Consider the following 70597-nt stretch of genomic DNA (forward strand, 5'->3'; position numbering starts at 1 on the left):
TGTGGTAGCAGGCTCATGAACTATCAACTGGCGCTCACGGTGTTCAGACGCAGGACGAGCAACTGAGTTTGGCTCGACAAGAAGGGGCTATGTGGGAGCAGCCCGATCTTTCTTCTTGGTTTTTCTTTTCTTGGTTGGTGGAGCATCGTCAGTGGTGTTCTTGGTCTGCTTACGGGCTTCGGCTTCAGCTCCCCTTGTTTTCTTGAGTTCTGAAGCAGCTGTGGGGACCTTAGGCTGCGAGCCTATCATACTGGCCGGGAAGACAATGCGAGGTTCTTCCTGCCCTGATGCTTCAGCTTGGGCCACAACATGCTTCTTCTTCTTCTTGGCAGCTATTCTGGGGTCGATGGCAGGTCGCCCCAGAGCCTTGCGCTTTTCTGCTTCATTGTGAGCTTGAACACTTTTCTCGGCAAAGTACTTCATTCTCTCTCTTGAACCCTTGCTTCCTGGCGTTTCTGGTGGAACTGCTCTTTGAGCTCATGCAACGTCTGCGTGAAGCTTTGAACATCAGCCACACTGAGATTGGCTGATACGTCTCCGTCGTATCTACTTTTCCAAACACTTTTGCCCTTGTTTTGGACTCTAACTTGTATGATTTGAATGGAACTAACCTAGACTGAAGCTGTTTTCAGCAGAATTGCCATGATGTTGTTTTATGTGCAAAAAACAAATATTCTCGGAATGACCTGAAACTCCATGGAACATCTTAGAAAAAACAATAAAAAATCTAGGCCAAAGATGAAGACCAGGGGGCCCACACCCTTCTCACGAGGGTGGGGGGTGCCCCCCTAGGGCGCGCCCCCCTACCTCGTGGCCCCCCTGGAAACCCTCTGACGCCAACTCCAACTCTATATATTTGCTTTCGGAGAGAAAAAAATCATAGAGAAGAAATCATCACGTTTTGCAATATGGAGCCGTCGCCAAGCCCTAAAACCTCTCGGGAGGGCTGATCTGGAGTTCGTTCGGGGCTTCGGAGAGGGGGATTCGTCGTCGTCGTCATCATCAACCATCCTCCATCACCAATTTCATGATGCTCACCGCCGTGCGTGAGTAATTCCATCATTGGCTTGCTGAACGGTGATGGGTTGGATGAGATTTATCATGTAATCGAGTTAGTTTTGTTAGGGTTTGATCCCTAGTATCCATTATGTTCTGAGATTGATGTTGCTATGACTTTGCTATGCTTAATGCTTGTCACTAGGGCCCGAGTGCCATGATTTCAGATCTGAACCTATTATGTTTTCATGAATATATGTGAGTTCTTGATCCTATCTTGCAAGTCTATAGTCACCTACTATGTGTTATGATCCAGCAACCCCGAAGTGACAATAATCGGGACCACTCCCGGTGATGACCATAGTTTGAGGAGTTCATGTATTCACTATGTGCTAATGCTTTGTTCCGGTTCTCTTTTAAAAGGAGGCCTTAATATCCCTTAGTTTCCAATAGGACCCCGCTGCCACGGGAGGGTAGGACAAAAGACGTCATGCAAGTTCTTTTCCATAAGCACGTATGACTATATACAGAATACATGCCTACATTACATTGACGAATTGGAGCTAGTTCTGTGTCACCCTATGTTATGACTATTACATGATGAACCGCATCCGGCATAATTATCCATCACTGATCTGGTGCCTACGAGTTTTCCATATACTGGTTCTCGCTTATTTGATTTCCCGCTGCTACTATTACAATCACTACAAAATACCAAAAACATTACTTTTGCTGTCTTTACTTTTGTTGCTGCTACCACCACTATCATATTACTTTGCTACTAAACACTTTGCTTCAGATACTAAGTTTCCAGGTGTGGTTGAATTGACAACTCAGCTGCTAATACTTGAGAATATTCTTTGGCTCCCCTTGTGTCGAATCAATAAATTTGGGTTGAATACTCTACCCTTGAAAGCTGTTGCGATCCCCTATACTTGTGGGTTATCATTAGCCACATTCTTCTTGAACCGAGCCTTCTCATAATCAATTTTTTTCTTCAATTCAACAATCTTCTGAGCTAGAGCCAGCTCAGAAGCAATGACACTGTGGAAAGAGACACTGATGCCAATTGGAAGCTCAAGGTCATCGAGGTTGATGTTGGGGTTTTCAAACCATTCATCAATGAAGTTATTTAAGATATCCACATCAAACAGGGGTAGATCATTGAAGATCTCCGCCTCTTCCTTGCTCTTTATCAGTAGCTCACACTACAAAAAAAGACACATCCGTGACATTTTCGGCCGAACGAATTTTTTTCTGTCATACATATGGCACTTCTATGACGATAATTGTGACAAAACCCGGTATCATCATAGATGTGGTGGGCTCCTACTTCTATGACAAAAAAATCATGACAGAAAATGGGCTTTTCGTCCTGGGCGGGCCGGAGACGCAGCTGCATGACATTCTTTGGGCCGTCCATGACGGAAAAAACCGTGGTAGAAGCGAGGGCGAGGAAAATTTCGGGGAGTTCCCGGTTACGGTGGGAGGTCGGGGGGCGAGCGATGCGCGTTTCTCTCATACACGTACGCACGTGTGTGCGAGGCGTTGGCTCTAACTGAACCCGAGTGAGGTGTTGGGCTCTAACTGAACCCGAGCGATTGCACTGCAGGCTACGCGTTACTGAACCCGAGCGATCGATCGACTGTTAACTGAACCCGATCGAGCGATTCCTTCGCTACTGCTGCTAACTGAAGCCGATTGATGCTGCCTCTGGGATGAAAAGTGAGTGTTGCGGGGGGGGGGGGGTTGGATGAACAGTGAGCGGTGGCGTTGCCTCTGGATGAACATGACCCCGTTGTGTGGTGGAGGGCTGGATGAACAGTAGACGGTGGAGGGGTGCCCGTGGAGGGGTGGTTGAACATGACCCCGTGGTGTGGAGGGCTGGATGAACAGTAGACAATGGAGGGGTGCCCATGGAGGGGTGGTTGAACAGTAGCTGGTGGAGTAGCACGCGGTGGAGGCTGGATGAACAGGAGCCCGTGGAGGCTGGAGGAGGTCGACGGTAGCCCGTGGAGGCTGGAGGAGGTCGACGGTGGAGATGAACAATATCTCTTGGAGTCCTGTTTTGCGGTACGCCAGACCCCTCCCGATGAATAGGACCCCCGTTTCGACCGTAGCGCTCCAACACAAGTCCGTTTCGTCCGTTTTGCGGTACGCCACACCCCTCCTGATGAACATGACCCCCGTTTCGACCGTAGGAGGTCCGTTTCCTCCGTTTTGCGGTACGCCACACCCCTCCCGATCAACAGGACCCCCGTTTTGACTGTAGGAGGTCCGTTTCCTCCGTTTTGCGGTACGCCAGACGCCTCCCGATCAACAGGACCCAGTTTCGAACGTAGGAGGTCTGTTTCCTCTGTTGTGCGGTACGCCAGGCCTCGTTTCCATCGCCTGTTCCATCCAAGCCCTCTCGATGAACATGACCACGCATTCCGTTCCGACCCAGCCGGTTGGCTCCCACGCGTTCCATTGCCTCCCGATGAACATGACGCATTCCGTTGCCTCCCCATGAACACGACGCATTCCGTTGCCTCCCCATGAACACAACGACGACGCTATTTCTCCATTCCGACCCAGCCATGTACACGAGCCCTGGCCATACGTATGCGCTAGTAGGCGTTTGAGACCCCGCCCGTATGTACACATACGTGGCCGTATTTTCTTTCTTGCACCCCGGCCGCTGTACGTACGTGTACATGCTACGTGCCCGCCTCTACTACGACACGTACGCGCATCTAGTACGACACGTGTGTGCCTCTACATCCACCAGTATATATGTACGTACACGTTCGCGACCAGAATGACAACGCTACGTACGCTTCGACCAGGTGGGTCCTGACTGTCAGGCACTTCCTTGCCTGCGAAGATGTAGCTGGTGGGTCCCAGCAGTCAGGGGGGCGAATCGTTTTTTTTTGCCCGGACGCACTTCCTTCCGTGCGAATATGTAGCTGGTGGGTCCCAAGAGTCAGGGGGAAACGTTTTTTCGCGAAATACAGTGGCCCGTCCGGTGGGTCCCAGGTGTCAGGTGGAGGAATCATTATTTTCCGCGTAATAAGGAGGCACTTCCTTGCTGCGGCCGTGGACCCAACTGTCAGCCTCTCCACGTACAGTCCACGTCCGATGGAAGTCGTTCCTTGACCACGTTGACCACGCCGCGCTGAGAACACCAGGGCAGTGGACGACAGCGAGGCCTAGGAAGGGGACGACGGGGAGCCGGGGAAGACGCGGCAGCGGAAGCCCGCGCGGAGAGGAGTACGAGGGTTCACTGGTTCGGCTGCGGTGTGAGGCTGCCGTCGCCGCAGGGCCTGGCCAGCGGTGGGAATAGTATGGGGCGGTGAGGCCTCCGCGGCAGCATAGCCGACCATGAGAGGCAGGAGCATGCGACACGACCGGCGCTGCTTTGGGCGGCTGGAGCAAGAAGACCAGAGGTTGAAGAAGCACTACGGTCATTGGATGGACATTGAACGGTCACTGGAGCTAGAATCCTTCATATTGACTAAAGTTCACAAAGGCCCCCATCCTAGTCAACTTAGTAGGCCCACAAGTCAGCCTCCCACCATGGTGGGTCCTAGCTAGCACGGGGAGTATTCATTTTTTTTGTGCGTAATAAGGAGGCACTTCCGATGGGTCCGAGCTGACAGCGGGGGGAACATTTTTTCGCGAAATACGCTGGCCCGTCCGGTGGTCCTAGCAGTCAGGGGGGAAACGTTTTTTCGTGAAATAAGGTGGCCCGTCCGGTGGGTCACTGCTGTCAGGTGGAGGAATAATTATTTTGCGCATAATAAGGAGGCACTTCCTTGCGGCCGCCTGGACCCAGCTGTCAGCCTCTCCACGTACAGTACTCTTCCGAGGGAAGTCGGTCATTGACCACATTGACCACGCCGTGCTGAGAGCACCAGGGCGGTGGTCTGGACGACGGCGAGGCCTAGGAAGGGGATGACACGGAGCTGGGGAAGACGCAGAAGTGGAAGCCCGCGTGGAGAGGAGTACGAGGGTTCACTGGTTCGGCTGCGGTGTGAGGCTGCCGTCGCCGCAGAATAACAGGGGGTGTGGGTGAGTAGAGGGATGGCCTGGCCAGCGGTGGGAGTAGTACGGGGCTGTGAGGCCTCCACGGAATCACAGCCAGCCACGGGAGGCAGGAGCACGCGACATGACCGGCGCTGCTTTGGGCGGCTGGAGCAAGAAGACCAGAGGTTGAAGAAGCACTACGGCCGTTGGATGGACATTGTACGATCACTAAAGCTAGAATCGTTTATATTGACTAAGTTGACAAAGCCCTTGGTACGCGTCAACTTAGTAGGCCCACAACTTGGATTTGGCAGAGAACATATAGCCCATTTGCGATTTGTAAGAATGTACAACCCATTTTTTATTTCTAATGGAGTTTACTACAGCCCATTTACAGTTTGTTAAAAGTACAGCCCAACTTCTAGCTAGGACAATGATTAATAATTTCAAACAACCGCTCAAAACAGAATTAAAAAAATCCCACATTTTGATGAGATCCGAAATATTTTTATCCGAAATTTCTAGTTAGGTCAAATATAATTTCAAAATAAAGTTGTATTACGTTAAAATCCAACGAAATATTGCGCGCGCAACAAGTAATGAAATTAAAATTTTCAAATTCCAAAAATAATATATTTTTCAAACTAATTACGTGTTTGGTGCATAGTAACTGTCCAGTTATTATAATTACATCCCATTTATTATTTCTTAAAGTCCATTTTATTGTTAAGCCTAATGCATACCTCCTAGGAAAGTTTGCAGCCCAGCGGGACCAGAATAACAAGTTGACCCAGATATTGTGTACAACTGTCGGCCCAGTTGCATTGCTGATGTTGAAAAAAAGGCCTATGTAGTACAGTACAACCTAACATGGTTACTCAGCCCACATTCAGCGACGCCGGAAAGGCCCAAACAAGGCTTCTGTAAAGCTCAATTAATAACTTAAGAAAAAAGTTAGATTACAGTGGAACCTAATTAAAAGCTGTCACAAGCAAATAAATAATTCAACGGGTCCCACTTGTGCGTCTGCGCGTGTGTGTGCATGTGTGTGTGTGTGAGAGAGAGAGAGAGATAGAGAGAGACCCATCGGTCGATGCTCGTAAATACATCTTTCAGCCATATGCATTGCTGATGCTTAGTAAAAACTTATATAGTTGACACAATCATATAGAACATCATAGCACACTAAACTTGCATACAAAAATTTCACGCAGGCGGCACAATCAGGATGGAAGCAGTGGATCGCTACGGGAAGGGCTATGTTGAAACCAACAAAGTCGTACATAACGGTTCATCATCTTTATCAATGACGGGGAAATATCTTGAATGTTGTGCAAAGAAAACAGACAGACAACACAATAAGTTCTGCTAGCACATTAAGTTGACGTACAGCCCTTTCTAAAAAAAGTTCAGGTACAAAATTAGAACAAGTCACAATCAAATGTACTGGCATATCAGTGCTTCACATCCATAGCTCGGATTTAACTAGTACTCCCTCCGTCTGGGAAAAGTTGTCCACAAGGCAGTGTATTTGTTTTTTGCAAAAAAAACCCACAGAGTTTTACACACGTCACAAAGAAGTCCATCTCCTTCCTTCCTCCTCCCCCGTCGCCCGCGCCTTACAGCCATCGCCGGCTACACACCTATGCCGCTGCCCGCCTGGATCTGCACCGCGACCAACACCAGAACTATGGCCTAGCCCGCGACCAACAACAAGCTACGCCCCCGGCCCCGTTGAAGGTCGTCGCCCATGTTCGCCCACCTTTGCCGCCCACCTACGCCTCCGATTTCGTCCGCTTCGTCTGCCGGTGCCGTGGACAATTCCGGCCACTCCCGCCTCTCATGTTGCTACTGGTGGACGACGCCAACGCCGTGGACCTCTGATGTTGCTTTTGCCTTTCCCCTGCCTCGCCTCTGCTGCCACTCCCGCCTGTGCTGGTGAGTCTGCCCCGCCCGGCTCTGCTACTGCTGTTGTTCAATTTGTTGCTGTGAGTTTGAATTTGTTGTTCTCAGTACAGGCGGAGAAAATTCAGTCAGGGGATACAAAGCTAGAGAAATAATCCAGGACAAAGGCTGTACACTTCTGCTAAATGAGGAATAGATTATAGTGAAAATTTAGTTTGATGCCATCAAATTCATTGAGTAATACTCTTGGCATTCTTGGAGATCTGCTAGTTTTTGGAAGTTTTTCTTGCTACAGTTAACTGAAAATGTTCAGTGTTCCAATACTGTAGAGAAACTATAGTGCCTGTGGAATTCAGTTATGACTCCTTTACTGAAACTGTAGTGTTTGCTAAAACAGAGATGTAAACTAAAGGAGTTTGTGATTTGCAGAAGCTGTAGCATACTCCAACAAGTGATAAATGCACTCAAAAGTTCACTGAGAAAATGCAGAGGCTGCTCACTTGTTACTGAAAGTTTTCTGGAGTGATAAATGCATGCAAAAGAAGTTCATTTAACTGGTACTGTTGTTGTATTAATTCCAACCAGGTCAATTTGTTGTCAATTACTCTGTAATACTCAAGCAGGTTTATGCAAAATGAAGATCAACCATGTTTATTTGGATTTATTTGAATCATTTGAATTTATTTGCTTTATTTGGATTTATACACCATTTGTCCAATTGCAAACATACCTAAAGTTTCCAATTGTCCAATTTCAGTCATTCATTTTACAGAGAGCTAAGCATAGCCATGACTCTTCCCTAAATATTCCTGTAGAATCAATTCAAGCAGCACAAAACTGAAAACTGAAAACTGCCACAACCCCTTAACTAAGAGTTGATAAAAACATGTCCCTAAAATTGGAATTATTTGAATTAGCTAGGTTTATTCTTCTTCATATACAGAAAAAGATGAATATTGTTCGTCTACTAGTTACTTCAAATTTAGAACTGAATAAACACTTGTCATCTTCAGTAAACACTTGTAAATCTATAGTGGTTTTAAACTTAGAATGCACCAAGTACTAATATCCTTTGCCAGGCTACACACCATCTACTTGGAGTAGACAGCAAGATTCACAAAGACATGCATGTTTCAATAGACTTGTGAATGCTAGCAAAGTGATAAGCAAAAACTTGGATGTTCTCAGAAATATAGCACCAAAGGACATTAAGTGAACTGGCCTGTATGCTAAAGGCAATGAAATGCCAACTTCTTTACTTCTTCGAGCAGTTGATGACCTGGCCTGTATGCTGCAGCTACACATAGGTTCTGCAGAAAATGCACCAAAAGAGTTACACACAGGTGAAGTAAGTGGAAAGCAACATTTAATCTCCACTTCTTTTCTTTTGGTAGTGAAATTCAATCTGAATTTTGTAAGCACAGAAAATGCACCAATACTAAACATTTATTCCCACCTCCACCACCATCTTGTCAGTTTCGACAGTGTGTGTATGGAGTAGTTTTGACGACAGTATAATTGTGCATCATGTAAACATTATGAGAATGATTAAGGGTTCAGCAATCAGATTATAATTATGACCAGAACAGAGGAACAAATATCATGGTTAGTTTTATGTAAAAAAAATCATAAATGGAGTTACTCACTTGAAGTTACTATAGTTACTCACTTGAACTTACTGTAGTAGTGGCCAAAATTCAGAAAAGTTACTAAACAGCAGAAGTAGTGGACAAAATTCAAAGTACTAAAAAGATTCTACACTAAATATACAGTGTTATCCATGTTCTATATCCAGGACATTTGAATTATTCAGAGAAGGATAATGCAAACTGAAAAGTGTTACGCAAACTGAAAACTAATCTATGTTCTGTATCCAGGACACTAATTTTTGACATTTGAAGCTACATTTCAATTGTTATGCCTCTGTCAATTATTGAATTATTCAGAATATTTAAATTATTCAGAGATCCATGTTCTATATCCAGGATAATGCAAACTAAAAAGTGTTAAAAAGACCATGTGTATTTTGGGGTCAAAATCTACATGTAAAACTGAAAAGTGAAAATAAAAATGGAGAATGTTGTGTCTCCCACTCATGTGCTAAAAAAAACTATGACACATTTTTTATCTGTTTGCATAGGTCCCACCTATCAGGAAGGATGGGCACGTACACAAACAGGTACTACTCATCAGTCTACCCGCATAGCCCTTTCGTTTAGTCTACCTAGCCGTCTAATCAACTGCCTGCATGCCACTTCTCCCATTTACTTCTCCACCGGGAACCGATTCTCCTCGGCTTCTTCACCTCCCCTTCGTCTTCATTTGCATCCAAACCCCACTGCATTCACATTGTTTTAACCTCTTTAAATAATCATCTACTACTTCAGTTAGACTAGCCATCTAATCCTAATTCTCCAAACCATAGCCCTCCGTTCCAGTGGTTCCAAATGGCGGAAGAGATCGAGATGCAGGTTTTTAGCGTCCAACATGTCCTCGTCGAAGGCTCAATGCGCATAGTTGCCACCGTCACCGTCCACCCAAGGGTTGTTCGGCAGTGGATCAACAATGTATCCAGCTCCCTCGAAAAGGTAGAGACGAGGGTCATCGGTCTCGACGCAGAGTACACGGAGCGTGCCCCTGGGAAGATCCAGTGCGCCGCCATCCTTCGGCTGTGCCACGAAGATGATGTTTTGGTGTACCACATCATACACTCGCCCTCCATACCACGTGAGCTTCACGATTTCTTGTCTCGGGAGGACGTATACTTCTGTGGGGCAGCCATCGAAGGGGACAAACAGAAGCTGAAGCTATACAACCTTGATTTGAAAAGCATCGCTGACCTACATACCAGAATCAACATTCCTGTAGAAGATTGTGATAAACAGACACCATCCCTATTCGACGTAGCAAATTTTTTGCTCGGTACAAATCTTCAGAAGGGTCACGAGACAGTGGCATTAAGGTCGTCTGGATGGGAGAATTATCCCTTGACGTACGAGCATATAAAATATGCTTCCCTCGATGCCCGTGTGAGTTTCGAGATAGCTGCAAGGTCCAAAGAGCTTATTGCGAAGCCGTCTCCCACAGAGAATGAGAACAACAACCAGAAGAAGAAGAAGAAGAAGAAGAAGAAGAAGAAGAAGAAGAAGAAGAAGAAGAAGAAGAAGAAGAAGAAGAAGAAGAAGAAGAAGAAGAAGAAGAAAAGGCTGCACCAGCAGGAGGGCATTATGGATGGATGAACTATTTCCTCTCTTGTAAAAAATATTATTCCCTCTCGGTGTATATTGATATAGATGGACTATTTCGATGGTGTGCATGTCTTTGGAACAGAGTAGTAGCGTGGGTCCGCTTGACTATAAGGAACTATTTATCCACATATATAGCTTTCTCTGCTACTCCTTCCAGTGATCGGTATGCAGTGCATGAGTCCGTAGACATGACAGCTTGTGTGCATGACATGTGGGCCACCTAAAATGCGGCGAGCATCAAGTTTCTACCACAGCCACCCGCGATTCCCACGATGCCAGTCGAACCCATGAAACCACACGCCCCCCGACCTGCGGCTCACCCCTCTTGGTGCCACTGCCCCTCTGCCTACGGGAGCATTACATGTGGACCAGTCACCTATTGGGTCCACATGTTATTGACTCAAAGGTAGGTGTAGTAAGGCGTTGAAGCTCAGTCTCGACGGCCCTGAGAGGGAAATGTAACTCCTGCGCCAGGGCTTGTGGTGCTCCCGCAGCACGAACTCGTGCCAAACTCGAGATTTGTTTCTTTACTATACATGCACGCAATGATTTAATGGACATTATAATCTCAACATGTGATGGGAAGCTCTAAATTTGAATTTGAAACTTATAAAACGAAAAGATTCAAAACAAATAAAACGGGAGAGAGGGAGTATATCGTAGGATGTGTCCCATACAAAATAAGTCCCCTGGTTTGTCACCGCGAAGATGCGGTTAGAAAGGAGCACAGCGTCTTCCTACTCGTACGACAACAAATCGGCCGCAGACAGCATGGTCCGCCTTTGACCGCCATGTGCATGGTTCGTGCTATCTTATTCAATCTCACCATGGTTCCATCATACCTATTCATGCGGTGGCCCGTTGCATGGCTGATCCCAATGTTGGACAAAGGTTCTACGGGAACGGTGTCACCGTTGTAAATGTTGTGCAAATTGATGTTGGTACCCTCCTGTACATATGCAAGCCAAACTCCACTCGCACCGAGCCTAACCTGTGAAACAGTGGGCAGGGGGAGAATTAGGAAATGGACACGGAAGTAGTCTTTAGAATGCATTTACTACGTGATCAAACTCATCTTACCTGCTCATCAGAGGAAATCTGAGTGCCCCTCAACGTCGGCATCTCAAGGGGCGTCAACTTGCAACTACGGCCACGCCGCGCTGGAGAGACCCCCAAGGAAACATCCTCGTGCGTTCCACGGAACATCAAGATGCATTTGTATGAGTAGTTTATCTTGTGAGAGAAAAGGATGAACGAGGGAAGGCCTCTAGAGATAGAGATGGACACTACTACTACCAATGTGCTGGCCCGTGCGTTGCAATGGATCCAAAGTAGTAGAATAATACTTGTTCACGTGCTTGAAATATAAACACTCTAGTTTTGATATACATGTGTCAGCAGACATGACAACTTGTCCATGGAAGTTGAACCATGACGACCATCACGTTTCTTGTTTCTACCACTGCCACACCCACACGCGATTCCCACGACGCCGCTCCAACGCACGGCACGACGTCTCCCGACATGGACATGGATCCTCTGACGTGGCTATCACTGCCTTGCCCTACCTTTCCTTCGCTGACAGGTGGGACCCATGCTTATGGGTCCCACATGTCAGTGACAGAATGGTACGATTGTCCGCGTTAGGCGATCCTCATCCCCCCGACGTGCCCCTCATCCCTATCGGCCCCACCGCTCCTCTGCCTTTGTGTGCATGACATGCGGGCCAGCTAAACTGCGGCGACCATCAACTTTCTACCACAGACACACCCGATTGGAAGCGGTTTGCCTACTCCGCTGCTGTGCTCCGATCCGTACTCCCGCACCATCGAATTTTCATCCAACGGCTGTGACACATTTCGTCCCGGGCATCAATCCTCGGCTGGAGTACTTATGTACTCCCTCCGGTCCTTTTTACTCTGCACATTGGATTTGCCAAAAGTCAAACTTTGCTAAGTTTGACAAAATTTATATTAGAAATTATTAGCATCTATAATATCTAATAAATATAATATGAAAATATATTCCAAGATGAATCTAATGATATTGGTGTTGTTATGTGAATGTCTATAATTTTTTATATAAACTTGGTCAAAGTTGGATGAGATTGACTTCGGACAAACCTAATATGCAGAGTAAAAATGACCGGAGGGAGTACTACAGGTAGCACCCGCCGGTGTGGCCATCTACGCCTCGTAACGCCCCGACGCCCAGCTGTGGCACCCTCGCCACAGCCACGCCACCACCGGCTGGTTCATCTCGAACGAGTGAGTCGTGAACCATGCCACCACCATGAGAATGACATGTGGGCCAGCCGCATTTAAGGTCCGCATGTCATTGACTAATAGGCCAGGCACTAAGCCACTTAAGTTCGGTCCCGTGGGCCCCGAGAGGGAAATGTAACTCCTACGGTAGGCCTTGTGGTGCTCCCATAGTACGAGCTCGTGCCAAAACTAGAATTTGTTTCTTACTACTACAAACTAGTACTAGTTAGGTACACGTGCATTGCACGCATGAGATTCTGGTGGTTTGTGCATTATGCTTCTACATGTGGAGCTTTCTGGATTCTAACATGTGGCAAAATCAGGTGGAATGTAAGGTTAGGAAAGTTTGATTAACTTAGGTGAGTGTTTGGTTCAAGACACACCTTAGGCAAGCCACACTAAGGCCCCACATGACATACACACACTAAATATGGCAAGATTCCCTTAGGCTTGCCAACTTGTTTCTCTCGTTTTGAAGAACTAATAACTTTGCCTAAGCTTAGTTGTGGCAAAGTTAGTCATGAATTAAGTTCAACCATGGAGTCTTCTAGATTATACATGTGGCAGAATCTGGTGTATGATATCCAATGGCCAGTAGTGCTCGGATTTGCCATCTTTGTACCATCGGATTGGCTTCATCCAACGACCAACTTTCAAAGTTTTTCACACACTATATAGGGGGTATAGATATAGATGTGCCGGTCCGTTGCAATGGATCCAAAGTATATATATCTATTTAGTGGAGTGCACTCTAAACACATTATCTATTTATTTTTCTCTAACCTTCCGTAGCCATGCAAGCAAGCCACATAAGCTTCATGGGTGCCCCACATCATATTATTCATACTACGTTGATTCAAAAAAAGATAAATCACCCAAAACAAGATCTTCCCGTTTTTTGTTCCTACGATGTTGTGCCGTGCACGTACCTACTAGTTGTATAGTGGTAGTACTAGTAATATAGTATTAGGAGTACAAACTTGGTACTAGTAGGAGTAGTACTAGTACGGAATGCTCCTACTCTATCAACGAGCCCCGTCTGACACCAAATTCCTTGGCTTCCGTGCTACAGCTAGATCTTCCCCTCGTTTCTGTTTTCCAACCCGGCGGCGGGCGGGGTGTCGGTTTGCTTAACGGCGGTCCCACATGAAGTGAAAATGCTAGGCAACACGCCTTCCCTAAGGTATGTGTCGTGCCGGACGGGCCGTGTTGTACTCCCGATTCCCGGGCGTGTGGGGGTGCGACGCGAACGCGGCAGGCCTTTTCCTTTTATCAGCAATGTGCCCGTGCGTTGCGGTGGATCCAAAGTAGTAGAATAGTAGTATTTGTTCACAAACTTCAAAGAAATCACTATTGTTTTGATATACTCCTAATATATTACTCCCTCCGTACCTAAATATTTGTCTTTTTTGAGATTTCAAATGGACTATCACATACGAATTATATAGACATATTCTAGTGTTTCTAGCAAGATGCCCGCGCGTTGCACGAAGTTGATGGAAAAGGTAAGCACAACTTATAAATTGACGGATGGAGTACTAGTTACAGTGATGCATATAATTAAGCAAAAGGATCGCACATGTCGGGATTGACTGGAACGAGAATGCAACAGCACAATAAGAATCAAGGCCACGATGATGCGATCGCAGTGGTGGTTACAGAAGGCAAGAAGAAAGATGGATCCACGAACGTACGACCTCCTCCTCCTCAACTTAGTGCGTCGGGCCACCGACCGGCGGCTAAGGAGCGGCGGCTTTTGTGGCGAGGTCGGGGTGCTTCTCAGCAAAGGCATCCAAGGCTTCCAGCCGGTTGAGGAAGGCCAACGTCGTAGCGTCCTCACTGGCCTTGTAGATACCTATGTACACGATTTCCTCGTACATGTGGATGTGCAGGTCGACGAATTCTTGCAGGGCGAGGTGCCTCGCGGCGAGCGCGACCTCCAGGTGGACATTCTTCGTGGCGTCGACGGGCAGTCGCAGGGCCACCAGTGCTTGAAACAGGTTCCGGCCATGGAGGCCAATTAGGGTGGCAGGCAATGAGGAGCCCGGGCGCGCGGGCTAGAGGAGTACAGCGATGTCGTCCGCGAGCTTCTTGAGGATGGTGAACTTGTTGCTGGTGGCAACGATCATCTGGTCCAACTGAGAGTCGTAGTTGGCGTCGAAGGCGGCCATCCACCAGCCGGTCTCCAACACCGTCTGGAGACGATCCTCGGCGCCATGCCGCGGGCCGGCGTCGTGGATCATCTGGCGCAGCCGCTCGCCGCTCACGAGCATCGCCGCCATGGGTCTGGAGTGAGCTCTTTTGCGCTTACTGTAGGTGCTTAGGCAAATGCTTAGGTGTGTACGATGTGGTAGATGCATTGGAATGGAGGGGCGCCTTTATATGAGGGCAATGAGGGCAAACTGCGTTGCATTCACATCGTGCAGCCTCTTTTCCCGGACCTCCTCCCATTACTTCCCTCATGCATTAATTGAAGGAGGATGCATTGGCCGTTCAACATATCGGGAACCGCTACTCCCTCCCTCGTCTGCATTAAAGCCGTATTGGGAACTGCGCCGCCTATTGTAAATCGAATACTCCCTCCGTCTAGGGGAGTATTAAGTCATCTTACGAAAACCAAATAGTAAACACATAGGCGTGGTGCATTAACTCTCACGTTGTTTCTTATTTCTTGACATAAATAGAGGAATCAACCAAGCAGAGATGTGGGGCTTGTATGCTTTTAATGACTTGAGACTATCAAACATGACATGCAGCGGTCAGTTCGTTGCACAAGAACAAATACAACCCACGTCAGCACACACGCATCTTATATAGCATCACATCCAATGGCTATAAAATATGAATGAGACCAAATTATATCTCATCTAGATGAGTTCTAGCAAAACTGTATTAATAATACTTAGTACTCCTATGCCATGTATCATATATTAGTATCATGTAGTACTTTATTTATTTATGTGGTCCAGATGGCACTGCACCGCCAAGAAAAGAGGCTAACATCAAAATTATGGACTACTTTTTTGAGAATGTTGGTAAGGTCCGATCATAGTCATTTGTTGAGATCTCTAAAAAGACAAATACTCCCTCCGTCCGGAAATACTTGTCATCAAAATGGATAAAAGGAAATGTATCTAGATGTATTTTAGTTTTAGATACATCTCTTTTTATCCATTTTGATGACAAGTATTTCCGGACGGAGGGAGTAGAAAACAGAGTTGGTGATGATGGTGTGTGTGCCATCCTGCAATATAGGCCGTCGGATTTGTATCTAACGGATATGAAAGTAACTATGGAAATTTTGCAAAAATATACCCACACGTCTCTCCACGTTCGCAAATAAGGCCTTCCCTCGTTCAACCTTTTCTCTCACAAGATAAACTACTCATACAAATGCATCTTGAGGTGTCCATAGAATTGAAGACAGGGATGATGTGTGTGTGTGTGTGCGCGCGCGCGATCGATAAAGAGTGCCATCGAATTTGTGTGTGCCCACGTCAAAGATATAGAGTGGCTGGCCTACTGGAACGTGATATGGGACATGTGCAGTTTATCTCTGTGTCATGGATACCTGCCTGCAGCGCTCGACTATCGGTGTGTGGTGGGGGAAGAGGGAGGACCAATTAACTATAGAGGTACAATGGCTGGTATATGTGTGGAGGAGGAGAGAGGCCTACCTCATGTATTAAGGAGATCGATCTGCCTCATGTATTAAGGGAGATCGATCGGCATCCATGCATATGTGCAGGAGAGGAATAAGGTTGGGAGAGAGACAGAGCTAGAGTGTTGGAGGGGGTGGTAGTGGAGTTGCTTCTAACAAATGGTGGGATAGGCTTGCTAGACAAACGGAGGGCACGCCCGCAATATCAATAAGAGAGGAGATGGCTGCTTGTTGTCTGTGCACGTGCGTGTGAGAGACGGGTCAGGAGGCATGCACGAATGATGAGGGGGGACGATGTGGCTGTGGTAAGCAGACGTAACTACATAGGAAGATCAATCGCCCTTTGTTAGAGAAAGGAGAGACATAACTTGTGAGGTATGTCGATCGATGGGGGGGTGGTAGTTAAAGTCGATCTAGGTATATGTTGGGAGATCGATCGATATACATGCATGTGTGTGTTAGAAGCAAATGAGGCACGAGGAGAAGGATAGAGAGAGAGAGGGATGCATGTAGGAGGTGGTACGAGAGGCATACTATATCGAGGGGGGAGGAGTGTGCGAGTACGAGAACGATGAAAAGAGTGGTGGGAGTGAGGCATGGACGGTGACAAGAGAAGAGGGAAAGCTTGTGTTTGTGCTAGGCACACCTGGCTAGAGAGGCATATCGATCGATGTGTGCTGTAAAGAAGGAGCTGGGGGGCCTACACACACTGTGGGTGAACGACCTAAAGTGAAAAGACGAATTTGCACGATGGAGCTAGAGAATGCTGAGGGAGGGTGAGAGGGATGCGGGCATGTGCATGCACAAGAGAAAGTTAGCGCTAGCTACAAAGATAAGAGGGTTGTGTGGGTGTAAAAGACGAATAGAGATCACATATATTTCATTACAAAAAGCGAATTCGGATATTTGAAGAATTTATCATAGTGTTTCAAACCGACGCATGTGTGAATATATATAATGGTGATACACATGGTGTGGTTATGAACATGTTATACTACATTTAATATACTTTATCTCTACTCTTATAAAAAAACGGAGTTGTTGATGATGGTGTGCCTGCCATCTTGCATTATAGGTCATCCGATTTATATCTGGCGGATAGCAAAGAAACTATGATGGTTGAAGTTGGCAACAATCATGATTGTAGATTCTTATTGAAATAGAGAAATGAATTCAAATTTAGTTCAAATTGCAGCGGTAGTATAGACATTTGGAATGCACTAAAATGTTGGTATGAGTAGGTTACATGCACTATACAGCAAGCGAAAAAATTTAATCGGACATAACATGGATTCGTACTCCCTCCTTCCATCTATATAGGGCGTAATGAGATTTTTAAGACCGCCTTTGACTATTGAAAAGATTAATAGTACATGACATGCACAATGTGAAAATTATATCATTGAAAGAACCTTTCACAGACGAATTTAACGGTGTATATCATTGCCCTAATATTTGGTAAAAGTTAGCATCGAAAAACGCATTAGGCCCTATATAGATGGAAGGAGGGAGTAGCTTTGAATAGCATTTGTATAGTAAAACGGGGCAAGACTCTCTCTTTATGTGGTGTGAATAGTTTTATTTTTTTCGTTTTCTTTTTGGTTGAGGGAAGTGCGAATTGATTTGGTACGTACAAGTACAATATTACTACACGTTAGGCTTGTCCCTAAAATTCAACCTGTGTCTTGTTATATCCTGAAAATTCAGATATCGTGCTCCCAAAACTGGTGCCTTCACAACCCGCGCCTTGCTATCCCGAAATTACAACGTGCGCGAGAACTCCCTCCAGCTGCCAAATCCCGACACGCGAAATCCCCCTTCTAACCCTGAGCTGAAAGGGCCGCTAGTTCAAATCGTGGGGGGTACTTTTGTAACACACCCTATATTTTGGACAAGCGCATCCCTAAGTCATGCTTCACCCCCTCCCATCGCCCCCTTTTCGCCATTTGAAATCCCAGGCCGCCATAACCTCTCCGCTCCAGCCGCGAAACCCCACCCTCATCCGTCTGCCACATCACTGCTGCCTAGCCGGAGCCTCTTCCCCGACGACGTCGTCCACCGCAACAGCTCGATGTCCCTCGTGCACCTCCCCGGATGAGGATCCGTCGTCCATCTCGTCGTCCCGCCGGTTCAGCCGCCCCGTCCTCCACCTCCAAGGAGCTGCTCCGACGATTGCCTCGTCTATCACGGCTGCTCCATCCCCACAGCACCGCCTTAACCTGCTCCACCGGAACCGCAACATCCTCACCGACTCCTCGGACGAAGCCGAGGCCTACTCGGCTCCACCAAAGAGGATGTACACTCATCGCATCGCACCTTCTCCTTAACTCGACCTCCCAGCGCCGACGGTGCTCCATCCCGCACCCCCATGGAGCGGCTACCTTGAAGCCGGCGCCGCGAGCAACATCTCCACGGCGGCTCTCCCCCAGTGTGAGGCCCCTTCGGCGACGGTGGCCATACTAGCCGGATCTGTTGCTGCTGCTCCGGCTCTCGCTCGCTCGCTCACGCTGCTGCTGCTGCTCCGGCTCTCACTCGATCGCTCGCTCGCCCAGCTGCTGCTGCTGCTCTCCTCCTCGCTCGTGCTGCTGCTCTGCTTCGATTAAGCCACACTTCAGTCGACTAAGTCGATTTTTGGGTCAGTCGATTTTCAGGGGTTGGGAGGGCTCGGCGGAGTTAAGGAAGAACCACCCGCAGTGGGGACGGGGCTCGCCGGAGAGGTACCCCACTATCTATCTTAGGGTTCAGGGTGGGGCCGGGGGGCCTAGAGGGCTTGCCGGGGCGGCGATGGCGAGTTGTTTCGAGGTGGCGCTGGGGCCGGCGGTTCGACCGGTGGTGGCTAGCGGCTCATGGGGGTGCAGGTTGAAGATGAACTGCAGGCCCTCCCTAAACTACATGTCAAGTGCCTCTCTGCTACCATTGCGTTCAGTTTCGACAGTAGCATTCAGATTCCACAGTGAATTTCAGTTTCGACAGTTAAGTTCAGAGTCAAAAGTTTTTACCTCACCTGTTGTAGTCAGGTGGTTTTGGGTGATGTTAATTTTACATCCATTTTACATCATCTATTGGAGATGCTATTAGAATCCCACTTGAGATTGATGATGTTTGTCTTTTGCTGCTTCAGCCTTGACGTCTTACGGCTCACCGGAGCTGCTCCAACGACAGAACGATCCATCACAACAGAGCAGTGCCCTAGACGCCGCCTACAGATTCCTTAGATCTTCCTCCACACCTCCGATAGCCACCTCTGCCTCAACTACTTCAGCGACCAACTCAATGATGCTGAGGTCGACACGGCTACGGCAAAGAGGTTGTACACTTGTTGCATCACTTATTACTATACATTCACGTCGATCCATTAGGGCTATTTTGGTTCAACAGAAAAACATCGATCCACTAGTTGTTACCATCACTCTAAATTTCTGCATGCTCTCCTTACATAATCTCACCATATTTTTTCGTATGCATGTCAGATATTGTACACAGTCATGCTAAACATGTCGAGAAAAAGAGAAGAGTTTTGCGCGGCAATACAATGTCATGCAGACATCGCTCCATGGTGGGTTCAATGGCAAACCCTCCCCACCCCTCTCCAGATTGTAATCCAGAGGAAGATATCTGTTCTGAGGCGGATTCAGACGCCGTTGACCACTCTTATTTACCCCCAAGGTGTTTGCTCTACCTTGGCATGATGATGTTAGTCATATCATGCATATGTTGCCTTGCAGTGCCTACTTTTGACATCATATATGTCATCTGCTTAGTTTAGACATGTTCTGTAATGCCACCTGTTTAGTTTCTATATCATATATGGGAATTATGCGGTCTCATGTCTTTTAGCCAGCCATAATATATGTGAAATGTGCAATGCCATCCTGTTTAACCAGGCATCATATATTTGATATCTTGCCCATCCTTTTCTTCATTACATTTCCATTTGTCGACAATGTTTGTACATTAAAGTACTCTTCCTGTGAATCAGCCATTTGGGTGGGAGATGGAAAAATCTAGAGTGAAAACAAGGCCTTCAGAGCAGACAGTGCTACCTGTCGAAGCAGATCTCTTGTTGGGTCCCGATAGCTCCTCAGAGATGGATTCAGAGACAGATGATCAGTCCTATTCCCCCACTGAGGTGTATGCTCTAACTTGGCACGGTTATACTGCTCATATCATGCATACGGTGTCTTGCATTGCATAGTTTAGACATCATACACAATATTCAACACCATGCTCTTAGTTCAGACATCATATCGAATGCCCTCTGTTTAGCATATAAATCACATATGTGAATTAAATGATGCGATCCTGATTACTTAGATAACATGTAGGTGAATTATGTCATGTGATCCTGTTTAGTTATTCATCATGTCTTTGAATTATGTTATGCTATGCTATCCAGTTTAGATAGACATCATATATGTGAAACTATGTTATGATATCCGTTTTAGTTAAACAATATACATGTCAACTATTTCATGCCCTCTTTTTTCCACACTATCTATTGCATCTGTCTCTCATACAATGTCTGTACATTAACTATGTTTCCTATTTATCAGCCATTTGAATTGGAGCGGGTGATGCCAGTATCTAGCGGACTAAAAACACGGTCTTCAAATAAAACAGTGCTACCTCTTGGTGGAGATAGCACCCCGGTTGTACATGCACAAGAACCAGCCCTACCACACATAACCCAAACTCTCGCAGATTGTACTCCTACTACGATGGACAGAGAACCAGCTTCACCCAATCTAACCCCAACCCTAGCTGATAGTAACCCAGTTCCTGTTGACACAGCACCATCTCCACCACAGAGCTCCCAAACAAGATCAGTTAGTAAGGCAGCTCCAGTGCCCAAAGGGCCAGTACTATCACGGCGAACCCCCAACTCCACCAGTTAGTACGCCTATTCCTGTGGCGGAAGCACAATCAGCTAGTCGTAGTTTAGCATTTGTCGCATTTGATGTTGTTAAATCGTATGTGCGTATCTTCCCATCTTGGAAATATTATACTGAAGATGAAGGAAAATGCCAGTTGCAGGTGTTTGTCCAGGAGTTATGTGTAAGTAATGTTATTCATGGCAATGACTTTGCTTCGTCCCATACATCCTACCTCCATGATGGTTATAATACACCCAATTTTCCCATTTTTCTCTATAGAGAAGGACCGATTTGGAAACTCAGGATGAGGTAACCTGTGCTAATACCTCTGCTATCTTCAAGAGTGCGTATCAGAATTACCTGAAGAAAACGTACGTCACCGGCAAACAAACTCATCAAATTCCCTTACGTTCTCCTGAGACACATTTACTGGACGATGACTGGGAACGCCTTGTTCTGTACTGGTCCCGAACCAAGAATGTGGTAAGGTCTATGAGCTCATTTTCTATTTTTAAGTATTATATTCTTGCATCTTACTGTACTCTGTTCATGTAGAACAAGTGCCTAAACCTGAAGATCAATTGTTCTAATTTAAGATTCCATTACTATCATAGTTCAAAAAAGTGTTAGGCGTTAATTGTGCGTTTTGCCACCGCCTTGCGCTTTACTGACCAAAGCGCATGCTTATGCGCAGTTATGCACAGATTATGCGTAGTTATGTGCATGTGTTTTCCAACGCCTAGAGCCTAGGCGCGCTTAAGCGCTCGCTTAGACGCGCCTTTTTTAACTATGATTGATTTGCTCTTGTATCACTGTATTTACACATACAAACTTATTTTTAAACTGAAGGATCCAATCGAAACTCCAATGGCACAGCAGGTATGTTCACGCATGTTTCTTTAACAGGTTTGCTCTTATCAATAGCTCTGTTGATTTCAATTTCAATTGTGTATACAGTTGACTTTCATATCATGCACATTACTAGCATCACAATAGAGCCAATAGTGTTATTGTACATGTAGACCCGTGGTACCCATCTGAAATCTTGTTGTGCCGTGTAGTTTCCCACGCTTTGTATTCTTTCACTGCTGCTTTGTCTTGAACTGATATGATTTGAACTGTGTCTCTATTTTGATCTGGCAAGACAATGCAGTGACCATAGGACATTGATATATGTTTGTCTGATGCTTTTATTATGTAATAGTACTTGGCAATAGAAGACTTGGTAGTTTAATCCTGTCCACCTTACTAATGAACTGGTTCACCGAAATGAGTTTCATATACTAGTACATGCTAAACTTGTTATGTGTCTGCTTGTTTATTCTTTTAGAATGCTGACAGAATATTGGGGAAGAGTGCCTTATTAAGCAATGGTAAAGGAAGTAATGCAGATAAGGTTCAGGATAGTGACACATCCTTGTTGGTCTCCAACAAAGCTGATAAAACAGCTAAGGAAGAGTATCTTGAAGACAGCGAGACAACCCCAAAGTCCTATCTTGGTTTAGTGTTCGAGTTACTGGCCACTACCGCTTGCACAAGCTATTCAAACTCACTGTCTGAATCAGTTCGATTTCTTGAGTCTCAACTACAAGCTGAAAGACATCGACCAGCTGTGCTGTGACAAGAAGCGGAAGGACTGCGGAAGTCCCTGGAGCATTCAGATGCATACTTTCTGGTGCAACAGCAAGCGTTGGAGGATTTTAGCGCCAAACAGGACAAAGCTAATCAGCTTGCTAAGCTTATTGCCAGCATGGTGGATACCCAGGATAATGTTTCTTGAGCTCTTCTGAAGTTGTTTCAGTTATGCTCTTGTTTTGCTGCCGCATTTATTTGCACTGGTGGCCAATTTTGACGACCAGTGTATGTAATGTGCTGCTTTGTTCCCTATATTTGCACTGGTGGCGAACTTTGATGCCTAGTGGATGTAATATGTGTAATAGCGGTAATAGGCTAGCGTTAATTGCTTGCTTATTTATTTCCTTATTGTCTTGTTTAGTTGTTTGCTTGTAGTCACTCCTGTTCTTTTTCTGTTTTTTTCTAGTGGCCAAAATAGCCTATTTTTGGTAACTAGGCCAAAATAATCATGGCAACACACGGACTGTTGTAACCATAGGCCTCCTGCAGGCCGTATGATCCATGGGCCTTTGTCCGGCCTTAGGATCCATCGGCCTGCTATACGGGCCTTAGGGTCCATGGGCCTTCTACGGGCCATAGGGTCCATGGGCCTTCTACGGGCCGTACGATCCATGGGCCTTCTACGGGCCGTACTATCCATGGGCCTCATACGGGCCGTACGATCCATGGGCCTTCTACGGGGCGTATCATCATTTCGCCAATCATGGGTCGTACTATTCGTGGACCATAACGGGACGTTAATAGGCCGTATTTGATAACTCTATGAAAATAGCCAAACAGGTTTTTTACATGAAAACGGCCCAACGTATTAACGGTCCGCAAACGGGCCGACTGTAACGACGGGCTGAATTTGGCCCACAAGCAGAAAATGACAGTAATGGGCCGTATGTAACCGAATGCTGCAAATGAGCCCAAGAATCAATGGGCCCTGAGAAGGCCGAAAGATAACTTGGGCTGGAAACAGCCCAATGGAATAACGGGCTGTTAATGGGTATAAAGTGATACACTGTTCATTACGGGCTAGTTTCACCACGGGCCGTTAATGGGCCAAGAGTTACAAAGGTCCTCATATAGGCCGAAAGAAGTCATGGGCCACACATGGGCCGGAAGTTAAAACGGGCTGAATCATATTGGACAACCCAGATGACGCTACTGGGCCCAACTCGGATAGGGCGTAATGGGCCTTGGGTTAGCGGGCTGTAAATGGTCTATATGCGAACATGCCGATAACATGCTTTCCGTGGGCCGGCCCGCCACCTTTTGACCAAGTCAAACATGCCGGCCTTTTCACAGGAATGGGCCTCTGTTGGGCCGTGCCACGTGTCGCCGTATCATAGGCGCCTTCGGTCCAATGAGCGCATGACATCTGTCCCAACGATGAGCCGACACGTGTTTCCTCCAGCCAATGATGATTTTACACGTGGAAAATCCTCATTGGTCGGGGCTGTTAACGGGTTATCGGATCCAAAACCCGACCCGATAGCTTAACGGCGTTCCGTTATGGTGGATGCCACGTGTCGGTCACCCTTGACGAAAGCACTTCTGTGACGCGCGATTTATCGTCATGGAAGTGGACACTTCCGTGATGATAATTTTGGTAATGTCATGGAACACTTCTACGACAGCACAAGTATGACTATCTTGATTCTGTCATAAATTTGTCATGGATGTACATGCATGACAAAAAACGCGACCTACTGTGACAAACACGTATCATCACGGAAGTGTATTTTTTGTAGTGTCAAGAGCATTATCGCCAAGATCGTCGTCACTTGATAGATCAATGGCTTCATTCTCGTTCCTCAGAACGGCAGCTGGGGTCAGTGCTTGACCAGAAATTTGGATGGGCTTCTTCTTCTTCTCAGTCTTGGAGATGCGAGAGAGATCTTCAGACTGCACACTGGCTTCAGGAGGTGCAGTGGCCAGAGGCTTCGCACGTGAAGCTTTTGGTGCAGAGGAGGGCTTTGAGGACTTTGGTTTCTTCTGCTTCTATGGCATGGGAGGAGCAGGCGCTTCATCAGAATCAATGCCATCTGCAGAGTGCACCACGGCCGCCCCCCGAACATCAATGTGTGAGATGATACCGTCAAGGTTGTAGAAAGGCCCGATGATATTGGGTTCGGCATCACGGGTGCCATCGGCACGAGAAGCAGATGGACCCGGGTTGAAGTCTAGACCAAGGTCCTTCTTGTTCTTCTTTGCAGACTCTTTGGCAAACTGGAAGTTGCGCTTAAAGAGATTGTCTTCACGACACCATAACAGAGAGGATGGGTCGGCATTAGCAGGCTGAGGTCCACAGACCATGCAAGGGTAGAAGCCTTGAGAAATGGCTTCGGACTTTGACTTGGGCTGAAGACCTTTGTATATAATATCTCCCCAGGGGCATTCTTTTCAGCATATTCGTCAGTGAAAAATTTGTACTTGAACCATTCCTCTGCCCAATGTCTTCGAATCCATTGTATTTGGTTCTTGCGTTCCCCATAGGTCTCTTCAGGATCTGACTTGTATAGCTCATAGAGATCTGGTGGCAGGTCCTTAGCTTTGTTCCCACGGCGCTGTCTGCCGCCCTTCCTGACTGATTTCTCTGTTGCCATGAAGTTTAGACTGAATGGCTTCAGAACTTGCAAAGGCTTCCGTTTGCTGGTCAGACAGGAACTGGCTTCGGGAGAATTGATGTGACGCTGTAAGAACTCTACCAATGAATGCAGACTATGAGAACCAAGGGATTCTCCCACGGACATGTACCTATGACAGCATTAGATATGCGAGGGAAGGGGAAGAGGTCATATGCATTCTCAGAAGATTTTGAAGCTAAATCAGTTTAGAAGACATTGACCTCATAGCGCAAAGACATTCACTCATATGATGAGAGTTGGTTCTGGATTTGTATGAATCCAAGAATAAGTACAAGTGAGGAATCTAACTACTTTGTGAAGCATAAGTGAATATACTAGGCATGTTATGAGATACAGAACTGGATAGATCCAAATTTGTAGGGATAGAAACCACTTGTGGTTGAAAAGGATGAATCTATCGGATCAAAAGGACTGTAAAAAGAGGTTTTATTTACCACATGAAGGACTGCTAGACGGAGTAGAAGATGAGGCCGAGCAGTTCGATCTTCCATGCCCTAACTTGCCGACGGAAGACACTTACGGCGACGGCGGAGAAGACGATGTCCGCGGCCGGTGTTAGGACGGCGTCGGTGAGGTCACGGCAGCTAAGCGCTTCGTCATCGGCATCGTCGAGCGCTAGCGGTGGCGCTAGGGTTTGTGTGAGAAGGAGAAGTGGAAGAAGAGATAATGACTGGGGTGTGGCGTGTATTTATAAGGACAGGGATGGCACAACGTTATTGTGCAGGTGCCCCTGGCTGTTCACATCTAAGGGACACGTGGCGAACATGCAACACATTGGAAGTTGTTCCATGTTCCCACGCACGCCTGAATTGTCGGGTGGTCGTTCCCGCTTATCCGGGTTTCAGGCAAAAAGGATTGAGCATTTAAAACAGATTTAATGTTTGTCTCTGTATCTTCTACTGACAAGGATGCAGAGAAGACATTCGACAGTTTCAATAGAATGCATATGATTTGGATAGATAGATTTGAGAGGGGAGCATAGAGAGGTTAGGGTCCGATCACATTCACTTAGTTCAAAAGATTCAAACGAGAAGAGATAGCTATAAGTGAATGCTGTATAGGACAGAATGCTAATATATGAACATATCCGAATAAGACCAAATCAATATAGTGAAGATAAACATGAATACATGTTAATATGAAAAATAAACCAAATGCGAAGACTTTGCAAATGTAACGCCAATAGAAATAATTCCAAACAAAAGTTTGGTGGTGGCGTTACCCACCGTATAGGAAGTATTAGACCCAGACACGGCGCACAATTATCGTGGTGCTCCGAAGTCAAATTTCGCGTTAATGTATTCACACTTAGAGTGTAAGTCTTCATTAATTGAAGATATACGTTACTTCATGTGTTGCACATCTAAGTCATCGACATGCATAAGTGTTAGGATGTATGCCTGATCACAGGACATTTGAGGATTTCAAGATATTTAGCTCACACCGCAACTTGCAAAACCTTTTTTCATCCAAGGGCTTTGTGAAGATATCTGCCAGTTGCTCTTCAATGTTGACGCGAATGATATCAATATCTTTCTTCATGACATGATCTCTGAGAAAGTGATGACGAATTTCAATGTGCTTTGTCTTTGAGTGTTGAACTGGGTTGTTGGCGATCTTGATGGCGCTTTCATTGTCGCAGTAGAGTGGTACTTGCTTCAGATGGATACCATAGTCTTTGAGTGTTTGCTTCATCCATAGAAGCTGAGCGCGGCAAGATCCAGCAGCAATGTATTCAGATTCAGCAGTGGAGAGAGATACCTAGTTCTGCTTCTTTGAAGACCAACAAACAAGTGATCGTCTCAGAAAGTGACATGTGCCTGATGTAGACTTGGGATCCACCTTGTCACCAGCATAATCAACATCCGATAATCCAACTAGATCAAACTCTGAGCCCTTTGGATACCATAATCCTAGTGTTGGGGTGTAAGCCAAATATCGAAGAATTCGCTTCACAGCTAAGTGATGCGATTCCTTTGGTGCCGCTTGGAATCGGGCAAACATGCAAACACTAAGCATGATATCTGGCCTAGATGCACATAAATAAAGTAAAGAACCAATCATGGAGCGGTATACCTTTTGATCGAACTCTTTACCATTGACGTCAGGACCCAGATGACTTTTGGTTGGCATTGGCGTCGTGTAAACTTTGCAGTCTTGCATTCCAAACTTCTTCAGGCAGTCGTTGAGGTATTTCTCTTGAGATATGAAGATGTCGTTGCCTTGCTGTCGTATTTGAAGACCAAGGAAGAACTTTAGCTCACCATCATGGACATCCGATATTGCTCTTGCATCATGTGTCCAAACTCATCACTGTATTTTTGGTTAGTGTAGCCGAAGATAATGTCATCCACATATATTTGGCACACAAACAGTTCACCATCATATGTCTTCGTGGGACCGATTTAGTTCAAAATGTGAATGTTAGGATTTTCTGTGGGACCGACATGTCAACTCGGTGGGACCGATTCAATTAGGGTTAGGGCATAACATAATCTCGGTGAGACCGATTACACAAACTCGGTGGGACCGATTTTGGTAATAAGCAAAATAGAGAGTTGGTCAGAAAAATTCGATGGGACCGATTCGCTCATCTCGGTTAGACCGAAACGTTACGAAAGGGAAACAGAGAGTTTGCATTGCAATCTCGGTGGGACCGATCGCTCATCTCGGTTGGACCGGAACGTTGTGGAGGGAAACAGAAAGGTTGCAATCCCATCTCGGTGAGACCGAGATCCCTATCGGTGAGACCGAAGTGACTAGGGTTTCTGGCAGTGGCTATGTCAAGAGAATTCGGTGGCGCCGGATAGAAAGTTTCGTTGGGGCCGAGTTTAACTTTTGGTTTGGGACATATATGGATATGAGAAAGTAGTTGAGAATTTTTGGAGCATATCACTAAGCATTTTGAGCAAATAACTCATTAAGCAACACCTCATCCCTTTTTAATAGTATTGGCTTTTTCTATAAACTCAATGCGATCTTGGATCATTAAAAGTAAAATGTAAAGTCTTGTGCTTTGGGATTGAGCCAATCTTTTGTCTTTAGCATTTTGAGAAGTTCACTTTCTAATTCATCCCATAACGATCATTAAGTTTTTCTGAAATATTTATTTTGAAATAGCATTAACTCAATGAATTACATATTATTAATAATTATCAAAATCACTCAGAAATAGTTGCATGTTCAAACTGCGCTTGGAAAATAGTAGCATGGCGCGGCGGTGGATAAGGGGGTTGGGAACCCTAGGCGGGTTGGGTCGAAAAAAGGAGGATGTGGGAGATGTGGGTGTATGTTTGCGTCCGAGCGAACCGGGCGATCGAACGAGGAAGATGCATGTCAAGGAAGTCGAGGGGAGCCTCGACAGAAATTACCAACTAAGACATTAAAAGTAAAAATAAAGCAAAAATAAAGCGTTGTAAAACGTTTTTGACAGTGTAGACGCCCTTATAGGTGAGCGGGTGAGAAAGTATACAGAGGCACTACATTTCAAGAAAAGAAATGGTATAAAGGCACTACACGTATGGTAGCACAGATATTAAGAGCCTGTTTGGGACTATTCTGTTTTACCAAAATCAGTTTCGCTTCATTAAATTTACTTTAGAACAGTTTCATTTGAAAGTTGTAGCACTACCCAATAAAATGTTTGGCTTTCATCTAGGAATGGAAAATTTGGTAAAAATGATTTATTTGATTGGTTGAGAAGAAGAAACGAAGGGGTATTCATTTACTGATGGCAGTGGTGAGTAATTTCCATGCAACTTCAGCTTCTAGAGTGTTTGAAGCATCACTGGAAAGCTTCATAAAAAATTGAAAGTTGTACTCAGATTCATAAAAAAATGGAAGTTGTACTCAAATTTTAGTTTTTTTAAACGGCATATCATGAAGCTACTCTATTTGGGATGTGTTTTCTGAAACGGAGCTGAATTTTAAAAAGCAGAGCAGTCCTAAAGAAGCTCTAAGCATACACCAACACGAACAACCCCAAATCTAGCTCATACAACTATCAACACCGATCACACACACGAAGAAGGCAGAAGGAAATACCCTTGATCATTATACAGAAGGCTATAGCGAGCTCATTACAGACCAGCGAGTGATAATTTAGGTCGTACATGGTCCAAGAAGCGAATCCGTGTCAACTGAGGCGCGCAGATGTTGATGTTGCTCAGTGATGTCCAGGGAGCTTCTCCTTGATCTTCTCCATGATGCCCTTCTTCTCGTGCGTCCCCGTCCCAGCCGGTGGCACCGTGTGCCCGGCCTTGTGCTCCTCCTGCTTGTGGCTGCCCGGGAGTTTCTCCTTTATCTTCGCCTTCATGCTCTTCTTCTTCCTCTGCCTCCCGCCTTGCCCGTCATCCTCGGACGACTGCACCACCTCACCACACGTAAACCATTACGCCATTAGCCAGTTATAGTGAGTCAAGTAGTACGCGTCCTCCTACGACCGAATCAAGCCCCACATGCTGAACAAATTAAACGAGTGAAAAATGGAGTACCGAGCTGGAGCTAGAGCTGGAGGAGCGCCGCAAAGTCTCGCCCAGCGTCGTGTGCCCCTCTTTGGTGGGCTGGATCTGGTCGCCGGTGCCGATGCCACTGCCGACCATGCCCTCATAAGCATATGCCGTGGTCTCGCCAGGGGCGAGGCTGCCGCTTAGCGCGCCCTCGTGCGTGTGCGCCGTGCCGGACGGGAAAACGGCACCGCCTACCACGCTCTCCTGCGGGTGCACGGCGCCGCTCATGCCGTAGCCCGGCGTGACACCCGCTCCATAGTCGGCCGACGTCACCGCGCCCGCGCCGGCAGAGCTGTAGGGCGGAGCGGCGCCCCCCCAGGTGTACGCCGGAACCTGGCCCGGTTCCCTTGGGATGGGGTTGCCGTACTGGTCGACCGGCGGCACTGGGTTGCCGTACTCGTCGACGCGCGGGTACGGGTGCCCGTACTCTCCACCGTAGTCCGCCATTACTTCTCTCGACGGTGCTTCGTTCTGACGGGGTTTCACAATTTGGGGCGGTGGCTTGCAAGTCAGTGTGGCACCATGATATACGACACAACGCACGTATATGTACGAGGAGCAGGGCGGCAGGGCGATAAGCACAGGGGCACCACGTGTGCATGCATGCTGCCACGAGTTCAATGTCTACCTGAGGAGAACGACACGTGTTCTCCGGGCGTGCCACGTTTTGGGCCGACCTGGGAGGAAGCACCGGCTGAACAGTGAAAGAACACATTCCAAAATATCCGAAGTTGATTGTACGCATTATGTTGGAGTATACAGTACATGCCATCGGTTCGAGTTCAGATCGCAGCCATATCTATACTTGCTGATATTTTTCTGATCAGATCAATAGACAGTGCCTGAAATATTATTAGTACTACCACAACAAGATGTCCTGAATCGACCTGATGCCTCGCGTTTATACAGATCACAAGAAAGAACCACCATGGACTCTCGACGGTGCTCTGGGGAAAAGCCTCGGCCGCCGGTGGCACAGGATCCGTTCCGGTCAGTTCGACGGCGTCTCCTCCGCCGTGCGACGTTCAACACGCAGGCTGTTCTCGCGATGATAGGGTGATTTCGCGCCCTGATTTTACATGGGAAATGATCATGTAATTTCAAATTATTCAGTATGATTTTGCAACATTAGTACTACTACTAAAAGATAAGCAAGCACGCTGAGCTAGGTGTAAAAAACCAAAACTGAGGACTAAAAGGATTAGATAGATGTTACTCCCTCCGTCCCATAATGTAAGACGTTTTTTGACACTAGTGTAGTGCCAAAAAACCGTCTTATATTATGGGACGGAGGGAGTAATTAAGAGTAGTGCCAATAAATCAAGAACGGCGTGCTCCTCTACTAATGTCGTCCAAGTCTGTATTTGTTTTGATACCTAAATAAACTTGAAAAACCAATAAGGTTGACCCTTAATAAATGTTCCGACTCAAACCATTGCAAGGCGCTTCGAACAAACAATTCAGAAGAACACTGAAAGGCCAAAAACATACTCCCTCGTATTAAAAGTTGAAACACCTATTTTGGGACGAAGGGAGTCGTACAATACACAGCTCAATTCCAAACTTCCAGCGTGTGCACATAAATCTGTCATGAACTCGTGTTCGCTTGAGGTACATGGAGTGATGCAAGTAGAAGGCAAAAATATTTTTTAAGCGACAAAAACAGTTTTGAACTAGTTTCCAACAGTGAAAAAAATTGTGAAATAATTTATTTGAAAGGCAAGCTTCTCCGCAGCCATACATTGATCCTTACACATGTGATGTATTTTATTTTATTTTGAAATGGAGGCAACAACTTTGCCTCATCCATCCATTAAATAAGGAGGAAACAGACAAGAGTTCACAACGGAAAATATATCACCCTAGGAAAGTATCATGGGGAAACCACTCTTCTTAAAAAACGAAATACAAACCACGTATAGATGTCCTAAATATTCTATAAACATAAACATATTTAGGGGATAGGATTTCATACTCTATAAAAATGCAAAGCTTCAATATCAGATTGAGTAGCATTTGAAACATACAAAAGGACCAGTTCAACACGAATAGTGTGATTTCTTTTTTCACGCGTATCTTTGCATTGATAGAAGAGCAGAAATTACCGGACGCAGTCCTGAGGCGGCGTACACAGTTAGGTGTCCCCGAGGATGCTAGGCGAGCAATGAGAGGGTTTGCTTTTTTCATATTTATCATCAAATGAATTGGGTTTGACCTTGAAATTTTACAGGTTTACAGAATATCAACTTCCTTGCACTTATTCAGGAGGATTTACGTATACCTTCCAAGCAGATTTTACGCAGGGGGTGGTTTCCACAGTTCCACTTCATGGATTACTCAGAAAAAATAACTCCCAAAGCAGTACAGAAACGAAAAGAGTTTTTTTTTTTTACTTGGATTAGCTTGTAATTTCTGTCCGAACACACTACCTGGAGAAGTAACAAGGTTAAAATAACTTACTTGGAATATTGTCCCCAGCTTTTTCAGTCCTTTTGCTCGCAACGTGAGAACATCTTTGGAGACAGCATTCTCTCTCAAAAACTAGACAAAGAAGTAAATATAAGCATGCATGCATGCTACTGTAAACATCAGGAACGAACAGAGATGGACAGTGCTTACTGCTCGACAGACACGCCATAACGTTGACTCAATGTCAACCACATTAATTTTCCACAAAGAATTAAGCATGGCATCCTTTTTCTCCTCAATACTCTTCAGTATCTGCTCTTCCTTGTTGTCACCATCCTCAATCTTTTTCATCCCCTCTTGTAATTGTATCAGAGCAATTGCACCTATAATAGAGCTTGTCATAGGATCAGGCTCATTGTTAACAGAAAGGAAGTAAATTGACCAAGGTAAAATAACATACTGAGATGTACCTGAAGCTGCATTAACCTGTGACTTTACATGGTGGCCCTTGTCCCTTACCCACTCAGCAATGAATGGCACGCCCATATACATTTTGCTTTTTCCAAGTTCTCTTGCTGCTTGTCGAACATATATGTAGCCAATGGTGTGAAGCATAGCCTCACCAAAAGCTGAAATATTATTTTACACGAATGAACCCCCTGAGAAGCTCTAATAGGATTCGTGTCATGTTCATAACGAATGATAGTGAGCCTTCTGTATGTCATGCTACATACTTAAGCAATTAAGTGTCCTAGAAGCACTTCTTTTACACCTCAGAAACATAAAGTAATCAGAAAAAATTATAGCAGGAGAAGGTAGGTATCGAAATGAGCATATGTGGAGCCACACAACTTGAATGAATTTCCTAAGCTTCTAAGAAAATGTGGATACCGGCTTGAGACAAGCGTTCAGCTTCTGCACTTGCCCAGTCGCCAAATTCCTTTTGCTGTCCATCGACGTATGGTTGAATTCGATTCTTAAGGCTCAGAATAAGTTTTTGCTCTCTTTCCGTTTGCAACAACTGCAGTTCAGAGAAGCTACTAAGGTGCTGGTGTCAAACAATAGCAAGTTTTCAGCGAGTAACTAACTATTATGAGAGCAGCAAACCTTTATTTTCTCTTGAATCCTTGCCCTTGCCTCTGGACTACCCGAATCTTCCTCACTCTCCACGGAAGCCACGGATGCCAATGCAAGCTGGCCAACATAATCTTCAAAGTAGTCACTCCCAAAAAGCATCCCAAAGACAGTAGTTGGATCAATCATATTATCCCTGAAATATCGTTATCAAAATTCAGTGGCACCTTCAATTAAAAGTCTGTCAGCAGGATAATAAAATGCACATGCAAGTTAAATCGACATTTTGTTGCAATTAATTTTTTCTTAAAAATTTGCTTGCTGTGTGTTGTACTATATCAAAAGAGTAGAGCTTAATATCTCAATACATTTATATAGTATGATATAAATACTAAATGAGTACAGGACTTACTGGGATAAACCTTCTTTTCCACGCTTATCATAAGACTCCCTTTTCGCAGGATCACTTAGGACTTGATAGGCCTCACCTAATTCCTTCCATATAATTAATCAATATAAATCAGTATCCGTACCGAGGTAGTAACCCTCTAAATTACAAAGACAATGGGACTAGGCTTTTTTCACAAAAGTGGAATGCAACAATATTATGAAACCTTAACACCAAAGAAGAGTTCGATCCAATGCTTTATTTATGTCTTGGTAAACCAGAACAGGTCATTTGTTCCGTCGTCTAAAAACCATTTTTGCGTGCACAACTGCAATAGCCTTTCTTAGAACACAGCCTTTTCTTTTTCGGCTCTGCATTCCTGACGCAATAGAACAGGAGCGGAAAATGTACCTGAAACTTTCGCGCGGCATCGGGGTTCCCGGGATTCTTGTCCGGGTGAACCATCTTGGCCTATATAGAAACCCAAACAGTTAAATCAAGAGCCGTCAGCATTCGATCGCTGAAGGATTGGACACGCACCTTGAGGTAATACGCCTTCTTGATCTCGGCGGCGGCGGCGTCAGTGCTGACCCCCAAGGTGTCGTAGTACAAGGTGTCCTTCACCATCGCAGCTCCCTCTGCTCCTCCTCCTGGACCTGGATCGTATTGCAGCTGGACGGACGCCAACCTGATGATAGGATGGGAGGGGCGGATGGCGCGGATACCATTACCGAGATCGATTATCTCATCGGGGAGAGGTAGCTAGGGCAAAGGGCAATCAAGAATCGGAAAGGCCGAGGAGGGACTGGGTGGTTTTCTCACTTGGCCAGGCGTCCCGAGATTATGGGGTTGGGTTGATTGATATGTGATGTGATTGTGATTGACGCGGGGAAGGTTCCTCACTTCCTGGGTCCGCGTGATCGGTCCACACGTCTGAATTTTTGCAAACCAGAATCAAAGCTGAAGGAGGTTCGTGGACGTTCGGACTGTTAGATGTGTATAGTCTTTTTTGGTTTTTTCCTATTGTATAAGAAGCTTTCTGCACTTTACCATATACTAGTACAAATGCCCGTGCATTGCACCGGGCAAAAAAAGAAGCGTGGAATACTTTATGTGCCATCGTGCATCAGTTTTTATATCCAATTTTAATAAACGCCGATGATAAGGTTAAACGTGAAAACTTTCTTATTTTTAATAAAAGTTAACGATTTCATTAAAAAGATGAACATTTTTAAGAATAGTTATGTTTTATGAAATTCGAACATTTCTCAAAAATATCATTTTTTGAACAGATTTTGTTTTTGTTGTAAATTTCTAAATCAAAATATTTTTTAGTAAAAATGGATCATTTTTTGGAATTTTTAAAAACTACATTAAAACCCGCTATTCAAATAAAGCTATTGAGAACATATAATGTATAACCCGCCTTGTTAATTCCAAATCAAATAAAATTGAGCGCTGGTTGCACTTATAAGAATATAATACATTTAGTTGATGGATTACATGCGACAAGCTTAGAGAACACAATTTATTCTAAAAACCTTTATCTAAATTTAGCAATTGAAACTTGCCTTGTTCATGATCGTACAAATACAAACTGTGACTCTCTTCTTGTTTGGAATTTTCATTTTAGACACAACAATATAGAATACTACTTATATTATATAAGTAGTAGCATCTATGAAATTTTCCAAGATATTTTGTATAGTTTTGAGCACCAAAACATTTAGATTATGCTAATCCTGAGAAGCTTATGAAGTAGTAGATGAGAAAGAGGTATTCCAATCAATTTTGTTTGTTTTTTATTTTCTTTTAACCTCTTCTTTTACCACTGACCAGTGGGTCACCTGGGTCAGTCCAGCAGCGTCACATCCCAAGGGACATGCGCCCACAACCCCTTGCCCGGCCTCCTCCACTCCACCACCTCACTCTTTACCTCCCTCCCTCCCTAGATCCCCTTTCTTGTCAAGCTTCCTGGGGACGCCGCTGCTCGCCGTTGCAACACCAGCCATAGGGACCAGCGGGATCCGCCAGCCGTCAGTATGGATCGACGTCCACGCCTCCAGCTCCGACCTGCACGCCCGCTGGACGCCGCCTTGAACCATCTCGTTTCTCCGGTGCGTTCTTGCTCCTAGGTAATTCCCTAGCTCCATTGTTGCTCCTGCAGTCCCTCTAATGGTGATTCCGGGCGCCAAGGTGCAGGAATGTCTTGAACCAAGGCCGCCTTTCTCGGATTCTGTCGGCCGCTCTTGCGATGCCGCGGCGGTCCTCCTCCCCGAGCAGCTCCAGGGACCATGTCGGGCTCTGTGTCGTCCGCGTTTCCTTTGGACCACGGACTCGAAGCCGCGGGTCCCTCCTACTTCTTCCTCGAGCACTGACCGCCATTGACGCCGTTTGGAACTTGCTGTCGTCCGTCCTCTCGCCTCCCTGCTCCGTACGACCCAGCCATGAATAGCAAGGTGAGGAGTCACCTCTGCCTGCTGCTGCTCACTACAAGAAATATGTCAACTTATGACCTTCTGTCAGTGACCCTCGAAGAATTGGTCATAAATTTATGACCATTTTAGACCAATTGGTCAAAAGCTGTCTGGGGGGCTCTAAACCCTAAACCATAACGACCATTTTGGTCATAAAGGTCATAATTTCATTAGAGGAAATGGTCGCAAAGCTAGTAGCACTGTCCACTGCCTCATGCGTAGCTGATAACGACCAATATAAAATGGTCACTACACTTGAGTTTGAATGAATTAGGATGATTAGGCAGCCACCTCAGCAACCTCGCTTATGTGTCACTGTCTAGGTGTCATTTTTGCTTGAGTTTTAATATTCAACAGATAGACGGGGGACACATTGACAGGCGGGACCCATTTGACAGATGGGGCCGAGCGCTTAATTCGCCCAAAAAAGATGCACGAGGCGGGACTCGAACCCACGACCTCGCGCTTGGTTGGCTCGCATGCTACCGCTGGGCTAGAGAGGGACAGTTGCTCGCATTTGGGAGTTTATCTATACATTATATAGAACTACGGCTGTCTCGTATCATTGACAAGTGGGACTTCCGACCAGGTGGCATCGAACAGAGCAACGATTTGCAACACTGACAGGCGGGACCCATTTGACAGGTGGTTGAGCGAGCGTTTAGTTCCCTAAAAAATATGCGCTAGCGGGGACTCGAACCCACGACCTCGCGCTGGGTTCGCTCGTTCATTACCGCTGGGCTAGAGAGAGATTGTTGCTAATGTGTGGGTAGTTTTCCATATAGTATATAAAACCACGGCTCTCACATACCAGTGACAAGTGGGACCTTCCGACCAGGTGGCGGCGGGTGGCATCGAACAGAGCAACACTTAGCGTTTTTCTAGGTCTTTCGACCAGGTGGCGGCGGGCGGCGGCGGAAGCAACCAGGTGACCTCGCCCACGGCCTCGCCGCAGGTGACCTCGCCCACGGCCTCGCGGCGGAAGCAACCAGCAGGGGGCGGAGGCGGGGGCGGGGCCGGCAGCGGAGGCGGGGGCGGGGCCGGCAGGGGGCGGAGGCGAGGCAGGGCGTGGAGGCGGGGGGCAGCAGGGGCGTAGGTGACCGACGGTGGTGGGGGCTCGCCGAGCATGGGGGACGCCGCCGCCGCAAGCACACCTCCCGGTATGCACCCCTCACCTCTTCCCCCCTCTCCTCTCTCGTCACCCGAGCAGTGGAAGATGGATTTCAGTCAGATGTTCTTCAGCATAGATGAATTTTGTTGATGCACTGTTAGTAGTTAGGAGATAGCTTGCTTGTTTGGTAGATAATGCATAGATGAATTTTCTTGATGTGCTGTTAGGAATTGTTCAGCTTGTTTGTTAAGAATTCTTCAGGCCTTGTGGTTAGGCAATTAGCATATAAAATTTTCTGGAATTTTAGCTTCCATTACTTCCATCCATTTTCAATAATTAATGTTGATGCACTTAGATTGATTTGCTAAGTTGCAACAATTTGTTGTCTTTGGTAGATGGACAGAAGCTGGATTAGAGAAGGAGTTAGAAAGTTTTCGAAAGAACATATGAAAGGAGTTGATGATTTCATGGCATTTGTTCGGGCAAATTTTGCCAACGATGCTCACATTCTTTGCCCATGTTGTGAATGCCTCAACCATCCAAGAATGGCTCAAGGAAGAGTGGAAGATCATCTGCTTCTTAATGGGATGTCCAACACATATGATAGATGGATATATCATGGAGAACCTTTAGACAGACAACCTCAACATTTTGAAGCTGATACAGAGGCCCCTCATATGATGGGTGGTGGTGATGCTGGCATTGATTTCATGGAAAAGGTTTTGCGAGATAATGCTGTTTTGGAGGAAGAGGATGGGCATGAAGATGATAGGATTCCTGACCTATTGAAGGATTTGTACGATGCTGAAGATCGTGCTGATGGACAGAAATCATTGTTTGCTGAGGTGTTAGAGGAGGCGAAGCGCGCAGCTCATGAAGGGGGTAAATTTTCAAGATTTACCTTCACCGTGAAGTTACTCCACATCAAGTCTTTCTACCGGATTAGCAATGCCGCATTCAACGCAATACTCTGTCTTTTGAGCTTGCAATTCCCTAATAGTTGTGTTCCCAGATCTTATGATGAAGCATTGAGCATAATCCGCAGGCTGGGGTTAGGTTATGTGTCAATACATGTGTGCCCAAATAACTGTGTCTTGTTTCGGAAGGATTTAGCAAAGCATGACAACTGTCCAAAATGCAATGCATCTAGGTGGAAAGATGCTGATGGGAAGAAGTCAATACCGGAGAAGGTACTGAGGCACTTTCCCTTGATACCAAGGCTGCAGCGGATGTTCATCTCGAAGAAATCATCGCGTGAGGTACAGCGGCACAAGCTGAAGCGGCAACCTGTGGACAATGAGCTGAGCCATCCAGCGGATGGAGAGGCATGGAAAGAGTTTGACCGTATACATTTTGATTTTGCTGCAGATCCAAGGAACATAAAACCTGGCATTGCCACAGATGGGTTTAATCTGTTTGGGAACATGAGCACGTCTTATAGCATGTGGCCAGTTTTTGTGGTGCCGTACAACCTGCCACCATGGGCATGCATGGATCAGTCCAACTTCATGATGTCATTGCTTATCCCGGGTCCAGATTCTCCAGGAAAGGATTTTGATGTCTTTATGGAGCCCCTCGTAGAAGAACTGCTCCAGCTCTGGACTGGTGTACCTACATACGATGCCTTGAGTCCGGAAGAAAAGTTCAATCTACGTGCTGCGATCATATGGTCCATCCATGATTTCCCGGCTCTGCACACTCTGTCTGGGAGGATCACAGCGGGTTATCAGGCTTGTGTCCATTGTGACAAAGACCCTTGCTCAAAGAGAATAAGGAGCAAGATATGCTATATTGGGCACCGCCGCTTTCTTCCCCGAAACCATCGTTGGCGAAGAAGCAAAGATTTTAATGGTGAGAATGAAACCCGTGACAAGCCAGCTGAATTCACTAAAGAAGAGCTGGAGCAGCAACTTGAAAAGGTGAAAGATGTGAGACCAGGAAAGCTGGCGAAGAAAAGAAAGCGTGAGGAAGGTCAATGTTGGGACCGGAGGTCTTGTTTGTGGGACCTTCCATACTGGGCTGATCTGAAATTAAGGCATAATCTCGATGTAATGCACATTGAGAAAAACATATGCGAGAATCTGCTAGGGACGTTTCTGAACATTGAAGGGAAGACAAAGGACACGGTTAGTTCTAGGCTTGATTTGGAGGACATGGGCATAAGAGAAGATTTGCATCTACAGCACAATGAAGATGAAGATTCATTTGAAATTCCACGAGCATGGTATACAATGAATAAAGAACAAAAGCTTGCATTCTGTGAATTCCTAAGAGCGGTGAAATTTCCAGATGGTTATGCTGCTAACCTAGCAAAGTGTGTTACTTCTGATGGATTCAAGCTTTCAGTACTGAAAACCCATGATTGTCACATCCTCCTCCAAAGGATTTTACCGGCGGGCCTCCGAGGAATCATGCACAAGGATATATATGAAGCGGTTGCTGAGCTGGGAAATTTCTTTAGAGAACTGTGCTGCAAAACCCTCAAGTTAACTGTCTTGGAAAGACTTGAAAAAGAAATCCCAATTATTCTTTGCAAGCTCGAGAAGATTTCCCCTCCATCTTTCTTCACCGTGATGGTCCATTTGGCGGTGCACTTACCCAAAGAGGCAATGCTTAGAGGCCTTGTGCAATACGGTTGGATGTACCCAATCGAAAGAAGGCTGCTTACTTGTAAGCGTTATGTGCGAAACACAGCAAGACCTGAAGGTTCTATTGCTGAAGCATATGTCGTTGACGAGTGCTTGACTTTTTGCTCTAGATACTTTGGTGATGTGGAAACAAGATGGAACCGGCCGGGCAGAAATAGAGAGCGGTCTGATTCGCAAAGTGGTGATGTCTCTGTTTTCAACCATGGTGTGAACTTTCTTGGAGCCTCACAATACTTGGAGGCTGGTGATGAGTATGACAAGATGGTTTTGTTTGTGCTCAGCAATTGCGCCGAGGTTCTACCATATATCGAGTACGTTATATCTTGTGCACTCATTATATATATATATTTTGCTTGGGTTGGCACCAGCCTAATGTTTTAATTCACATGTTTTGTTGGCATTGTAGGAAATGCAAGGAAGAGTTAAATCAGGAAGAAAGCAATATCAATGTTGATAAAAGGGTTGCCAAGGTGTTTGCTAATTGGTTTAAGAATCATGTGAGATCTTTAGCCGCATGTTTTATGTTTTCTGTGTTATTCACCCATTGTTAAATACCATTGTTTGCTAAATGGTTTATTTGTGCAGATTGGAAAGTTGCATGAGGAGAAGAAGGTCAGTGATGATCTATTTGCTTTGGCATGCTTACCGGATAAGCGAGTGAGAGTGTATTCAGCATGCATTGCTGACGGTGTCCGGTACCACACCGTTGACCGCGAGGAAAAAAGGAAGACACAGAATAGTGGAATCGTCACTGAGGGGTCACATGATGGTGAGATCATTGACTTCTATGGTCAGTTGAGAAGCATCGTAGAGTTGCAGTACAACTCTAGTGGAGGCATCCATCGCTCGGTTGTCTTATTTCGCTGTGACTGGTTTGAGCTTGGTAGCAAGAAGAGGAGAGACTCTTTTGTCAAATATGATGGCCACTTCAAAAGCATCAACACTGCAAGGTGCCGGTATAAGAGTGATCCCTTTATTCTAACAACACAAGCAACAATGGTGTTTTATCTGCCAGACACTCTTTTGCACGGAAAATGGCGAGTTGTGCAAAACTTTCAGCACAGACACTTGTGGAGTGTGACTGAAACTGAAGTGGAAAAGGGCCCCGGTGATGGTGGACTAACATACCAAGATGATGACTCTACGGAAGTTCCGTTGCAAGCTGATGATGACTCTATGGAAGTTCCGGTGCAAAGCAGAGTGCGAAGGGACCGGGAACGTGTGATCATTGGTGCTGCAACAGTTGAAGGCATCAAGAAAAGAAGAAAGGTGGTAGAGGATGGACATGAAAGCAAGGATGAGGAAAACCGGACTGATCATACTATGCTACAATATTGTAGTGATGATGAGGAAAACAGGAGTGGGCATAGAGTTCCTTGTTTTCGTATCGACGACGATGAGTAGCGAAGGTAAATTTGGTCTCCTTGGTGATCTAATGCTATTTTGTCTCCTTGGTAGTTGTTGTTGATGTGATCCTGATGTAGTTTTTGTACTACAAATCTCTCGAGGTACCAAAATTCATGAGACTGTGTAGTGATGGAGAGGCAGATGATGGTTGAAGATACAATGCAAAATGATGTAGTTTTGGTGACGGAAGATACAATGCAAAATGAAGATGTTGTTTTGAATGAAGAAGCAAAATGATGAACTGAAGATGTTGTTTTCAGAGCTGTTTTTCTTAGTTTTGGTGATCATGTAGTTTTGGTTGTGATGTAAAAGATTGCAAAATGATGTTGTTTTTGGACTGAAGATGTTTTTTGAACTGAAGATGTTATTTTTGGTGAACTGAAGATGTTTTCAGAGCTGTTTTAACTGAATTTTTGGGCGCGCTCCATCAGACAGCCATCTGATCCCACGCGCGGCCCCATTTCATTGTGAGCAAAAAAATATGCGCGAGCGGGGACTCGAACCCACGACCGTGCACTCGTTTCACTGTGTTTCTACCACTGGGCTAGGAAGAGGCTACTGGTCGTCCACTCTATGCCATCTCTTTTCAAATCATCAAACCAGTTAAGTATCAAACACAGACCTCGCTTACAAGTGGGCCACTCGACCAACTCACTGATAAGTGGGCCATTTTGCTACTCTACCCACTCGACCCTTTTCCCCTGAGCTACCAAAAAATATTGGGCGAGCGGGGGCTCGAACCCATGACCTGCCGCTTATTCCATTGTTTTTCTACCACTGGGCTAGTTAGAGGCTATTGGTTTTGTACTCTATGCCAACCCTTTTCAATATATCAAAACAGAACTCGCTGACAAGTGGACCCACTCTTTGCCCCACTCCTCCTGTCCACTTGACCCGCTCCTCCTCTCCATTATCCACTCGACCCACTCCTCCTCTCCGCCGCTGGCATCCCCTTCTCCTCCATCGACGGTGACGACCTCCCTGGCGAACCACTCCTCCATCGACAGCGATGGCCTCCTAAGGTATGAATCCGCCGAGTCCTTCCTGTTCCTCTTCCTATTGATTAGATTAGGGTTCCCTGGCGCATGCTGATTAGGGTTCCATTGTAGATAGAGTAGTAGATCAAGAGGAGGCACCGTCCACGACACCGACAAGGCCAACAAGCTCAAGCAGTCGCCGTCCCCCCAGGTCCGTTCTGTTCCCCCCGTATTCTTTGATTTGCTTTGTTTCCCCCATGTTCTTTGTCGACAAGGCCAACAAGGCCAACAAGCATGCTGATTTAGGAGTTACTCGTATTGTGCCGGCGCGTATGGCTAATTTAGGGATTTTGTAGACTGAATTAGGCATTTAGGTTTAGGTCCCTTTTGGCCATGTTCAGTTGATGTGGTGCTACCTTGCTAGGTATGCTAGTTTCCCTGTGGTTCTCTTCACAGTGACGTAGAATTCATCAGAAATAGAAAAGGCAGACCGAAAGGGGAAAAAATGATGCCAACACTTATAATGTTGCAACTGTATTAGTATTTTCCAACTTTGTTTGTTTGTTTTTAAAATAAACATGTTTATATTTGTCTAAAAAGATGCAACGGCACACTGGAGCAGTTAAACTTGTAGGGGATCTAGCCTCCAGTGGCCTTTGGCTATATAAACCCTAGCAAAGCAAATTAAGCCAATAGCTCTGAATCTCTGAAATTCTAGTGTTAAATTCAGTTTTGTACATGACTATATCGGTGTCAAGCCAATAGCTTTCATGCGCATATCGACGACTATAAAGCTGTTCAGTTTTGTACATGACTGTATTGGGTAGGTGTGTTTAAATTGAGAATCTAGGGTTCAGTTCTTAAGTGCTGGGTTCTAACAAAATGTAGCACATGGGAAGATATGGTCCATTTATAGTAGATATGGTTCATTGTAGATATGGTCCATTTATAGTAGATATGATCCTGATGCTGTGTTTGCCATTTATAGTAGACATGGGCACATGGGCAGATATGGTCCATTGTAGATAGAGTAGTAGTATTCCAAATGTTCACAAGTGCATTGCTTTTTTTCTCACTTTTGCTATCATAAATATCCACAAGTGCATTGCTCTTCTCATTTTTATCACTTTTGCCATCATAAACTTGGTTCTGTTCCTATTTATGTCCAGTCCTGTTCACAAGTGCTTCTTCCTCTCCTATTGCTTGTTTAGAGTAGAAGTGAGATGGCTGGCTTGGAAGGTTTTGAGTTCTTCGAGATCATAATTGAGAAATCTTGCAGTAGGCAGGTATATTTATCATCACTCATTTCTTTATCATCACTTTGCTGTCTAGTGCTTGATTGCCACAATTAACCACTGCTTGACCCTCGCTACAGAGGCTGCCTGACAAGTTTGCGAAGATGCTCGCGGGCCGTGAGCCCCACAAAGTGAAGCTGCGGGAGGCCGATAGCGGGCTTCATAGGCTGTGGAAAGTGTTGGTGGTGTTTGATGGTGAAGGCCACATGTACCTAGGGCCCGGCTGGGAGCATTTCGCCCGCGCCCATGAGCTACAGCTCGGGTACTTCCTTGTCTTCCGCTACGACGGCGACGCCATGTTCACCGTGAAGATGTTCGACAACACCATGTGCCGCATGTACTACCAGCACGACGACGATGCCAGTAAGCTCTCTGCCTCGCTTCTTCTTGTCCTTTTGGCTTCCTCTACCTGCACGATGACAACACCATGTTCACACTTTGTTGCATTTGGCCAGGCAATGGGAGCAGCAGCGGGGATGACGAGGAGCAGAGCGGGGATGACGAGGAGCAGAGCGGGGATGACGAGGAGCAGCCTATTCTGGCTGACGACGAACATGCTATGGTGGTGGCTGACGACGACCCTGCTATGTTGGTGGCGGATGACGACCTTGCTATGGTGGTGGCGGACGACGACCTCGCGATGGTGGTGGCGGACGACGACCTCGCGATGGTGGTGGCGGACGACGACCTCGCGATGGTGGCGGCGCCTGCAATCCCACAGCTTGGCGACAGGACCATGCCAATTGTGGTAGAGGAGTACATCCGCGTTGGGATTCGCCACTCTGAGCGCATCAGGTTGATGAAGGAGAAGAAGGAGGAGTGAAGGTGTTAAGAAGGTGTTCAGCATGTTAGGTTTAAGCTTGTTAGTGTAATATGAACATGTCAATGTTAAGTATGTCAGGTTTAATTTTGTGCATGCTCATGGATGCTGTATGACAGTGTCATCTAAACAAGTCATGTTTTTAACAATGAATATTCAGTTTGGTAATTGATGGGAATTGAAATTTTTTATGCATGCTCATGGATGAAAGATAAAATTATGGGTTTTTGTGCATGCTCATGTATGAAACAATATAAGTTTCATTTTTTGAATGCTAAAAACATGACTCAAACCCTAGCCACGGACGACCGCCGTGACTAAATCCGCCGGTTTTTGAAAACACCGTACAAATTCAAAGGGTGTGTCTAGGGCACATCTAGATGTGCTCTAGTTATTGCACATCTAAGTGAGTGAATCAAGCATAAAGAGAAAAGAAAAAAGAAAAAGGAAAATATCCACACAAATCTCGACGTAAGATCAATGCCTATCTCAAAGTAGGCCCTATTTTACGGACGGTCGCCAAAAAGCATGCATTTCCGACCCTCGTAGCTACTCCCGGCAATTCGGACCACCTTCGGCCGATTCAGCTGGAACCGGCTGGAATTTGAACTGCGGGTCCTCCATAGCTTGCCCGTTATTTTCACTAAAAATGCTTTTTAGCTTCACAGGCAGGCATTCCATCAAAGAATCGACAACAGATTTGCACGGCTCAAACCCTAGCCACGGACGGTCGCCGCGACGAAATCGGCCGGTTTTTGAAAACACCGTAAAAAAATCAAAAAAATCAAAAAAATGGGAGACCTCCGCGTCACATCATCAAATGTGGCCTACCAACTAGCAAAAATACTAAACTTGCAATACCAGCATTTTCTTGAAAAAGTGTTCTCAAAAACGACCTACCACGAACGAAGATTCATGGCTTTCAAGCCAAACTAGCAATGATATGGCCGCATCCGTTGAATAGTTTCTGATAATATGCCCAAATTGGGCGCATGCCTCCGTCTTGTGATGGCAAACAATGTTGCCAAAGCGAGGTTCCAACTTGTTTAAAAAAACCGTTTTTCATTTTTTGAATGCAAAAGACATGCGTTTTTCGTGAAGCGGCTACAAGGAGGGGCACCCCAAATGGCGCCATTCCATGTCTATCTCAAAGTAGACCCTATTTTACGGACGGTCGCCAAAAAGCATGCATTTCTGACCCTCGTAGCTACTCCCGGCAATTCGGACCACCTTCGGCCGATTCAGCTGGAACCGGCTGGAATTTGAACTGCGGGTCCTCCATAGCTTGCCCGTTATTTTCACTAAAAATGCTTTTTAGCTTCACAGGCAGGCATTCCATCACAGAATCGACAACAGATTTGCACGGCTCAAACCCTAGCCACGGACGGTCGCTGCGACGAAATCGGCCGGTTTTTGAAAACACCGTAAAAAATTCAAAAAAAATCAAAAAAATGGGAGACCTCCGCGTCACATCATCAAATGTGGCCTACCAACTAGCAAAAATACTAAACTTGCAATACCAGCGTTTTCTTGAAAAAGTGTTCTCAAAAACGACCTACCACGAACGAAGATTCATGGCTTTCAAGCCAAACTAGCAATGATATGGCCGCATCCGTTGAATAGTTTCTGATAATATGCCCAAATTGGGTGCATGCCTCCGTCTTGTGATGGCAAACAATGTTGCCAAAGAGAGGTTCCAACTTGTTTAACAAAAAAAACCGTTTTTCATTTTTTGAATGCAAAAGACATGCGTTTTTCGTGAAGCGGCTACAAGGAGGGGCACCCCAAACGGCGCCATTCCATGTCTATCTCAAAGTAGACCCTATTTTACGGACGGTCGCCAAAAAGCATGCATTTCCGACCCTCGTAGCTACTCCCGGCAATTCGGACCACCTTCGGCCGATTCAGCTGGAACCGGCTGGAATTTGAACTGCGGGTCCTCCATAGCTTGCCCGTTATTTTCACTAAAAATGCTTTTTAGCTTCACAGGCAGGCATTCCATCAAAGAATCGACAATAGATTTGCACGGCTCAAACCCTAGCCACGGACGGTCGCCGCGACGAAATCGGCCGGTTTTTGAAAACACCGTAAAAAATTCAAAAAAAATCAAAAAAATGGGAGACCTCCACGTCACATCATCAAATGTGGCCTACCAACTAGCAAAAATACTAAACTTGCAATACCGGCGTTTTCTTGAGCTACTCGGTATGATTTTAACCATGATTTCTACAAAGTTTACAAAAAAACCCTATTTTTTTCTACACCCAAACCCAAAAGGATTTCCCTCCCACACCAAAATTTTCCCTCCACAAAAATTTCCCTCTCCCAAAATTTCCCTCCACTCCCTCCACTCCCTCTCCCACTACCAGGAAGGACCCACCACTCCCTCTCCCACTAACACGCGGGATCCCCTCCCCTCCCCTCCCAAAATTTCCCCATTCCCCTCCCCTCTCCCCGACGAACCCTAGCTTCTCCCTCCATTCCCCACCTCCCTGCTCCGCGCCGCCCCGCTCCCCACCCTAGCGCCGCCCCTCCTCTGCTCCGCCCCGCACCTTCCTGCTCCGCGCCGCCCCGCTCCCACTCCCTTCCCTCCTCCATGCCGCCCCGCCACGCCGCGGACTACATCAACGACGACGGCGGCCACATCGACTACATCGATGATGATGGCGGCCACATCGACTACATCAACGACGACGGCGGCTACATCGACGACGGCGCGATCGACGATGACCACCGCTGCATCGTCAACATCATCTCCCCCTAGGTACTTCTTCCCTTGATCCATCTCCCCTCCTATGGTGGATCCACCTCCCCTCTGGTGGATCCATCTCCCCTCTAGTAGATCCCCCTCATGGGTTAGGATATTCTAGGGTTAGGATCTCCTGGTGGTTCGGTAGGTCCTCTAGTTCGGTAGGTCTCCTGGATCTCCTGGTGGTTCTTGGGGTTAGGGTTCATGTTTATTGTTGCGTGGGGATGATCTCCCTCTAGTTCATGGGGGGTCAGGGTTAGGGTTCATGGGGTTAGGGTTAGGACCTCCTAGTGGTTCGTTTGGTCCGCTTCATGGTTTAGGGTTCATGATTTTAGGAGATGGGGATGGATGGGGAAGTGGATGATTTTAGGGGATGAGGAAGTGGATGATGTCTGGTTGATGGTGCTTGTATCAGTACTTGCTTGTGTATGGTTCAATTACTCAGCTAGCATAGATGGTGAATTAGGTTTCCAACAGCACTTCGAAAAGAAGCTACTTGCTTCCTTGTTTGTATCAACAGTACTTTCTTGTTTGTTGCCCTTCAATTTCCTTCCTTGTTTGCTTGTTACTGTCAGTAGCACTATGCTTGTTTCTATCAGTAGCACTTTCCATGCTTGCTTTCTTGTATTATGCACTTTGCTTGCTTGCAACTTGGGTTAGTATGAACATGTACTTGATTGCTTGTAGCACTTTGCTATCAGTAGCACTACTGGGGTTTGTAGCAGTGTTCTTCTTTCATGATATGTGCATGAAGCTTGTGTTCTTCTTTCCAGTGAACACGGGAATGCTTAGTACTTATTGTGGTATTGGAATTCCTGCTGTGTTAAGGCAGTATGACTAGTTTTAATATATACTAGATTGGTGCTAGATAATTTTGATTGCTGTAATATACAAGGTTGATTCTAATTGTCAAAATGTCTTAACTTGTGTCATCTAGTCTGTAGCCATTTTTGGTGTGTAGAGAAAGCATAATCAATAGTTGAGTATAGTTTTTTCATCTGCTTTTGTACTGCTGCAAGTATAGTTGTTTCATGCTTTACCAGTGGCAACATCTAGTTGTTTTGAAGGTCCTCATGATATACTCGTTTAGCTTCCTGTCAGACTGTCTAAGCATGTGTACATGACACCAATTCACTAGTTCATGTTGCTTGCTTGCTAGCATACATGTTGCTTGCTGGCATACATGCTTAATTAGGGTTTCCATCAGCATTACTTGCTTGTATCACTAGCACTTGGAGAAGAATCTACTTGCTTGCTTATTAATTAGGGTTTGTATCAATAGTACTTGCTTCCTTCTCTTCATTTTCCTTCATTGCTTGCTTGTTTCTATCAGTAGCACTTTGCTTGCTTGTTTCTATCAATAGCACTTTGCTTGCTTGCTTGTATTAGTAGCACTTATGCACTTTGCTTACTTGCTCCTAGTGTACATGCATGCTTGTTTGGTGCACTTACATGTTTTCTTAATTAATAACACTAGATCACTGTATTGTTTATCCATCAAGTTTGTTTCACATGTATTACATGTATGTGCATGATGGTCCAAATGCTTTCCTTTATTGATACAAGTGCATCATTTTACTTTATCCCTGTTGTATCTGATTGTTGTTTATTCTATTTTGCAAGCACCACCTCAAGATCATCCATGGCAAGGAGGACAAGGTCAAGCATGAGGCCAACCGTTGGTATGCAACTTGCTCCTTGTGGCCAGTTTCATAAAATCTGTGTCTTAATATGCTAAGTGAAATGTATTGCTGCAATCTGGATAAGCTGGCTTAATTGTGCCTGTGTGCTGTTAGTCTTCCTTACCTGAATAACTAGGATTAAATGATAATAAAATTTCATAAGATATGTTTGGCTGCCTGTCCATGCATTCCAAACATTCACCTAATAGTTATGTTTCCTGTATCATGCAAAGAAGAGCCTCTCACCGAGTACGAGAAGGTTAGGGCTAGAAATATCATGAGGAACAATTGGATGTTCCAGTCCCTTGGCATCGGTGCAATAGCGTCGATGATTAGGAAAACAAATGGTGTACAAGAAGGTAGAAGTGATGAGGTTCAAGAGGGTAGTGGAGTTATCAATGATGACCCAGAGTACAATCCTAAGGAGGATGAAGTTATTGATGGAGAGGAAGTGGATGATGTTGTAGTCAACAAGATTGTTAAGGTGCAAACTCTGTCTTTCTTGGAGGGTTGGGTTCTGTTATTCTATGTTATTCCTTGTGCTCACATATTTCTCTTGTGTTCTAATGCTTTTTTCCGTGCTGTTTATACGAGGCACTGAAGGAATCTAGGACGAAGAGGCCTGGTGTTAAGAAGACAGTCAGCAAGAAGCACAAGAGCTCAGAAACATCTCCTGCAATGCCTCCAGGAAGGGTGATGGCCCCAGATCCAGGACAAAAAAGAGGATCCTGGAACCTGATGAACCTGCCCTTGATAGAGTCACAAGGCAGAAAGCAAGGATGGCGACTGCGACGGACCATCAGGAAAGTATGCTGCTCATGGACTCTCAGACCTCGGTGCAAACGGGTGATGAGTTGCCGCCCATGGATGAAGGAACCACTCTCAGCATGGATGGAAATGGCACTGTCTTCCTAGATGAAGCAGGAACCATCTGCATTGATGAAGCAGGCACTGTCCATAGAGACCTCAACCCTGTTGCACCTTCTATTGACAGGAACGCTGTCATCAGTGAAGAAGAACAGCAGCTTGTGCTTCAATCAGGCAAGTTGACCTTTGCAATGCTATCTTTTACTAGTGCATTTTCCAAATGGAATGATCATGTATGCTTTTGTTGATTCCTGCATTTGTTGATTTCTATTCTAATTTATGAGTTCAGTTTCATTTTCAGATGCAATGACTCCCAAGACTAGACTTAGAAAGGGCAGAGGGCTAGAGAGGATCACCAAGTCGCTTGGTAGCAAGGTGCCTATCCAAATTGTCGAAGGGATGATTCGTCCAGAGAAGCCTCTGCAGGCAGCAAAGCTTGCTTCTGAGTGTGGACTCGTTGCAAAAAGCCATCTTCCGGTTCTTCCTCACTTCAAGCTATACAAAAAAAATGCTAGTCTATTGGAGAACTACATTGGGAAAGTTGCTGTAAGCTACTTGTTTCATAGTTAATGTGCTATCTATTTTCTGTTACACCTATGCATGATCACTAATATTGTTCCTACCTTGTTTGCTATCTTGGTAGGCAAATTTTGAGATGAACACGGACTCGGAGACCATCAAGACCTCGTGCAAAGATATTCTGCAGAAATATTCAAAGAACAGACGCCATCAGATCAAGAAGAAGTATTTTGATACCGTAGCCGCAAATAAAGTCAGCATTAAGTCTCCGGTGCCTGATCTAACGGATGGTGAATGGCAAGCTCTGATGGAGATGTGGTCTACCCCAAGACACAAGGTTTGTCTCTGCTTTGTTTGATGCTTTATGTTCTGCACATGATATGCTAGTGCTAGATCATGCTGACAGTATGCTTTTTTGTAGGAAACCTGTTTGTCGAACAAGATGAATCGACAAAAAGTCATGTACAATCAAAGAACTGGTTCCAGGCACTACACAACACACATTTTTGCCACTGTGAGAACTCTTCTCTAGAGACCTTACCTTTGGTTCCTCATTGAATAACATTTCTGATTCTTGCTGAATAACATTTTGATTTTTGTTGAAAAACATTTCAGAAAGAAGAGCGTAAGGGTGAGGAGCTGTCTGTACGGCCACCCACAACAGCAAGAAGCACGGGTTTTTGGAGCCAGTCAAGACTGCTATAGTAAGTCACTCCATGCTTTGCCCTGTTTGATTCACAGCCAGCTTTGATGCTTTGATGATTTGATGTTGTTTGACTCGGAGCCAGTCAAGAACACATGCTATGTTCCATGCTTTGATGTTGTTTGATAGTTCAACAAAGATATCAGAACTTGCTGTAGCTATTTGATGCATTTTTTATGATATGATGAAATTTGATCTGAATGTTAGTTTGATGATCGTCTCACTCGGGAAGCCATCTTATATAGAACCACCATTCTAGGCTTAATGAAGTGATCATATTGTTCCAATTGCATGTCTCCAGGTCACTAGTCATCATCTTTTTGTATAGATTTTGTGTGCTGGTTTGATTACTTCAAATAATCCATTTGTGTTCTGGTTTGGTTTCTCTTGCTTGGTTTGGTTTGCAAAATGTGAAATAGATCTCCCACTAATGCCTATCATTTTCCTCCATATGCTAGCTTGAGATGGAAAAAATGAAGGAAGCGCCGGTACCAGAAGGTGAAGAGCCAAAGTCTGCTGTTGAAATTGTCGAACAAGTCCTCAAGACCAAAGCCAAGGAAAGCACATTCCTCAGGAATGTTGGGCTCCAGTCATCTAGGAACAACTCCGGCAAAGTTGCTGATCATGTTCGTGACCTTGAGCAGAAGCTGGAGAGGTCCGAGCTTCAAGCTGAACTGGTGCAAGAAGAATTGGCGGCAATCAAGATGAAGGCGGAAGAATCTGAAGCTGCACGCGACAAGGAACTTGAGCTGCTGCGCAAGAAGTCTCAAGAACAGGAAGAGAAGTTATCCCACTTGATGGCTCTCTTTGGAGCTAAGGTAGTTTGATGGCTGTGCTATGAACCTCTTTGTCTTTGAGCTAAGGTAGTTGTTGCATTTTGAACCTGTGAACCTGGGAGCTGAGCTGAGAGCTGTTGCATTTTGTTGCATTTTGCTATTTAAACTAGAGCACATGGATCCTGTGAAGTTATGTGATCACTTGTGAACCTGGGCCTTTCTGTGAAGTTATGTGATCTTGTGAACCTGGATCACTTGTGGATCATTTTGTTTATTTTCTGTGAAGTTATGTGGATCACTTGTGCACCTGGGCTTGTGGATCACTTGTGGATCACTTGTGCACCTGGGCCTTTCTGTTTATAGTTATGCAAAATGAGAACCTGGGCTCTAAAAAGGCCAAGGCCCAAACAAGAATTACACCAAAAAGGCTTGGGCCTAAAAAAAGAAATGACTGTAAGAAAAAATAATATAAAAGGCTGCATAACAGAAAATAAAAAGGCCAAGGCCCAAATTCGAACTAGACTAAAAAGGTTGTGGCCCAAAACAATAGTGGAATATAAAAAAATCATCAGAAAAAGGCTCCATTCCCAGAAAATAAAAGGCCAAATTATTGGGCCAGGCCCATGCAGATAAGCAAAATAAAGAGAGAAAAAAATTAAATGGACTGAATTATTGGGCTTGGCCCATCAAGACGGCTGAAATGGACCGGGCTGATTCTATTTTACGACCTTTTCATTTGGTCGTAAGTCTGCCACGTCAGCTTGCCACGGTGGATCTGACGTGGTGTGGTCGGATTGCTAGTGACCAAAACAGTTAGTCGTTAAATCTACGACCTTTTTTTTGGTCATAAACGTTTGCGACCATTCCAGAAGAAAGGTCGCTATAGTCAGTTTACGACGCCCAGCTTTTGACCTTATGTTTTTGGTCACAAAAAGGTCATAAATGGAAATTTGTGACCATTCAGTGACCAATAGTGGTGGTCATAAGTTGACATATTTCTTGTAGTGGCTGCTGCTTGCTGCCGGCTTGCTTTGCTGCTTGCTGTTGTTGCCGCTGCTAGCTGCTTGCTTTGCCGCTTGCTGCTGCTGGATGTTTGGCTTGCGGCTGTTGCTTGCTTTTGTTGCTTGCTGCTACTGGTCTTGAGCTACGGGTAAATGAGAGAACGAAAGGAAGTTATACATTTGTGCTGGGAGATGGCCATATTAAGATTCACCTAATGGCCATGTTTCAGTACCGTTTGATTTACTTGTTCGTCATACTAAGGCTAGTCTTTCATGTGCATAAAAGTTCCAGAAAATGCTCAACTTGCTAAACTTGTAAAATCCATAACAAAATCATTCAAGTTTCTATTTGGAGTAGTACTGATATGGAGTTGGATGGTCTAAACTGTACTGTAGCAACAGAAAACATTAACATAGTCAACATTATTGCTTGGAAGTAAAAGATCATGTACTTTAACAACACGTCTTTAGATCTTGTATAAAAATTCACAACTTGCATTCCAGGACTCCAAGAAAATGTTGTTGCTAATTTCAGTATCTTCATTTTCATCTTACTGCATGACATCACATGCATTTCATGCTTTGTAACCAGCATGTACTTCCTAAATATTCTTAGCTTTGTTTGACATGTACTTGGATTAATTAATATGAACACAAATAAGTGAATTGTGAGGGTCATGGTTTGATGCTATGGTCGGGTTGGGGTTACCACCAATCGCATCTCTCCCTTTACCCATTGTGGGAGAGTTCGTTTTGATGGGACGCGTTAGTCATTGTTGGCCAACCATTGTCTAACCCCCTATAGAGGCACTCCCCGGTGGACGTTGGATGATGAGCCCAATGTCCAACTGAGATAAATTCTGCTAAAATTTTATTTGATTGATATGAAGTATATATCATGATGATCTTGCTATGGATAATGGGAACCTCTGGATTCCATTACTCGACGGGCACAAAACATCGCTGGCCACCAACACACATAGGTGTTCTGCACAGCCGGAGTGGTTCCTGACCACTCCCCATTGCAGAAAGTGCATGGAGTGCGACTACTTTATTCTGCCATAGTACTACTTTTTCACATGTATTTATTGTCTATTTATCTTCCTCATTATCTTTAGCCTATGTTTGCGGACGTCGTCAGTGTCGGTGGCCACGGCAACGGACTACGGCAAGGGTGCTTTGCCAGCCGGCCATGACTCTATCTTAGCTTGGCCACATCCCGACGCTGCTTTCTCGTGAGTGAGCTCCACTGGCTGGCCATACCTCTAGCCCGCGGCCATGCCTCAAGCTCAGGTTCTTCTTGGAGCTGAAGATCTCATGTATTGCTCTCACATGTATTTAGTTATTCCTCTTCCTCATCATCTTCAACCTACTTATGTTAAGAGTGCATGTGCTGGCCGTAGTAGGCCACGGCCGGCCGGCCATGCCTCACGCTCAGGCTCAGCTTGGAGCCGAAGACCTCATGTGCTGCCGTAGCTTATACTGGGCTCATTTTTGCCGGCCATGCCTGCACTCAGCTTGGCCACCATCCTCATGTACTTCTCTGTTATATTGAGTAGGTTGGATGTAAAAAAGCGAGGTGGGACTATTTATTATCTGAATCAATCTTTATATTACAAATAACACATGCTTGCTCGGTTGACTGTGCTGTTTTTGCTGGGTGTTAGGTTTAGAGTTCGAGTCTTGTCACCAGCAAGTATTTTTTGCCTCAGACGGGGATAGGTGGGCTGGATTAATTGGGCCAATTTATGCGCGTGCGTAGGCCCACCTGGGGCGCCAGAAAGGCACAGGCCCAGCCAGGGGCGATCGCGAGCAGGGGACGGATGTACGAGAACGGATCGAGCGGAAAGCAAGGGTCGACGACGTACGACCAGAAGCATTGCGTGCTTTATTAGTAGGGAAAGATGTGTATGTATAATGGTCTTTGGCCCTCAGTGAATACTAGTTGCTGTTTATCTAACATGGTATCAGATGGTAGGTTAGCCTCTTGTTTCCGCACGATGAAACTCCGTGCGTGCTCTCATTATGCTCGTCGCCGGTCGCTATCACCCGGATCTAACGCTCTCAACCGAGCTCCTTGCGTCCCCGCGTTGCTAGTTCGCTGCCGTTTTCGCTAGCCACCTCGTCCACCACCAGCTGTCGGCGCCGCCCCAGCTTGTCTAGTCCGGCCGGCTTCCTCCCACGGCCGCCGTTGCCATCTGCTCAGCCTCGGCCACCTCCTGCCCCTCCTCCGCCAGGCCGGTGGCCGCCCCAGCTTGTCTAGCCCGGCCGACTTCCTCCACCAGGCCGCCTTCGGCCCCTCCTCCACCGGTCGTCCCCAGCCCCTCCTCTGCTCCGGCTGCCCCTGGCCCCTCCTCCTCGATCTCCAGCAGTCGCGGCCCTGTTCGCTCATTTGCTGCTGGTTTCCCGATCCAGATCAGATCCTCTCTGAAGGTTGACCAAAAAAGGAGAAAGCAAAAGGGAGGCAGCAAAGAGACTTTCTTATGTCTTCTTCGGGCTATGTCGTTGTCCCTCGGTGCGCGGTGATTTTCGATGACACCAACTATGCTGAGTTTGTGGGTTTCATGCGTATCCATATGCGCGGTCTTCTGCAGTGGGGCGTTCTCTCTGTTGAGGTACCTTGTCCGCCCTGCCCTGTTGCTCCTGTGGCTCCTACCTCGCCGGTACTGCCGCTGCTTGCGGCTGATGCTTCTCAGGCTGATCGGGATGCAGCCAAGGCTCTTGATGATGATGCAGTTGATGCTTATGATCAGCAGGTATCTGCCTATTCTGATGCTCTTTTCGTCTACCGAGATGATCTGTTTGCTTACACTCGGTGGTGTAATGATGATGCTTGAGCTGCTGCTGTTCTCACTGCGAGTGTCCTCCCTCAGTTTGCTTCAGAGTTCATGGGCCTCGGCACCGTTGTAGCGATGTGGTCTTATCTTTACCAGTGCTATCAGCCCTCTAGTGATGCTCTCTACCTATTTGTGGTGCGTCAGGAGCATGCTCTTTAGCAGGATGACTCTTCTGTTGATGAGTTCTATTCACAGTGCTCTGCCATCTGGCGTCAGCTTGACTCTCTGCGGATAGTTGTTTGTGGCGCCTGCCGTTGCTGTTAGACTACGCGGTCTGACTTGGAGTTTTAGAGGGTTCATGAGTTCTTATCTCGTCTCCGCTCTGAGTTTGAGCTCCGCCGTGCTCACTTGCTTGCTCGTGGTCGTGTTCCTATCTGTAACATCCCAAAATTCCAAATTTTGAAATGTTATAATAAATAGATAGATTGATTGATTGTTTGATGGTTGTGTGATTGATTGAGTGAAATTCGAAAGTTTTTGAAAGTTAAATAAGAGGGAATAAAAGGACTTTTCCAAACTTTCATTTTGCTTTTAGGATCTCCGTGAATTCAAATACTTTTCAAAATACAAAACCCTAGAGAGAAGATGACATGACTTCTTCCATTTAAATAAATGAAAAGGGCTTTTTGAAAATATTTGGATTTCAAATTCTGAAACTTTATGCAACTCAATGATTTTCACGAGAGAAGATAAAATGACTTCTTCAACTTATATGAAATATGAGTTGGGAGTTTCAAAGAAACTCAAATTTAAAATCCAGTTGAAATTAATTTTCAATTTGAGTTATTTGAGTTTTATTCAAATTATTTTTCTCCAAAAATAAAATATATGGAAATTAGGGTAACATGATTCCCTACAACAGAAAATTGGAGAGAAATACATTTGAATTCATTTTGGGATTTTTAAAATGATTTTTACTGGATTTTATCACAGGAGTAGCACTCTTTGATTTATCTGAATTTGTGTGGATTTTATTTGGCATTATAAAAATGTCCATGTTGTGGAAAATCGTTTTATGAAAATTATGATATATTATATGCCTATATAATATTTTTTGTCCTTTTTATTCTTGTCCATCTGAGAAAATGTTTTATAAAAAAAAATCTCCGTCGCCGACTGGGCCGGCCCAGCGCCTGAGCCAGGCCGCGGCCCAATGACCCATACCGCTCGTCCCCGAGCTCCGCTCGGTTTCCAGCCGCGCTACGGCGCGCCACCGCGCCGACCTCGGCATCCGTTCCGAGGCCGGACTTTCCCTGCCCCCTCGCGCAAGGCGCCGCACCCGAGGGCCTTTAAAAAAGGAGCCGGACCCCCTCTCTCTCTCCCCGCACCTGCCCCGCCGCCTCTCCCGCTTGCAGTTGCCGGCGCACTTCGTCGCCGCCCCGCATCTCGCCGCCGCAGCCGCGCCTCGCCTAGCCCCGCGCCGCCCGCGCTGCTGCCTCGCCGTCCCGCGCCGCTCCCCGCCGACGCCGCACCGCTCGCCGAAGGCCACGCCCCACCGGAGCCGATCCAAGCCGTCGTCGCCGCCCCGACTCACCGACTCGCTGGCGCCCGATCCCGATCCGATCGCCGGTTTCCACCGGTTCGGTAAAACCGCCCCGGTCCGAACCGGTTTTATTTTAAAGGTTCGGTTTTGGTTAAAAAACCTGTTTTTTTATTTTTTTTATTTAGTTTAGTTATGTAGTGAAAGTTTTCTGTTTAGGTAGTTATAGTGAACAGATTCGTTAGATAGCGTTCGGCAGCGAACGTTCGTACGGTAAATTTTTTCTTTTTCTTTTTAATTTTTTTGGCAGGGACCTATCTGTGATTGTTTTTCTTACAAATTAGTCCCTCGGGTTCAAACTACCACAACTTTTTGCTCATTAGTACAAATCCAACGAAACCAACGCCCACTTCTTCGTTATGATCTCCTATATCCAGTAATCCAACCCAAACATGTTTTTGAAAATTTTAAAAATTTGAATTAGATCAGATTTAGATTCAAACTTCGTTTGATCATAACTTGAGTTTCGTAGCTCCGTTTGAGTTGATTCTTTTTGCCAAACGAAGCTCTTGACCTAAACTTTCCGATAAGGCCAAATTCACATAATTTTGATACTGTTAGAAATTTTTTTATGTTGCAAGAGTTATTTTCTTGGTTTTGAAGTTTTCTGAATCGGCTTCTTCGTTCTTTCTGATCTTTTGAGTGACTGCTTATGTGTGGTTACTATTTGCTTGCTTACGATAGATTGACCGGAGCGTGACGAGTAGAACTATCAAGAGTTTTGAGTGCGCATCATCTTCATCAACATTGCAGGCAAGTTCGCACTTTGATCATATCCCCCTTCCTACCAGTTTTTATGCATTAGTTACACCCTCAAACATTGCATGAGTAGGATTGATAACATGTGGGTATTGGGAAGTAGTTGATGAGGTAGGAACCTATTGCCCTGCATTCAAACCTTGGGAGTTACTTCTACGCGTTGCTTATATTGCCATGCTATGCTCGTAGACGTGGATTGGGTTGAGAGTATTCATGACCGATGTGAGTTTGTTAATTAATGGTTTACTTAAGGTGGCAACTTTAACACACATCTGGGTGGATTGAGGCACCTGGGTATTCCAGCGATTGCCTGTTTAGGCACCTGGGTATTCCAGCGATTGCCTTTTTTTTATGGACCACCACCCAGGCTCAAAGGGATCATGAGATTATTCATACTAGAAACTTCCGTGTGCAGCCACAAGCTACTATGGGCTCTAGCATAGTTGACTAAATCGTGCGAACTCTTACAGTGGTAGACTAGCAGATGTAGGGGAAAGTAGGTGTAAGGGTCTACCCGATCGTAAGGTGCTAGCGCTTCTGAAAGACTATGTCTCGGTCATCCGTTTCTCAAACACCATGTAGTGCGAGAATCCCAACGGAGGAGATCGAGTCTTGTGGGGAAAAGTGTGCAAACCTCTGCAGAGTGTATAAACTAATCATGATTAGCCATGTCCCCGGTTATGGACGTTTTGAGTATCTAGTACTTGGATTATCATGTGAATCTCATCATGTTACTTTAAATTAATTTTGTTGGATTTAATGATGTTACTTAATTGGGATTGAGAATGCTGTCAACCATTCTCGATGTTTAACAACCATCATGATAGTTAAATAAAATTTATTCCTTTGCAGTAGGGAAAAATTGGCTTTTCGGAAAAACCTTATAACCATAGAGCTTTTCCACCAGCCAAATATGCATATAGTGATAGCCTTTATTCATCATTCTCTATGGTGTGAAATTGCCAGTACATTCAATGTACTGACCCTTTGTGGCTGCAACGTCTCATGTTGTAGGATTATCTTACGACGAGTAAGTGATACGTTAGGGTTATGATTTCTACACTCAACTTTGCCGTTTGTGTTGATGGGAATCCACAACCTTGTTACTTCCGCTATTTTTGGATTGAGGTAATAGTATTTACGTTACTTTATACATGTGATTTACCTCTGTTATAAATCCTCGAGTACTGTGTGTGTCAGCATACCAATCCAGGGAGGACACTTAAGCACAGAGACTTGATCCATTCGGGTCGGGTCGCTACAAGATGGTATCAGAGCACATGTTGACTGTAGGACGTGACCCTAGAAACTGGCAAGCCCATAGAAATGATTTTCTCTAAAAACTTTCTTTTTCAAAGGGATCTTTTACCTCTCTTCTCTTCTGAGCTTATTCAAATATTCCCTTTTAGTGAGACCATACCCCTTTTCCCTTTTGACCACACGAAGATTCAGCTGATGAGATCACACCAAGAAGTACAAGATATCGGACAACTAAGACCACTTCAGAATGAAGGGGATTTTTACCATGCATCGGAGTAATGGGAACTACAATGGTGGAAGACTCCGAAGAATAGGAGAATTGGGAGGCTATGAAGAATTTCTAGATTTGTATGACCTAGGAAGGCTACCCTTATGGAACTTGGCAGACTATGGAAGTTGTCAATAGCCGAGATCAAGGTGTATTGGAGAAAGACCGGAACATGGATCATGAGAACTCAAGGTTTTGACAAGAAGACCCTACGGCAGGAGATATCAACTATGGAAGATAGCTCCTGGCAATATTGTAGCGACCAGACCTCAAACGGTCCAATATCTGTGCTCAGGTGTCATCCTTGGATCAGTAATGCTGACACCACACAGTACGTGAAGGATTTATAACAGAGTAGCAATCACACACTTATTACATCGAGTGTCTCAAAAGAGAACTTATTACAATAAATATGGCTTAAGGCCATCTAATAACGATAACAGCGGAAGGCTTGGAAGATAAGTGAGTCCATCAACTACAATGGCATCACTGAGTATAGAACCACGACCTAAAAGCACCTTAATCGTTGTCTGAAAAGTCTGCAACATTAACGTTGCAGCCCGAAACGGGTCAGCACATGGAATATGCTGGCAAAGTAACACAGAGAGTAATGGAATGAAATAGGCCATTCTATATGCATATTTGGCTGGTGGAAAGCTCTATGGTTACAGTTTTGCGTAAAGCCAATTTTTCCCTACTGCAAAGGAATAAATTTTATTTAACTATCATGGTAGTTGTTAAACATTGAGAATGGTTGACAGCATTATCAATCCTAATTAAGCATCATCATTACACAAACCCCAACAAAATTAATTTTAGAGTAACATGATGAGATTCACATGATAATCCAAGTACTAGATACTCAAGATGTCCATAACCGGGGACACGGCTAACCATGATTAGTTTATACACTCTGCAGAGGTTTGCGCACTTTTCCCCACAAGACTCGATCGCCTCCATTGATTTCTCGCACTACATGGTGTTTGAGAAACGGATGACCGAGACATAGTCTTTCAGAAGCGCTAGCACTTTACGATCGGGTAGACCGTTACACCTACTTTCCCCTACATCTGCTAGTCTACCACTGTAAGAGTTTGCACAACTTAATCAACTATGCTAGAGCCCATAATAGCTTGTGGCTGCACACGGAAGTTTCTAGCATGAATAATCTTTTGATCCCTTTGAGCCTGGGTGGCGGTCCATAAAGAAAAACAGGAAATCGCTGGAATACCCAGGTGCCTCAATCCACCCAGATGTGTGTTAAAGTTGCCACCTTAAGTTGAACCATTAATTAACAATCTCACATCAGTCATGGATTTCACTCACCCAAACCACGTCTACGAGCATAGCATACCAATATAAGCAACGCGTAGAAGTAACTCCCAAGGGTTTGAATATAACAGGGCAATAGGTTCTACCTCATCAACTACTTCCCAACCCACAATTTATTCAGATCCTAACCATGCAATGTTTGTGGATTGGAACTAATGCATAAAAACTGGGTATTAAAGGAATATGATCAAAGTGTTACTTGCCTTGCTGATGATCCTGGAAACCTAGCGATTCGAAATAGCAAGCGGCGCACTCCAGGTACTCTATCGCAAACAAACAAGCATACAATAAGTACTCAACTAATGCACAGGTAAAACTTGAATAAAAGATCTAACCAGAAAGTTTAACTTAAGAACTCCGGTTGGCAAAAAAAATCAAATCGAACGAAGCAACGAAAGACAAACGGCAAAAGAAACAAGCTTTGTTTACTATTCTGGATCTAGGGCAATTTTTACAGTGGCAAAAACTTGTTTGAGTTGGTTAAACAGAAACAGAGTTTCGAGACGAAACTCCAGGCACTTAAATCACCTGATTCCGATAAACGAGCGAAAAGTTAGACTAAAACGAAAATTGGATCAGGAATCGCGATCAGAAAAATCGCGGATTTAATCCGAGAAAAAGAAAAATGACGAACGTTCGTTAAAACGAACGAATGGACGAACGCTCGCTAATTAAATAAACCGGAAAAAATGATCTATTAAAAAACAAAACTAAAAAAACCGAACAGAACCGACGGAAAACCAATCGATTTTCTTAAAAAAACCGGCGGCGAAAAACTACCTCCGGCGGCGGCGGCTCCGGCGGTTCGGCGAGGCGACGAGCGGCGCAGCGAGGCTGCGAGCGGCGCGGGCGGCGGCGGCCTAGGGTTAGGGTTCGGGGGCGGGGCACGGCTGGTCTGGCCTCGGGCCTCGGCGGCTCTATTTGAAGGCCCGGCCAGGCAGAGTCCTAGCCGGTTACGGCCCAAAGTCGGTTCAGACTTTTTTTAAATAATTACACTTAGAAAAAAAACAAAAGGAATACTAAACGGACTCCAAAAATCCTGAAATAAATTTTCCTCGGCTTCTAAAATCAAGCCGCACAGGATGAACATTTATCTGGGGCCTAAATGCAATTTTGGAAAATGCACATTTTTCCCTAATTCAAATAAAATAGCAAATAAAACCAAAATAAAATCTTATTTGATTTTTTATTAAATCCTCAGTATTTCTTTATTTTGTGAAAGTCATTTTATTCCCTCTCTCATATTTTTGTAATAGAAATAATTGAAGATAAAATAGATAAAATCAAATGATCCTATTTTCAAATTTTGAGAAAACTCAAATATGAAAATAACGAAATCCCCAACTCTCTCCAAGGGTCCTTGAGTTGCATGGAATTTTCTAGGATCAACCAAAATGCAATAAAATATGATATGCAATGATGATCTAGTGTATAACATTCCAAATTGAAAATTTGGGATGTTACAAATATCAAGGGCAGAAACACGGATATCTGTGATGTCATCGCCCGCTGATGCTATTGTCACCGTGCTGAGTTAATGATGCATTTCTTCAGAATGGATTTGATGGAAGAAGGCTGATGGAGCACCTACTAGTAGGATAAAGTTTTAACCTTAGCTGGTGTATCGCCAGGATCTGGAGTGTTACATCAAGAAGTTAAGATGGACCTGCAGGAAGCAGTATTTGATAAGGAAGTATTTCATGAAGAACTTAGGACCCAGAAGTTGAAAGTAGCCAAGCTGGAGGAGCAAAACCTCGAGATACTAGAGATTCATTAAGAACTGAGGGACAGTAGGACCATGGTTCATGCCAAGGAGGTTGAGACCCAAAAAATTGGAAAAAACGCAACTCCAGAATATTAAAGAACGTCACAAGAGACTTTCCGTCAACAAAGATGACCTGGCAGAAGAACTTGAGAAGGACAAGGACAATCGGAAGAAGCCATCGGGGACATGAACAAGACTTGAAGAGTTTGATGACTTTGAAGATTTATTGACCTTTAGAAGACCAAACCCCTGTTATACACTTACGTTAGATGCGACGATTGTGAGCTGTCATTTGTTTGATGTTTTCCGACAGCCACAATAAAATCTGTCTTTTTAAAACTATTGTTTGCATTGTGTGTATCCCTCTCCCTCTCTCTTATCTCACCCCAAAACCCCTGGACCCAATAGAGGATGAATGGAGATGAGCTCATATTATCTGGACCGATGAGTCAATTGGAGACAGACCGATGGATTCAGAACATGGAGGATCACATGAAGAATAACCCTATAACTGGAAAGGATATGGCCCAACATGCTCTTCAATGCTTTGAAAGAGGTGCTTCTACTTGGTGGAGGATGTACCAAACCATCAATGGATGGCAAAGGGTGACCACTTGGGAAGAAATTAAGTTGACTCTGCAAAGATCGCATCTTGTGCCCCAGAAGTTGAAGCCTTATGGAAAGGATATGAAAAAACCTTGTACATGCAAGATTTGTGGAGAAATAGGACACACCCATAAAGAACACAAGGATGAAAGCCCTAATTGTGAAGGAAGTCACCCAGTTGAAGAATGCCCCACTAGGCAGATTACTTGTTTCTTGTGTGAAGGGACTACCCACTATCCTTCTCAGTGTCACATTTACCCCATGGTACAATGAACCATCCAGCAAAATAAAGAAGTAATGAAAGGAGCCCTCATGGAAATTTTAGAAGAAACTGTGATGAAGGAAGAGGTGGAGGACACACCCAAAGAAAAACCAGTTAAACCTTGCACCAAGTCTTGCTATTCATGTGGAGAAGAAGGACACATCTCCCAAAATTGTTTGAATGGGGATCTAGTAGAATTCCCGACAGAGGAAGTAGAATATGACCCACAGGAAATAGAAGCCCTGATTGGAATGGAAAAGTCCGGGAAGAGAAACTGATTGGAGCCCAGGAGGGACCTGAGTCATATCACATGTTACAGGTGCGAGGAGTCAGGGCACTACCTCAACAGTTGCCAAAAAAGGAAACCTCGATACTTGTCAGAAGTAATATGTTTTAGTTGTAATGGAGCAGGGCACTTTGCCAGAGAATGCCCCAAGGAGAAGGAAACTTGTGCTAGATAGTTGAGTTTTCAACAAAAGAAATGGAGTAGTAGAAGTGAGAACATTTTCTTTTGTATTGAGGTGTTGAGTTGAGACATGTAATGGAAAAGCAAGAGATTGTAATCAATTGAGAGTAAATAAAGTTAGCATCGTTGGTACTGATATGGATTTTACGAGTTGTTACTCTATGAAGAAGGATTTTGACCATTTCTGAGGATATGAGAAATATGGTCTATGGAAGATTTGTGCATTTTAAGGGTGGTAGTACCCTGTAAGAACCCCTGACCCCTGGAAAAGATATGGATACTCCATTGAGTGGATTCCGGACAAAATGAATACGAGTTTTGTCTCGATATGTGTGATACCCGAAGAGTATGTGGGATGAAGTTGGAGACCGTCAGTTGTTTGGACCAAATGTGATCAAGGAGTCAGAAGAGAATGTTAAGTTGATTCGAGATAGACTGAAGGTAGCTCAGTCCAGGCAGAAGAGTTATGCAGACTAAAAAACGCAAGGAGGTAGTCTATGAAATTGGAGACAGAGCATGTCTTCGTGTGCCCCCTCTGCGAGGAGTTTAACGAATTGGATTTGAGGGAAAGTTAGCCCCGAGATTTATATGACCATACCGAGTTTTGGAGCGTATGGGAGAAGTGGCCAACAAGTTGGAGTCACCCGAAGGACTGTCGGGAGTTCATGATGTGTTTCACGTTTCCCAGTTGAAGAAGTGCCATGCAGAGATGGCCAATATTCCCCTGTAAGGACGCTTGACCCTGGAAAGGATAATGATGTTCCACGAAGTGGAATATGGACTTCATAAGTATAAGTTTTTATCTCGGTATGAGGGATATCCCACAAGGATGAAGAGATGAATTACTATTATAAAGGAGGTATGATGTTGGTATTATGGAACGATTATAACTCCATGATGAGTTTGAGTAATCGCGTCTTAGTCTTGTACAAATAGAAGGAAGGGAGACAACACAATTGGATGGATTTTAAGTATGCTAGGAAGCTGGAAGTTGGATGTTGGAATAACGATAAGTTGCCCAGAGGATAAGTTCAAGGTTTACAAGTGATGAGATGGGCCATAACCCACAGGCCCCAGGACCTGCCAAGAAGCAAGCACATTCTTGCTGAAGGAAAAAAACCCTGGAAGAAGTTACAGTTTTATCGACAGACGATCTTATAGGAGTTACGCAAAACCTGAGGGTTGTGAAGGAATGATAGATGTTTGTTTGGCTTGTAGAATTAATGGATTTAACCGAACTTGGTTCGTCAACAAGAGAAATTCTGCAATGCTTGTGAGGATGATGGAGTGTTAGAATGCGAGATTCACTAAACCGTATACAGGGTAATGATTTGGGTGCGGGATGGATTGATCACCATACCGACTTACTCTTATTATTCGCCTTGCTATATGGGATGGTAAATCTGAGTGACTTACCTATAGTAGAGAGACGACGATATTAAACCTTGTTTAAACCTTAGAATGGTATAGCAATTTTTCCCTGGTACAAGGCAGCTTTTGCCAACCGTAGGTTATACGGTGAGGATCAACCCAGACCCATTTCCTGCAGGAGAAACCATAATTGGATCACCGCCATGAGATATCAATAGTTGTTTAGTATTGGCGCCAGACCCGTCAGCTAAGAAGACCAGTCTCGGAATAACCTTACCAGGATGAAAGGACAGAAGAATTGACGAAAAGGTTATGCCGCTACCCAAAGAGCCAGAGAAGGAATTTTCCTGAAAATCTGAGAAGACCGACACTGTCAAGAATAAGGATGGAGTCTATGAGTTTCAATGGAACCGTAACCATGCTTCTAAGGGTGGTAGCACCCCAGACCCCTGTGATGATCGATGGATTTTGAGAAGACCCCCAAACCCTAACCTTTTTCTTGCTAGCCTCTCCGAATCTCGAGGACGAGATTCATTTTAAGGGTGGTAGGTTTGTAACATCCCAAAATTCTAAATTTTGGAATGTTATAATAAATAGATAGATTGATTGATTGTTTGATTGTTGTGTGATTGATTGAGTGAAATTCAAAAGTTTTTGAAAGTTAAATGAGAGGGAATAAAAGGACTTTCCCAAACTTTCATTTTGCTTTTAGGATCTCCGTGAATTCAAATACTTTTCAAAATACAAAACCCTAGAGAGAAGATGACATGACTTTTTCCATTTAAATAAATGAAAAGGGCTTTTTGAAAATATTTGAATTTCAAATTCTGAAACTTTATGCAACTCAATGATTTTCACGAGAGAAGATAAAATGACTTCTTCAAATTATATGAAATATGAGTTGGGAGTTTCAAAGAAACTCAAATTTAAAATCCAGTTGAAATTAATTTTCAATTTGGGTTATTTGAGTTTTATTCAAATTATTTTTCTCCAAAAATAAAATATATGGAAATTAGGGTAACATGATTCCCTACAACAGAAAATTGGAGAGAAATACATTTGAATTCATTTTGGGATTTTTAAAATGATTTTTACTGGATTTTATTAGAGCAGTAGCAATCTTTGATTTCTCTGAATTTGTGTGGATTTTATTTGGCATTATAAAAATGTCCATGTTGTGGAAAATCTTTTTCTGAAAATTTTGATATATTATATGCCTATATAATATTTTTTGTCCTTTTTATTTTTGTCCGTCTGAGAAAATGTTTTATAAAAAAAATCTCCGTCGCCGACTGGACCGGCCCAGCGCCCGAGCCAGGCCGCGGCCCAACGGCCCATACCGCTCATCCCCGAGCTCCGCTCGGTTTCCAGCCGCGCTACGGCGCGCCACCGCACCGACCTCGGCATCCGTGCCGAGGCCGGACTTTCCCTGCCCCCTCGCGTAAGGCGTCGCACCCGAGGGCCTTTAAAAAAGGAGCCGGACCCACTCTCTCTCTCTCTCTCCCTGCACCTGCCCCGCCGCCTCTCCCGCTCGCAGCTGCCGGCGCACTTCGTCGCCGCCCTGCATCTCGCCGCCGCAGCCGCGCCTCGCCTAGCCCCGCGCCGCCCGCCCTGCTGCCTCGCCGCCCTGCGCCGCTCCCCGCCGACGCCGCACCGCTCGCTGGAGGCCACGCCCCGCCGGAGCCGATCCAAGCCGTCGCCGCCGCCCCGACTCACCGACTCGCTGGCGCCCGATCCCGATCCAATCGCCGGTTTTCCTCCGGTTCGGTAAAACCGCCCCGGTCCGAACCGGTTTTATTTTAAAGGTTCGGTTTTGGTTAAAAAACCCCGTTTTTTTATTTTATTTATTTAGTTTAGTTATGTACTGAACGTTTTCTGTTTAGGTAGTTATAGTGAACATATTCGTTAGATAGCGTTCGGCAGCGAACGTTCGTACGGTAAATTTTTCTTTTTCTTTTTAATTTTTTTGCCAGGGACCTATCTATGATTGTTTTTCTTACAGATTAGTCCCTCGGGTTCAAACTACCACAACTTTTTGCTCATTAGTACAAATCCAACGAAACCAACGCCCACTTCTTCATTATGATCTCCTCTATCCAGTAATCCAACCCAAACATGTTTTTGAAAATTTTAAAAAATTGAATTAGATCAGATTTAGATTCAAACTACGTTTGATCATAACTTGAGTTTCGTAGCTCCGTTTGAGTTGATTCTTTTTGCAAAACGAAGCTCTTGACCTAAACTTTCCGATAAGGCCAAATTCACATAATTTTGATACTGTTAGAAATTGTTTTATGTTGCAAGAGTTATTTGCTTGGTTTTGAAGTTTTCTGAATCGTCTTCTTTGTTCTTTCCGATCTTTTGAGTGACTGCTTATGTGTGGTTACTATTTGCTTGCTTACGATAGATTGACCGGAGCGTGACGAGTAGAACTATCAAGAGTTTTGAGTGCGCATCATCTTCATCAACATTGCAGGAAACTTCACACTTTGATCATATCCCCCTTCCTACCCAGTTTTTATGCATTAGTTACACCCTCAAACATTGCATGAGTAGGATTGATAACATGTGGGTATTGGGAAGTAGTTGATGAGGTAGGAACCTATTGCCCTGCATTCCAACCTTGGGAGTTACTTCTACGCGTTGCTTATATTGCCATGCTATGCTCGTACACGTGGATTGGGTTGAGAGTATTCATGACCGATGTGAGATTGTTAATTAATGGTTTACTTAAGGTGGCAACTTTAGCACACATCTGGGTGGATTGAGGCACCTGGGTATTCCAGCGATTGCCTGTTTAGGCACCTGGGTATTCCAGCGATTGCTTGTTTTTTATGGACCGCCACCCAGGCTCAAAGGGATCATGAGATTATTCATACTAGAAACTTCCGTGTGCAGCCACAAGCTACTATGGGCTCTAGCATAGTTGACTAAGTCGTGCGAACTCTTACAGTGGTAGACTAGCAGATGTAGGGGAAAGTAGGTGTAACGGTCTACCCGATCGTAAGGTGCTAGCGCTTCTGAAAGACTATGTCTCGGTCATCCGTTTCTCAAACACCATGTAGTGCGAGAATCCCAACGGAGGAGATCGAGTCTTGTGGGGAAAAGTGCGCAAACCTCTGCAGAGTGTATAAACTAATCATGATTAGCTGTGTCCCCGGTTATGGACGTTTTGAGTATCTAGTACTTGGATTATCATATGAATCTCATCATGTTACTTTAAATTAATTTTGTTGGATTTAATGATGTTACTTAATTGGGATTGAGAATGCTGTCAACCATTCTCGATGTTTAACAACCACAATGATAGTTAAATAAAATTTATTCCTTTACAGTAGGGAAAAATTGGCTTTTCGCAAAAACCTTATAACCATAGAGCTTTTCCACCAACCAAATATGCATATAGTGATAGCCTTTATTCATCATTCTCTATGGTGTGAAATTGCCAGTACATTCAATGTACTAACCCTTTGTGGCTGCAACGTCTCATGTTGCAGGGTTATCTTACGACGAGTAAGTGATACGTTAGGGTTATGATTTCTACACTCAACTTTGCCGTTGGTGTTGATGGGAATCCACAACCTTGTTACTTCCGCTATTTTTGGATTGAGGTAATAGTATTTACGTTACTTTATACATGTGATTTACCTTTGTTATAAATCCCCGAGTGCTATGTGTGTCAGCATACCAATCCAGGGATGACACTTAAGCACAGAGACTTGATCCATTCGGGTCGGGTCGCTACACTATCTCAGAGGTGCTTGCCGAGCTTCGTGCTGAGGAGACCCGCCTTCGCTCTGCGGGGTTGCTGGCGGTTCCGTCTGTGTTGGCTGCTCGGGCTCCTGTGTCGTCTGCTCGGCTCACCGCTCCACCGCTCCTACCTACACCTTCAAGGGGTGGGTCGCCCTCCTTATGCTGAGAAGGGTCGCTCGCGTTATGACACCTTTTGTGGCTATTGCTCTCGGCCAGGTCACCCAGAGCCTGATTGCCGCGAGAAGAAGCGAGACCAGAGGCGCTCCTCTTCCAGTGGGACTCCTGGATCTTTCTCGACTCCGCCACTCACTGATCAGGACATTGTGTGGCTCAAGCGTCTCTTGGCTTGCTCAGGCTCCTCGCCGACCGGTTCTGCTGCTGCTGTGACTGCATCCACCCCTCCATCACCTCCGGCACCTACACCGGTAGGTATATCTTTGTGGGTTTTGGATTCTGGACCTTCCTTTCACATGTCTTCTGATTGTTCAGCATTGTCTTCTCTTCGACCTCTTGATACTCCTATTAATGTTCTTATTGTCAACGGCACATCTCTTCCTTTTGCTAGTCGTGGTATTCTTTCCGCTCCGTATTTTTCGGTTCCTAGTGTTTCTCACGTTCCTCGACTTACCATGAATCTCTTTTCTGCTGCTCAACTTACTGATTCTGGCTGTCGTGTCATTCTTAATGATGACTCTTGTTCTGTTCAGGATTGTCGCACTCAGGCTCTAGTTGGCGCTGGCCCTCGGCGCCGTGAGTCTGAGAGCCTTTGGGAGGTTGACTGGCTTCGTGTTCCTTTCGCTGCTACCACATATGCCAGCTCACATGCTCTTGCTGCCTCCTCTTTTGCGTCCTTCCAGCAGCGACATCATCGACTTGGTCACATCTGTGGCTCTCGCTTGTCCTCATTAGTACACCAAGGCGTCTTAGAATCTGTCTCGAGTGATGTTTCGTTGCACTGTGATGGTTGTAGGCTTGGCAAACACATTCAGTTACCTTACCCTACTGGTGAGTCTGTATCTCATCGTCCTTTTGACTTAGTTCTTTCTGATGTATGGGGTCCTGCTCCTTTTGACTCGAAAGGGGGTCATCGCTACTATGTTCTGTTTATTGATGATTTCTCTCGTTACATTTCTTGTACGAAATCTCGCAGTGAGGTTCTCACCGTATACAAGTGTTTTGTTGCCATGGTTCGCACTCAATTTTCCACACCTGTCTATATCTTCCGTGCTGACTCAGCTGGAGAGTATATCTCTCACCTCTTGCATGGTTTTCTTGCGGAGCAGGGTATTCTTGCCCAATTCTCTTTCCCTGGTGCCCATGCTCAGAATGGCGTTGTTGAACGCAAACATTGCCATTTTCTTGAGACGGCTAATACATCTCCAACGTATCTAATTTTCCAAACACTTTTGCCCTTGTTTTGGACTCTAACTTGCATGATTTGAATGAAACTAACCTGGACTGACGCTGTTTTCAGCAGAATTGCCATGGTGTTATTTTTGTGTAGAAATAAAAGTTCTCGGAATGACCTGAAAATCAACGGAGAATTATTTTGGAATATATAAAAAATACTGGAAGGAAGATCCACGTTAGGGGGGCCTCCACTTGTCCACGAGGGTGGGGGCGCGCCCTACCCCCTGGGCGCGCCCCCCTGCCTCGTGGGCCCCCTGACGCTCCACCGACCTCAACTCCAACTTCATATATTCGTGTTCGGGGAGAAAAAAATAAGAGAGAAAGATTCAT

General features: G+C 45.1%; 5 protein-coding genes across 8 annotated transcripts; 3 read left to right on the forward strand and 2 right to left on the reverse strand.

Annotated features, from left to right (window-relative positions):
* Positions 1–29260: 29260 nt before the first annotated feature.
* LOC125548515 (dehydrin Rab25-like) lies at positions 29261–30283 on the reverse strand. 2 transcript variants are annotated; one of them, XM_048712099.2, is made up of 2 exons: positions 29721–30283; positions 29261–29599 (listed from the first exon to the last, which is right to left on the reverse strand). In XM_048712099.2, the coding sequence occupies exons 1-2, from the start codon at positions 30180–30182 to the stop codon at positions 29393–29395; spliced, it is 669 nt and encodes a 222-aa protein (XP_048568056.2). In that variant the 5' UTR covers positions 30183–30283; the 3' UTR covers positions 29261–29392. The 2 variants fall into 2 exon arrangements, with proteins under 2 accessions (XP_048568056.2, XP_048568057.2); XM_048712100.2 differs by having other exon boundaries at positions 29261–29590; positions 29721–30281.
* Positions 30284–30457: 174 nt separating this feature from the next.
* LOC125548517 (chaperone protein dnaJ 10-like) lies at positions 30458–34478 on the reverse strand. 2 transcript variants are annotated; one of them, XM_048712101.2, is made up of 9 exons: positions 34147–34472; positions 34018–34077; positions 33631–33713; positions 33252–33414; positions 33036–33165; positions 32615–32773; positions 32355–32527; positions 32196–32276; positions 30458–30804 (listed from the first exon to the last, which is right to left on the reverse strand). In XM_048712101.2, the coding sequence occupies exons 1-9, from the start codon at positions 34231–34233 to the stop codon at positions 30727–30729; spliced, it is 1014 nt and encodes a 337-aa protein (XP_048568058.2). In that variant the 5' UTR covers positions 34234–34472; the 3' UTR covers positions 30458–30726. The 2 variants fall into 2 exon arrangements, with proteins under 2 accessions (XP_048568058.2, XP_087403515.1); XM_087547389.1 differs by having other exon boundaries at positions 32355–32773; positions 34147–34478.
* Positions 34479–37589: 3111 nt separating this feature from the next.
* Positions 37590–40090, forward strand: LOC147980145 (uncharacterized). The gene is made up of 2 exons (XM_087515490.1): positions 37590–40006; positions 40066–40090. Exons 1-2 carry the CDS (start codon positions 37590–37592, stop codon positions 40088–40090), a joined length of 2442 nt encoding a protein of 813 aa, XP_087371616.1.
* Positions 40038–41246, forward strand: LOC147980146 (uncharacterized). The gene is made up of 3 exons (XM_087516831.1): positions 40038–40153; positions 40249–40339; positions 40428–41246. Exons 1-3 carry the CDS (start codon positions 40104–40106, stop codon positions 41244–41246), a joined length of 960 nt encoding a protein of 319 aa, XP_087372957.1. The 5' UTR covers positions 40038–40103.
* Positions 41247–42149: 903 nt separating this feature from the next.
* Positions 42150–44536, forward strand: LOC147980147 (uncharacterized). Of its 2 annotated transcripts, none has more exons than XM_087516833.1 (5): positions 42150–42271; positions 42359–42437; positions 43438–43512; positions 43602–43884; positions 43977–44536. In XM_087516833.1, the coding sequence occupies exons 3-5, from the start codon at positions 43450–43452 to the stop codon at positions 44342–44344; spliced, it is 714 nt and encodes a 237-aa protein (XP_087372959.1). In that variant the 5' UTR covers positions 42150–42271; positions 42359–42437; positions 43438–43449; the 3' UTR covers positions 44345–44536. The 2 variants fall into 2 exon arrangements, with proteins under 2 accessions (XP_087372959.1, XP_087372958.1); XM_087516832.1 differs by having other exon boundaries at positions 43443–43512.
* The last annotated feature ends 26061 nt before the right edge of the window (positions 44537–70597 follow it).

Source organism: Triticum urartu, chromosome 3A, assembly GCF_056163025.1.
Source record: "Triticum urartu cultivar PI428250 chromosome 3A, HENAU_Tu73, whole genome shotgun sequence".
NCBI classification, from domain to species: domain Eukaryota; kingdom Viridiplantae; phylum Streptophyta; class Magnoliopsida; order Poales; family Poaceae; genus Triticum; species Triticum urartu.

Coding starts and splice junctions, on each gene's coding strand:
- LOC125548515 (XM_048712099.2), bottom strand. CDS start 30,182: ATGGCGGACTACGGTGGAGAGTACGGGCACCCGTACCCGCGCGTCGAC. Junction 29,600..29,720: donor CCAGCTCTAGCTCCAGCTCG/GTACTCCATTTT, acceptor ACGTGTGGTGAG/GTGGTGCAGTCGTCCGAGGA.
- LOC125548517 (XM_087547389.1), bottom strand. CDS start 34,233: ATGGTGAAGGACACCTTGTACTACGACACCTTGGGGGTCAGCACTGAC. Junction 32,277..32,354: donor TATGGCGTGTCTGTCGAGCA/GTAAGCACTGTC, acceptor TTCTTTGTCTAG/TTTTTGAGAGAGAATGCTGT. Junction 30,805..32,195: donor AGCTGGGGACAATATTCCAA/GTAAGTTATTTT, acceptor ATGTAAAATCAG/GGCGCGAAATCACCCTATCA.
- LOC147980145 (XM_087515490.1), top strand. CDS start 37,590: ATGGACAGAAGCTGGATTAGAGAAGGAGTTAGAAAGTTTTCGAAAGAA. Junction 40,007..40,065: donor CCGGGCAGAAATAGAGAGCG/GTCTGATTCGCA, acceptor ACTTTCTTGGAG/CCTCACAATACTTGGAGGCT.
- LOC147980146 (XM_087516831.1), top strand. CDS start 40,104: ATGGTTTTGTTTGTGCTCAGCAATTGCGCCGAGGTTCTACCATATATC. Junction 40,154..40,248: donor GAGGTTCTACCATATATCGA/GTACGTTATATC, acceptor TTGGCATTGTAG/GAAATGCAAGGAAGAGTTAA. Junction 40,340..40,427: donor CTAATTGGTTTAAGAATCAT/GTGAGATCTTTA, acceptor TTATTTGTGCAG/ATTGGAAAGTTGCATGAGGA.
- LOC147980147 (XM_087516833.1), top strand. CDS start 43,450: ATGGCTGGCTTGGAAGGTTTTGAGTTCTTCGAGATCATAATTGAGAAA. Junction 43,513..43,601: donor AGAAATCTTGCAGTAGGCAG/GTATATTTATCA, acceptor CCCTCGCTACAG/AGGCTGCCTGACAAGTTTGC. Junction 43,885..43,976: donor CCAGCACGACGACGATGCCA/GTAAGCTCTCTG, acceptor GCATTTGGCCAG/GCAATGGGAGCAGCAGCGGG.